The following is a 72089-nucleotide window of genomic DNA, read 5'->3' on the forward strand; positions in this document are numbered from 1 at the left end:
TTCAAAATTCTAATTGACTAGGTAATTTTCACAAACAGTTATAGGCTACTCTAAAAAATCAATTAGAACTTGCTAGGTAATCAATTCAAGGCTTGATTTATGATGGTAATTATAACTTATTTGGCTGCCTAGATTTACAAATCTTCATGAAATCATTTATCACATTAAAATATATACACATCTTGATATTAAGAGTTAAACACAAAGAGATTAGACAATTTCAAGCTAAATATGTCGGTGTGCAAAATCATCATAGCAGGAAAAGAGGTTCACGGACAAAGTTAAGTTGTTAAATTCTCGGTTGATAAACATACACATAACTAAACTAAATTGAGCCTAAACACATAAACATTCAAGAATCCTTTGAATCTACTGATTAAACTCTTCATTACTGAGTTCTAACATAGTAACATCATACCAATTCATTCCAAACTGAAATTAAAAAACAACACCCTAAACAGATAAACCCTAAATTGAAAATTACAAGAAATCACATCATCAAAAAATTACAAGTTTACAACGGTTCCTAATCTTACCTTCCGTTATTGGTTTGCTTCTGGTGATGCCGATGATCCACAAAGCGAATCTGAGACTGAGCGAAGAAAAAAGAATGGAGTTGGAGCCTGTCTGAGAAGGAGAGAAGAGGCCGCGGAAGAGAAGAGAAGGAAAATGCGATTAGGTTAGGTCTTTTACTTTTATACATCAATTCAACGGTTCTGATAATTCATCCTAGGTTAGATCTAAGGGTCATGAATCCTATGTTAATTTTGGGCGGGTGGGTGGGTCGGTTCGGGTGACGGAAGTTTCTACCCGCAACCGACCCAAGATAGGTGGGTTCTGGCGTGCCTCACCCATAGTCGACCCATGCCTCGGCGGGTTGGGTCGGGTGCGGGTATTTTTGGTCGGGTACGGGTAGGGTCGGCGGGTTGGGTCGGGTATGTGCAGCCCTACTCATAAGTACTTCTGAAAAGTCCATAAGCAGAAGCAATTCATCTTCGGGTATCCAAACAGGCTATAAGAGGATCAAACAAATAACAATCACAAATAGAACACGTAACATAATAGATGCAGACCTTGATTTGATTAAGATATCTAACCATGCCTTGATGATTCCAGAATTTTAATGGCAGTAACAAGATAAGTTTAAATGATTTAGTTTGGGTTAAAAGTAGCACATTCAAATCACATAATAACTCTACTATGAGCAGAGATGTTAGGATCCATAGATCTAACCATTTCTCAAGTATTTTTCAGAAGAAGCAAAGGTTGCACAGATAATTAGAATCAATTATCTTAGGTCAGAAATGTTGAAAGGTAATTTTGGTTTTGGTTCTACCCGTCCTAGTCACACATGATGACCATACTTACTAGGGATGGTAAGAGAGAGAGTTGTCTTCCCATTGTACCTTGTCCTTCCTTACATAGACTTTCCAAAAGCCCCTCCTTTTATGACATCATGCCACATGTCCTAAACTTAGTTAATTACTTTTAATGTTATTCCTTCCTTAATATAACCTCTTTCTTCTTCATTAATCCCTTCCTTATCCCTCTTGTCTCATGGGTATTTTCTCGTTGGACTTGGGCTTAGTCCTCATGTCTTATATTAGACCTGCCTCCCCTTGGGGGGCACCCCAGACCCGTTAAGGAGAATTATTTTTCATGTATCAACATTAGTCCCCTGACTATTGGGTCAATTGCTAAATGATCTAGTAGTCATCCGATCTTTTTTAGGTACGCCCCCTTCTCGAAATCAAGGATGGAAATTCTCCCCTTTCTGCCGATTCCACGATTCCGGGTGGTGCTCTTTCTCCTGCATCGTGCAACGACTTTTCAGTTTCTTTCAGTTTTTTTGTAACCTCCACATTCAAATCCTAGAATCCTCTATATATACAGATCCGCTGATCTACGCCTTCTATCTATTCCATCCTTGTGTTTTCTTTCTTATTTACTTCGAACATCCATACACGTGCCATGACTAGCAGTTCCACCAGTAGTAGTTCATCCGAGGAAGAATCCGAAGAATCTGAAGAAGTGATGAGCACTGGTTCCAACGAAACTTAATACGCGGAGACAAAGGAGATCCATTTACCTCATTCGGGGGATGGTAAGTCATATACGATTGCAGAGTTCACCAGCAGCCCTGATATGAAATGCGCGCTAAAGCCGAGGGGGATTCGTGGCGGTAAGCGCGTCGTTCCTCTGGACGATATTCTTGTTCAATGCCTCTTAAACCCCTATGTTTTACCTTATCCGTCTGCCCCTGGATTGCTCATGCACCCTGAGGCAGATACTTTGGTCGTTTTCTCATTTAAAGGTGTACTGCGCATGACTATTCATCGTGGGGACTATGGTCTCCATGCTATTGATATCTGTTCCTCGTCTGCTACACCTAGCATATGGCCGCATTGGACATCCTACATCCGTTCTAATCCTGCTCACATAGCGATCCTTCGTGAGGCTGGTATTGACGAAGCTATTAACTCGTCCGTCAAACGAGCGGTGGTAAGGTGTAAGCGTGAATGACTCGGCTCTTCTGTCGTTGGGCGTCTCCATCCACACTCTTTTCATCGCATGGGGGGAGACAACTATAGTGTTGGAGGATGTAACCGCTCTTACAGGTCTACCCATTCACGACAGCCACTCGTATGATGAAGCATCCGTCTTTCGTGCTCTGACTGATGAAGACAGGAAACTATGAGCTTATCTTTTAGATTACAAAGATGATTCTCGAAACGATCTAGTGAGGAAGGATCAGCTACCGGCAAAACGCGAGAAAGGAAAGGGGGATACCGGCGCTGGCGATAAAGGGAAGCCATCGCCCGCTACCAACGGGAAAACCAAAGTGGCTGAGGAGAAGAAGAAGAAACCCTCTTCAGCACGCCAAACAGGAGAGTGCTTACCTGAGAGTTCTTTTCGTGCTCATGAGGCGATTCATGGTTCATCATCTCCCGCTGCTCAGACGGGTCCTGAATGGGTCACCAAGGTCAACCGCCGTGCTTATTTTCCCCTTTGGATCAAGTATTGGGCTCCGTGGTTGGTGAATGAAAAGGTTTTTCCCCCTCGACGGAAGGAAAAGAACCCTCGTGCGGAGCTGGCTGCCTATATCTTGTTTTGGCTTTTCCACGATGTGTTTGAGTATAGTTTGCAGGATACGATCAAGAGCGATTTGGTGCCTATGGCAGTGTTGTTATCCCGCGTCGATCCTTTTCCTCTTGCGCCCATGTTCTTGGGCATATTATATCGTCACCTCGATCTATTTTGCCATGATGTCCGTTCGGTTAAAGGCGCTTATAAGGTTGAGAATTACATTCCGGCCTCTTTCATGCAGGCGTTCTCTTAGGAGAACCTTATTGAATATGCGCAAGATCCTCATGTTTTAGCAGTTAATCGTGAAGAAGATGTTGAGCAAGACGATGACACTGTTAAGAAAGTCCCCATTTTTATGGCTATTCGCGGATGGCTTATTGGAATGGAAAGGGGAAGGTTCCAAAGGGATACATAGCTTAGTATTTATGTGTATTCAAGATCTTTGAGCCCTTTCCTTATCACGAAGATCGATAAGGTCCAGCGTGTTATTATTTCACTTAGTCCTTTGTCACGAAGCTGAACTCGATGCAGGTCTTAAATGACTCGGACTTTGATTCGGCGATGGTGGCGTTACCTGGTTATCTTCCTGGTTTTCATGCAGGAAAGTTTGTTGCCATGTCTTACAATCCTGACTGTGTGGCTAGGCAAGTTGGGTTTGATCAGGGGGCGCCTCCCAGGTTTCCACCTTCGAGCTGTTCTGAAATCGAGGATATTATTGCCAGTTTTGATCACTTTGTTTTTCAAGGGGCTGATGCGTTTGAGTGATCGAGGAATTGACTTTTCTTTCCAACAACCCGTTCTTGAGCGTCCTTTGGCATTTACCGAGGGTACCAACGATTATCTGCTCCTCCTGCGTCGTCGTATCTCTGAATTTCCTTTTGCGTAACTCATCTACTCCCAACGATTTATCTCATGAGGATCTTCGATTTTTGCATGCATCTGGCAGGGTTAAGCTTGATGATGACATAGCCAAGGCAAACCGCTTTAGCTCGGGTACTAAAGGTCGTCTTCTAGAGCCGTTGGTGACTTCTTGGGATCCTCCTGAGAGTTATGATCCCATAAGGCCAAAGAAAGGGTCGAAATTGTTTTCAGATTGCAAGCCTCCTCGGCCTACACGTGCCTAAATCGACTATTGGTTCCCCTGCGGCGCAGGTATTTATCGTCTGTTTTGCTATGCTCTCTTTACCTTTTAAAAAAAAAAACAGATAGTATTGAGCGCTGCATTTTCAGGAAACTCTTCCATCCAATCATGTGGGGTGGAAAGCGCCTTCTTATGTGACGGAAGAGTATCTGAACATACATGAGAGTGATTGGACTGAGAAGAGCCTCGCCAAAAAGGATAAACGAGAGGCAGCTGAATTATCTAGCCCAAGTTATTCTGTTAATGCCTCGCCTTTGCATCCTACGCAGACTCGACAAATAAGCACGTCACAACCTCCACGAAGTGCTGTCGGCAGTCCAACTCCCTCATTTGTGGATTTGGTGCGTGGCCTCGGGGTCTAGTTGTCTCATGGAACGGGCTGGGTATCCCCTCGCCTTTGCATATCGTCGGTCAATCCTCTGCGAGCCGAGACTCTTCATATCAGGGGGAGGCTCTGGTATCTCCAAGTGACGTATTGCGTTCAATGAGTCCATCAGGGTCGAACCGGTCAGTGTTTGGTGGGTCTTCGACCCATGTGGCACAACCAACGGATGACCCTAAAGTTAATTTGCGTATTTTCTTATTTAATACGTGTCTCTGGTTTTCATACTCCCCTCTTCCTCTTCCTCTATCCTTTTTTTTTTTAAAAATCTGAGCGTTCTTTTCCAATGTTACTCATTTTTCATTTTCAGGTCTTGCAAGTGATTCCAAATCGTCTTCTGGTTCTTCTGCACCTCGTTGCAAGCCTTTCGATCCCCCGCTTGATTCAGATTTTCGAGAGGTTAGTATCTTGTTTGCGCATCTTGTTATTAAGTCTTCCAAGTATTTATCAGCACACGTCTTTCCTTGGGTTGTAGGATATGGGTTGCAAGCGTAAAGAGACTCCCAAGACGGAAGCCTCCAGCGCAGAAGGTGTGAGACGTGTAGTCGCCAACGGTGATGGGTCTGTGAAGCGCGCCCGTACAGATAACAATGATTCTGCAATATTTGATCCCTTAGGAAGGTGTCCCAACGTTCCTGACGTGCTGACGATCCCTGAGGATGCTCAGTTCCGTTTTCTCAAAGTGGTGAGTGCTGCTGATGCTGGGGTTGATCCTTCCACCCATACACTAGTTCATGGCTTTTTGGGTGCCGTCTGTTTTTGTTGCCGCTTATAGGGACATTGTGGAGCATGGTGGTGGTCATATGGTGAAGGTAGATCTCCTTGATATGCAGATTTTGTGTTATATGACCAAAAACCTACTTGAGGTCGCTGACCAACTTACGTGGGTGAGGGATGATCTATTGACGTTGCACTGGCGCGTAACTTGGAGACCACCATTCATGCGGCGATTAACCTCAATTTTCCGGTGGGATGTTTAGGCGAACTGCTGGAAAAAGTGAAGGATCGGAATGACCCTCGTGTGCATCTTTCAGGGAAGATTTCTCAGCTGGAGGGGAAACTAGCGGAGCGTTTAAAGACATCTGCTGCAAGGAAGACAACGTTGAATCGTCTTATTGCGGATGTGGGAGTTGATAGAGATGAGGTGATGCGGACCGAGACCTCTGAAGAGAGTTTCGTGCTGAGCTCGAGAAGAAGCGACAAAAGTTATTCGCGTTCCAGTCATCTTCATGCGTTTTCCCTTTTGTCTATGAATATTATGGGCTATTTTCTCTATCTATCGTTCTCGTTCTCCCCCCTTCTCCTTTTTTTTTAGTTTGGGAAAATGTGTTTCTGGTTTTCGAATATTTCTGTGTGGTATGTTGGAAAGATTGTGTTTGTTTAATTATTTTATTTTTTGTAGGTTAACGCTCCTATGTCGTTTGTTATTTATTCGCTATTTTCCTTTCCTTCTTTGTATTTGGGTTAGGTGGGATAGGATAGGGCGTGGGTTAAAGACGCCTATTCCCTTTTTTTTTAGATGAGTATGACAGGATGGGATAAGGCGTGGGTTAAACGCGCCTAGTCCCCTCTTTTTTTTTTCTTTCAGATGATTAGGGTGGGAAGAGATGGGTTAAACGCGCCTATTCCCCCCTTTCTTTTTTCAGATGAGTATGGAAGGATGGGATAGGGCATGGGTTAAACCCGCCTATTCCCGCTTTTCTTTTTTCAGATGAGTGGGGCGGGATGGGATATGGCGTTGGTTGAACCGCCTAGTCCCCTCTTTCCCTTTTCAGATGAGTAGGGAAGGATGGGATAGGGTGTGAGTTAAATGCATCTAGTCCCCATTTTGTTTTTCAGATGAGCAGGGTAAGGGATGGGTTAAACGCGCCTATTCCTCCCTTATTTCTTCTTTCAGAAGTAGGTTGGGATGGGATAGGGCGTTGGTTGAACGCGCCTAGTCCCCTTTCTTTTTTCAGATGAGTGGGGCGGGATGGGATAGGGCGTGGGCTGAACGCGCCTATTCCTTTTATTTATTTATTTTCCAGATGAGTAGGGTGAGATGGGATAGGGCATGGGTTAAGCGCGCCCATTTCCCCCTTTTCTTTTTTCATATGAGTAGGGCGGGATAATCATGTTTGAATATTTCTGGGCAGTCGTATAAGCACCTTTGGTACTCCTAGATGTGTCAGATGACCGGGCGTCTTTGGCACTCCTGTAGATTTTCGTATATTCGTCGGGCGCCTTTGGCATTCCAGTAGACCTTTGTAAATTCGTCAGCCGACCAGGCGCCTTTGGCATTCCTGTAGCCTTTTGTGTATTCGTCAGCCGACCGGGCGCATTTGGCATTTCCATAGCTTTTTGTATATTTATCAGCCGACCAGGCGCCTTTGGCATTCCTGTAGCCTTTTATGTATTCGTCAACCGACGGGGCGCCTTTGGCATTCTCGTAACCTTTTGTATATTTGTCAGCCGACCAGGCGCCTTTGGCAATTCTGTAGCCTTTTATGTATTCGTCGGCCGACCGGGAGCCTTTGGCATTCCCGTAGCCTTTTGTATATTTGTCATCCGACCGGGCGCCTTTGGTGTTCCCGTAGCCTTAGGAGCCTTTGGAATTCCTGTAGCCTTTTGTGTATTCGTCAGCCGACCAGACGCCTTTGGCATTCCCGTAGCCTTTTGTATATTTGTCAGCCGACCAGGCGCCTTTGGAATTCCTGTAGCCTTTTTTGTATTCGTCAACTTACCGGGAGCCTTTGGCATTTTCATAGCCTTTTGTATATTCGTCAGCCGACCGGGAGCCTTTGGCTTTTCTGTAGCCTTTTGTAAGTTTGTTAGCCGACCGAGTGCCTTTGGCATTTTTGTAGCCTTCGCCCATCATACTGCCCATGAGTTCTTTTGCAAAGTTTTTTCTTACCATAAAAAAATGTTTACATGCAAAATGTAGCTTGCACCTTCCCACGTTTCTTCGTTTTCATCTTTTGGCAGCTTAATGGCGGGGGAGAGGATCATATTCAATTGCTTGCTTTTCCACCCCGAGTTCTACAGCTGCGCGCTTTCGTTCGAAGATGCCCCTTATGGCGAAACATTCTACTATTGGATGTCCCAACCTCTGATTGTGTAAATATTTGGTTGCGTTTTTGTCCATCTTGTTGACATCTACCACTGTTGGGGGTAGCTGGATTTCCTTTCTTGCAACCCACTAGTTCAGGAGTTCAATTGCGTGTTCTCTGCTGCATGGTAGAGGGGATGATGGGTTCGAGTCTCGCCTTGCCCATCAGCTTCCCCCTTGGCCCCCGTCGACTATTCGAAATTGGTCTCTTTTTTCTTTATTGGTGTTGGGCCTCAGATTACGTGGTGCTTCAGATACGGTATGAACTGCGTAGCGCCAAGCAGGGTTTGTAGGTGCTTCTTCTACACAGTCAGCGATCCTTTTTTCTTTTAACTCGAAGAGAGTCTGAAACCTGTAGTTGATCAAGCTTCCTTTAAAGGATGGTATCATTCCCCGCACACATATTTCGACGAGCGCTCCTTCGTTGATGTCTTCGTGACAATCTAGTGCCAGACATCGGAACCCCAAGATGTACTTCCCTATTTCCTCTCCTATCCGCTGGCCACTCCTGCTCAAGTCTATCGACGTGATTTTCCTCTTGGCCGAGTAAAACTTCCCAAGGAAAAGTGCGGACACGGTCGGCCAAGAATCCACACTTTCTGCCTTCAAGTTGTCATACCAGGTGAATGCCGTGCATGTTAGTGACTTGGGAAATTACGTTATACACAGCTTTCCATCGGAGACCTTATCATTCATTGCTGATAGGAGTCAGCTAAGGTATTCTCACGCATTCCCTTGTTTATCATACATATTAAACTTCGGGGATGCGTAGTCTTCAGGGTATTGATGTTCTTGGATATTTGCTGAGCATGGGATGCTTACGAGATAATGATTGTCTTGTTTTATCACGTGGTAATTTTGTTCTAGGTACTTTGCCATCTCTTCATGTGATATTGCTGTTGACCTGCCCTTTTTGTGTCATCGCCCCTTGTTACTTCTTTGGGAGCACTTTGGCCCGCTATCACTGCTTGTGTTATCCAACCCTCTAGTTCTTGCTTTCTTCGCAAACACTCTTCCAACTATTTTCGTATATCTTGTAGGGCTAGATATGAGGGGTTTTGGTGCCTGGGTCACCTGTGTGTTTTTCTCCTTTGTTGCGCCTATCTCTCTGTTCTAGGGTTCGTGCACCGCTGGTTGCTTGACGGTGTCCTAAACTAGTATTTCCTCTTCTTTATCCTCATTCTCATCTATTGTTACTTCATCCATGTTGATGGGTCGATTGGTTGATTGATTTTCTACCGCGCCTGAGCTAGCGCTTACCAGGTGTGTCATGATGAGCTAGGCACGAGCCTTCGGGTGTGGTCGTCAAATGTTGAAAGGTGATTTTGGTTTTGGTTCTACCCATCCTAGTCACACCTGATGACCACACTTACTAGGAATGGTAAGAGAGAGAGTTTCATTTCCATTGTACCTTGTCCTTCCTTATATAAACTTTCCAAAAGCCTCCCCTTTTATGACATCATGCATCATGCCCTAAACTTCGTTTATTACTTTTAATGTTATTCCTTCCTTAATATAACCTCTTTATTCTTCATTAATCCCTTCATTATCCCTCTTGTCTCATGGGTATTTTCTCATTGGACTTGGGCTTAGTCCCCATGTCTTACATTAGACCTGCCTCCCCTTTGGGGGAACCCCAGACCCGTTAAGGAGTATTATTTTTCATGTATCAACATGAGTCGATCAGGTTCAGTCTGAATCTTCATCGAAATCGGTGTTTTTTCACTGTAGGTTGCAGGTGTATTTTGGGGTAGTGTTCCTAATGTCTTTGGAGAAATTCTTATTGCTAGTATCTTTGGTGAATCCCTTGTTCCTAATGTTGCATATCTGTTTAATTTTGTTCCTGTTATCATATTACCTTCATCGATTGTGATTACAACGCCGGAAAACGAGAAGCCTATGAGTAAAGCTAAGATCGAAACCTTAAAAAGAAAAATAAGTTAATAACTATAAAAGCTTGAACAGGGAAGAACAGTCAGCTAAGATTTGAAGCAAATCCAAACCGAAAAATAAAAGGTGAAAAAATAAGGAATAAAAAGAGAAAGATGGGATTGAGAAAGTGATGGAGATGATCTGCTCAGACCAGCTCCAAAGGAGCCGATATGAGCAGAGAAAGTCCAGGCGGCTGGTTCTTTCGTCAAGAGGTTTTTAGGTTTTTAGGAGAGGAAAGTACCACACTATCTACTAAACCACTATGTTAAACTTTTTAAAAATGTACTTAAACAACTAATATATGCAACTCTACATTATGGAAGAAGACAAACCTTGACCACACATAAATTCTCAGTACTTGAAAGAGACGAAAAAACTCATTTCTCCCCCAAATTCCTGAGACGAAAAACCTAAAAGAGTGAGCGTCGTTCTACTCAGATCGATTCCTTTGGAGCTGATCTGAGCAGATATATCAATCATCACTCAAAGCTTGTTTCTCATTTTAGCTCTCATATCTGTAGTTTTTAGTTGGTTTGAATACTCTTTTTGGTTTTTTCCGGCGAGTTTTCCTTTGCTGTTTCAAGCTTCTTTGATAGATCTATGACTATTTTGGTCTTGGTATGTTTTTCTTCTGATGAGAGAAGAGTATTAGACATACAGACTATTTGAGATCTGATTTCAAACCTTTTCGAAGCATCAGTTTCTTATTCTCAAGGAAGATCGGATTTAGGTTTCGTTCATGTTTTATATTTTCTTTTTTTAGCCTTAAAGTTGTTCCTTTGGATTATGTATGTAAGTTTTATAGTATGCCTTACGTTATTGTTAGTTACTACTATTAGCAGGGATGTAAAACTTGTGATTTGCTGACACCGGCTTCACGACAAGCTTCTCCAGTGTGTACATGATTTGGAAATCATCTTAGATCTTGTTTTATCAACTAGGGAAGTAGGCTATTTTTCTGGTATGAGGGTTTTGGTTGTTTTATTCACTCAGTTGAAGATGTTGCTATTATGTAAGATCAAGCTTTCTTACATAGAAGTTTCAACAACAACAACAAGAACAACAACATCTCTAGCTATGAAATTTAAGAAAGCATCAACAAGATCAAGACCATCAACATCTTCATCAACTCACACTGTTACTGAGACTCAAATGCCGATTCAGGCTGATACATCCGTACCCATACCACTAAAGACCGATTCAGAATTCCGTAGTTACTCAAGACACTGTTACTTCAAGCTCTATTACCGTAGTTACTCAAGACAATGTTACTCTAGGCTCTGTTTGTTTGATTTTATAAGATACTGTTATTTTGAATACTTTAGTTCATGTAATCTAGGTTTACATGTTTTTTAAAATACCGGGTTGGATCTGATCCAATCACTGCCCTCGGAACTAACTAGGCCATTTGATAGGGATTGTTTTTTTAAAATTCTGAGATGGAATCTATATCTGTAAGTTTAGGATGGTTGGTGAAGAACCGGTGGATTTACCATGGATTTGATGTTTGTGTTATGATTTTGAAAATTCTAGTAACGGTTTCCGATCTCAACAATCGGCTGTATATTAACTCCTGTATTAATGTACTGTATTGGAGGTTTTCCTCCTTTATGAAAAAAAAGTATCCGTAACAGTGAGGACCGATACGATACGAGGAGGTTTTCCTCTTTTACGAAAAAAAAAATGTATTTGTAACAGTCAGGACCGGTACGATACGATATGGATACCGATACGGCCAGCCAAATTTCTAATGGGTCAAACTATTTATATTGAGCTTTCTTCCATTCTTTCTCCCTCACTTCAAACTCAAAAGAAGATCGAACCAGAAAGAAAATAATGGTCTGAAGTTTGTTATTTTTTTTTTCTTTCTTTCTAGAGTAGTGGTGGTAATGGTTACTTATCAAGCTTCCAAATTGAATCTGTCATCTTCTCATTCTTCAAAGGAGGTATTTGTTGCCTCCCTTTTATATGAGCCTTTTTCTCAGTCTTTAGCTTTAATGCATTCCGATTCTTCTATACTTCTTTTCCCTGCTTTCTCTCCATTTTCACCTTCTTCTTATGATTCTCCTAATACCAAACAAACCCTAATTCCCCCGTCTTGTTCTTCTTCATGTTTTCTTCGTCTTCAATCGAACCCAAATTCAACTGAAGGTCGTACTGTTTTTATTGTTGCTAGTCCGCATAATGGTGGTTCTAGGGTTCTTCTTCGATTATGGGTACTACAGAAGAACCAGGTATTTGCTAAAGCCCAAGTTAATTGCAGTCAAAGTGACCTTAAGCTTGACAATAGTAAATTAGGGTTAGTCGTTGATCTGACTCATGGATTTTCTGTCAAGCTTGTTGGGTCAGTTAATTTTTTCGCTTTGCATTCTGTATCTGCTAAAAAAATTTGGGTATTTGGTGCAAAAGTTGTGGATGATGAAAGTGTGAAATTAATGAAATGTGCTGTTATCGATTGCTGTCTTCCAATTTCTTCGATTACTATTTCGTTGGGGTTTTTGATTTTGGGTGAGGATAATGGGGTTAGGGTTTTCCCATTGAGGACACTTGTGAAGGCTAGAGTGAAGAAGCCTAGAGATTCTGGAAGGAGGAGAGAGGAAAATTGTGAGAATGGCCTGGACAGCGATGCATTTTCAAAGGTTCAGGGAATGAATATACCTAACGGACCAATTCGATATGCTAATGGAAGCAATGAATCGTGTAGTTCTATTGTGGCTAGTTCGAAATCTGTGGTTGGCTGTCATGGTGTGAAAAGTACTGCTTTGAAAGGGACAATTGAGATTGCTTCTAATGGCTACACTGGGAAAATTGCCGAGAATTCTTTTTCTGGTACGTTGGGTTACTTATTCTTCTGTTTATCTTCCATAAGACATCTGCGCTCGATTTTCTATTTATCTCCCATAACACAACTGCGCTTCTATAACCTTTGCTAATCTTCATGTATTATACAATCTAGTATAAAGGAGAAATTCAGTGCTTTGTATTATTTATTCTAGAGACCTTACGGAGTTCTATCTATCTGCCTTCAGACGTGGTTTATGAAAAGGTTTTGTATTATACGATAAGGACTTGAGTGTCACAAAGATAATGTAGCCTTCACATCACTAGTGAATATGGTCCACACTAATTAATCACTTTAATTTGCATGTCACATACCAGATTGCATGAAGTGTTTATTACATAACCTGTATAATGGCATCATGGAACATCTCTTCTTCTGCTACGTGATGTCCCTTTTGTTAACTAATCAAGGCTAGGGTCATACAAAACTACTTTCCAAAGTTGAGTTGTTAGGTGTTTCATTATCATTTTTTTATAAACACTAATGCCGCAGGCACTCTTTTCTCATAAGAAGAAATGCATAATTGAAGAAAAATCGATATTGTGCATCTCATACAGCTGCTTAGTTCTCAAAACTTTATCTTAGACTACATCTAAGCTGGAATAGATTAAATAGTAAACAATGGCAACACTGTTTGTACAACAAAAATAATTTACGGATCCTAATCTTGGTTCTCTGAGTAATGTGCGGTACACTTGTACCTACTACGTCAGAAAACAATCTGAGTTTAAGTGTTGAACCTGAATGAAGTTATGGTTTTCTAATATATTTTATATGCTTTGAAAGTTAGGGAATAATGGAAATAGTCTATGCCAAAATTGATTAAGCGACCAGAAATGAAATCTTAAATCTGATAAGGATCAAAAGTATTGAAGTGGTAAACTTAAAAGTTAGTATCTGCATGTGATCCTTCATTTGTTGAGTTTAGTTAAGTTGCTGCTGCTTATATACTCCTGTTTAGTTGATTGTGCCCTATACAATACTTGCAGTGAAGCATAGGATTTTAAAGCTAAAACAGGACTCAGGTTTAGGTGGCTCGTTTTTTGTGAATTTTAAGGGTGTGGAGATGCAAAATCAGATATTGGTCACAGTATCAAAAGCTGTTTCAGTCCAAGCTCTTTCGCATGAAAGGTTGCTAATTTTGGACTCAGTAGGAGATTTACACCTTTTGAGTATGTATGGTACATCTCCTGGGTCAGAAACCACTGGTCAGATGAGGCGTCTGGGTCATGCTATGAAAACTCAAATGCTGTTTGTTCTTCCTGATTTTTCTACAAGTAAGGTATCCCCTGATTACATTCTACATGAATCTGTAAGTGCTTTGGCATTATAATCTTTTATGTCCATTTTGCAGGAATGCATAACTTTTGGATATCCGATGGGCTCCACACCATTCACATGATGTCCATATCTGAAATGGCAATTCATGTGAACGACACTGATAAACATGAAATTGGGGAAAAGCTGATGCAGATCTCAGGTCTTACCATGTTATTTTATCTTTCCTTAGAATTATAATACTACAGATGCTTGATATTTAAGCATGGCATCGATGTTTCATTGGCTGTGGATGAAACCTACATTTTGCTTATTTATTTCAGTCTCTGTGTTTGCTTTTTTATGGAGCTTTTGCATATCTGCTTTGCACTTCTCCCAGTTTCTTTGAAGTCAAAGAACATGTTTCATCTCCAATTTTTCTTTGAATGACATGGTTCATATGTTCAAATAATATTTGACTGTTGACCAATCATTGCTTTCCATTTTCCTTGTTAGCTGTTGAAGCAATATTTTCAAGCGAAAGGATCCAGAATGTAATTCCTCTTTCAGGAAAGGCAATATTGGTTCTTGGACAAGGTGAGAAGATTTTATTCTTTTTAAGAGAAATTTGTTTTTAGTTAGAATCTCTTCTTGATTGAATCTTTTCTTGTAGTAGTGCAAAAGAATTGTTTCGCCACAGAACCTTGAGTATTTATTTCACCTCTATAAATCCATAAAAATCATCACATGTTATCAAGAGTTCTGTAAAAGGAATAAGTAAGCACTTTTTTTCTTCCAGGAATAAACATTTTCCTTCTTCTAGATAACGTGACGCGGTGTTGGTGTGGCAGTATTTTGTTTGCATTTTGACTTAGGCATTCTTTTTTCTTATATGCCACTACTATATCTTTTCAGAATTTTGACAATCATTGTTCTCTCTGCAGGCAATATATTTGCTTACGCAATCTCCTGAAGTTGATAAGTGATTTATTTGATTGCAGTGGTAAAACCAACTGCTCTTTTTTATTCTTTTCTTTTATAATTGTGACTCAGCTATTACAATTCTCAATTCTGTAATATTGATGCACATTTTGGTTATGGAGTTCTTGTATCTGTTACATTTTTCTTAATATCTGTTTGGCTCTCTTACTTTGGTAGGTAATTCTGTTCTATGTCTGTCAAATTGGTTCATGCTGATGGAGTTGGCTTTATGGTTCAGTGTCCTTTTGCAGTGAGTGGTATTGCTTGTGATTTGACATGCTACTGCTATTACTGTTCTATATACCTCACACCTTTGTTGGCTCTTGAAGGTTTGTGTCTTATTTAATTAAGGGACTAAGGAAGCTGACTATGTGGGTTTGCATTTTCAGATGGCCATTGCTGGTTGCTTCTCTTTGATTACTTTGGTGCTGTTTATCTGAAGTACTGGGCTCAGGTTGTGTTGGTTTCGAGTTGCAGATATGGCCTAATGAATACTGAGCTCGAAAGGTATGATCTGGTCCTTTCTCGTGATCTATTCAATACGTGTTTAAAAACTTTTCTGTTTGACATGCCTGTACAAATTGTGTAACCATGCAATTTAAGTTGAAAAGAAGAAAATAAATATAAAAACTAAAAGTAAATTGAAATTGAAATGAAAAGGCAAATAAAAGAAGCAAAAATTTGATTAATAGTTCAAGTGAAGACGAAAAAGAAATAATTTTGGGAGGGTTGAAACTTTCCAGGCTAACCCTTACACAAGTGATGCCTTAAATGATCTGTACAGATGGTGCACGTCCTTGATCGTCGAGTACATGGTCAGCAGTTAGTAAAACAAACTAATTTAGCTCGACGTAAAATTTATTACATAGTTAAGATAATAGTAAACTTAATACTTCATCATAGACCTGTAGTCTCCTTTCTGTAAGAGCTTTAGAAATCCTTTTTTTGCTCTCTTCTTAAGTCGTTTTCATAAACCATAAGAAGCGTCCTTTGTAATTTTCTGGTTAATAATGATATCTTTTGATCGATTATCTTTAAATAAGCAATAAATATAGTAAGCCTCTATTTACATCTTTCACTTTCTATTTTAGACTCCTCAAGGACTCATTAACTTTCCCTCTTTTTGTTAGTATCCCTCTTCTTCGGCTCCATACTTTTAGGACAGCATACTTGTATTTGCGATACTATAATTACTATTCCATCATTCTGGTTTTATCTTTTGCTGCAACTTAAATTAGGTTCTATATCATCCAGTTTCCAGTTATATCCTGCAAACCACGTATTAAAAGCGTAATTTCTGACGTAAGTTAAACCAGTTTATGGTATGATGCAAAGCTGTACAGGCTTTTTGGAAGTAAGGTTGAAAGGAAAAATAAGGTAGGTCAAAATAATGATCAATAGATGATATAACTAAAGGAGAGAAAGATTCATGTGTGTCTTGTCTGTTCCTTAAGGTTTAAATCCCATGTACATGGTATAGGATTTCCTACAGAGTGACCGTCTACTTGCAGTAGGCATTCTGGTTAGTCGCTCTAATTGTTTGGTGGTCGGCTATCTAGGCGTTGATGGCTTTTTCATTTTTGGAAATCCTATAATTCTGGCAAAGGTTTTGTTTTAGTTCTTGTAGTGTTGCCATAAGGACCCTATTCACACACGCAGAATTATGAAAATTTTGGCATATCTTCATAAACGACGTAGGCTAGAAGTTGCTTATATTTTGACTTAAAAGTTCTAAAACCACTTGCCGGTGCGTTTATTTTGGGTTATTAATTTGATAATTGATACTGATATTGCGTACTTAGCTTTAGTTTTTCTATTCTGGCTAGGGCATTTCATTGATCATATGTGAGCAAGACCTACTGCTTGCTTTTGCTTTTTTTTTTTTTCATGAGATTTTGAAATATGTGGATTGATTGGTATTACAGAAGGTGCAATCACCTGGTCTTGCTACAGCCTTCAGTTTATAATATCACCGGTGAATGCGACCAATGAGCTCTAATGATTTGTCTAAGCCGCGTTTGTCAGCTTGCATCTTACTTCACCTAGCAGAGTGTTGTTCAAGTGGAAGGTGCAAATGAAATCCAAGATGCAATAAGGTAATGATGATGCGACTTCTGTTTATTAAAGCGTGCTAGTAAAGAGAAAACTTGTTTATCTATTGCCTAGGATGCTTCTTCATGAACTGCAAGATGCAATAAGGTAATGATGATCCGACTTTTATTTTATTAAGGCGTCCTAGTAGGACTGTTACTTCTTTATCGGTTGCAAAGTTTCTTTATGCCTATATATTACAATTTTATAACTGTTTAGTCTTTTCTATTAGTAGTGAGCATTTATATTTTTCAATTAATACACATAATTTAAGCTGTTGATGCTGAGGATATTGAGTTAGAATGATGAATCATGACGTATCTCATTCTGCTTTGACGAATTTCATCATGTTTTACCTTTTATAATTTATGGTCTCTGTTAAGTATCTCATGAGATACTGCTACTAGTGTCATCTAGTTTTTTAGCAATCTTACCACTAGTGTAACTGTACTCCATCTAATTTTAATGCACAAGAATTGGGTTATCATCTGCCCTGCAATTAAATTCTGCATTTGCATGTGTTCCTTGGAGGATTACCTCAAAGACGAAGAAGTGTGAGGTCCTCTGGATGGTTTGGCTTAAGTTGATGACGTACAAAGGTTCGATAACCAAGAGGAAAATTTTCTGGAAAGTTTCTGGAAAATGAGCAGGAAAATGAGCATTTATTAACTAAGAGGAAATCATCTGGAACCATTTATACATTACTTGGAGTCTTGGACTATATGTGATTTTTTCTGAAGTCAGTGGTAACTTTGTTCTTCCTGATAGATCCCTTGGTATAGGAAGCAGCAGATCGGGGGAGGGGGACTTGGGGGAATTCTATACATGGATTTTCATTTACTTTCACTTCGAACTTATAAATGAAGCTTTCTTGTGGGGACCGGCTATGTTGTATTCCTTATACAGTGGAAGTTCACATCTTCACTAATCTATTTTTGAACTAAAGTGGAGTCCGTCCGAAACAGTTCAGTACTTTCTTGACCTTGAGCATCATATAATTATATTGAAATTGTAGAGAGATTTTAGCTTAACACACTACCAGAAAGGAACCGGAACCTGGTTTGGGTTTCTCAGAGTTTTCGAATATGCAAGGGCTACCTATTAACATAGACAGCAATTTAAATAAGAGCTGAACCATTTAAATAATTCTAGTACTGGGCGGAAGTTCCATAAGTATAGGATTCTCATTAAAGGTCTGCTTTTCTGCAGACAATGTACAAGGAAGCTGAAAACTTAAAGTAACTCTTCACTGAAGTATAAGATCGTACCTGTAAGCACCAACAAGTTTTATGCATGTTTTTTCTCCTTTCTCAAATTATTCCGATACTGAGTGTATGCATAGTCACTAGTCATAATTCTTGTGAATTCTCGGGAATTATATGGTTAATTATATGCACACATTTCGTGTGCATTATATTTGTGAATCTTACAAGTGGGATATTTGTTAAACAAATACATTAGTTCACCCTTTCCGGTTCCTCACCATTTTGTGATGCGGTGGTTCTCTGTGAACCGAGAAAAAAAACAAGGGCAAAATCGGTTTTCAGTCTTTTTTTTTTTCTTGTGGGTCCCTGTGGCCCAGCCTTTCGGGAAACGTGCAGGAGCCTTGCACGTGTGTGACAGTTTTTTCTCGGTTCATATAGATCCAGACGCCCAGGACACTGTTCACGACCCTCAGAGAAGATTTAAAGCTTTCAATTTTGTTTTCACAAAAAAAAAAAAAAAAAAAAAAGAGCAATTTTTTAAGAAAAGGTTCTACGCCATAAAAATGACAAGATTTCTAAACTCTGGTACCAGCATTAGTTGGGTTGGTAACTTGGTATCATTTCACACAAGACAACAAAAACTATAAGTGATCCTGGTCACTGGATCATTCAAACGGTACCAACCCTGTTAATAATGGTACCCACCTTTAGTAATTATGGACATCATGCAAAAACAGTGAAACGAAGAAAGAGTTTGACGGATGTGTTTACAATAACATTCCAATTACATATTAAGGTTCACAAATTGAAACTGATGGCACTATAAGTATATGAAAGCAACGATAGTTTGCTTGAAACTCCACCAACTAATCACACTGTTATATAATATGTCAATTCTTTCCCTCCACCAACTTCATCAAACGGCAAATGGCAATAAAATGCGGATCTTCGTGATTGTATATACTCCAATATCTTCACAGTAAATACTCTTGGGATAAAATTGAAAATGATACCTGCACATAACAATTAGTAAAAAGAACCTACACATAAAATGGCTTAAAATTAACATATTATATAATCCTAACCAATGTAGTTAATATCGGATATCGGTTCATCTCGGCCGGGACCGATACACTGGTACGATTTTATATCGGGGATATTATTGTTGAAATATCGGTATAATATCGGTTCTAGATTTAGAGACTATAATTTTATATTAAACATTTTCTCCACACATTTTCGGATAAGATATAATAGATAACATCAATTTTATCAAAAATACAAAAGAGTAACTTTAGTAACTTGCTTCGAGAGCTACATGCACCTCTACTACCACCTGGAAGACTTTCTTCGCGAAAATTATCCTTAAACTTTATAGAAAACGACCAATACCGTCTCATATCGGGAAATGTAGGAAAATTTCGTATCGACCGAAACGGCCGATATTCGACCGATACGGCCGATATTATCGGGCGAATATCGTATCCCCGATATCCTTCTTATCGTATCGTTCTGGGCCGATATCCGAAATATCCCCGATATATCGGCCGATACGGCCGATATTGACTACATTGATCCTAACTATTTAGGATAAACAGTCATTCAATCACGAAATGAAAGTAAAAAAAATTGAAATTTAAGAGTAAAATCAAAACAACTGACACATAAAAAGGTACCTTTATATTCCATCTAAGTTTTTTGATTTATAATTGGGGTGGGATCCATTGACATGGTTATATTGACATAATCTTCATATTTTAACGCCATTTTTTTGCTGAGCCCAACCGGCAATGAATTTGAAGCTAATTTTTTGGTGACATGTTCCTCATGTAAAACTCTACATTCCTCATGGAATGCTCTCATTTATTGTTGGAATGTAGAGACTTATAAGAAGAACATGTCACCAAAATATTAGCTTCAAATTCATTGTCGGTTGGGTTCAGCAAAAAAAATGACGCTAAAATGTGAAGATTATGTCAATATAACCATGTCAACAGATCCTACCCCTTTATAATTCATTTTTCTTGATTTAATGGTGCAAACATATTTATGAAACTGATCCAACATATTTATAGTTTTTTATTTTATTAGTTACAGAGAAGAAACCAGACAAATATTTACAATTTGTGAATAATACCTACACAGAAAAAATTGGAGGAGTATACTGAGTTTGTGTATAATACCATCACAGAAAATACTCGTGGATAAAATAATGTTTTTTTTGTGTGAATAATTACTGCATCAAAAATGCTTTTTCTGTGAATATTTTAATTAGTTAGTCATTATTCTTATTCTTTTTTGTGATTATTTTAAAGATAATTTATTTTCTCCGTCTCCATTATCCATTATCCTTAAGGAATTATCGTGTATTAGTTATAATCTATTTTCTCCGTCCCCATTGGGCTCTCTTGATATTTTCTCCGTCTCCATTAACTATTCACGATCAATTTCTGCTCGATCAATAATAAGAATTGAAGCTTAAAATCAAAACAAATGACAGATAAAAGGTATTGTAATTGAAATGTCTGTTTAATTTCATTTAAGGATACGTTTTCAATTTTTGTTTGTATTTCTTTTTCTTACAGATCCATTTGAGTTCAATTTTTTGTTTAAACTTATCAATTGTTTGATTTAACGATACCTTTTCGATTTTGTTTGTATTTCTTTATTTTATTGATCTGTTGAGATGTACTTTATGTTTTAATTCAGACTTTATTTGTGTCTTCAATGTAATGTTGATTCATTATGATTTGTTTAAAATTATGATTTGTTTTAATTTTTGTTGATTCGTTAAGATTTGTTTTTAATTCATACTTTTTTTTTAATTGATCAATTCCAGTAGATGTTGAGTTGAAAAATTAAAGATAATTCCTCAGTAAAGCTCAAAAAATACATGGATGATTCACCGAATTCGGTAAGATGAATTTTTCAATATATTTAAGTTGTTATGTATTAATGTGTCAGCTTACATATCATGTGAATAGTTCCAACACATAGTATATGTGGATAATATCTACACAAAATAAATTTATAATCTAGCTAGAGTTCAAATATATTTAAGCTCTTATGTATTGATATATTTTCTTTTCTTTTTGTTAACAACATTCTCCTTCTGTACTAGATATAATCGCTGACATTGAGAATGACTTTTTATTCAAATACTGCAGTTGAAAATGAAACACTTAGGCAACAAGACAAAGAATATCAAAATAAAGGAAATGAGCAAAGAACTACAAGAGTGTCCGTTGAAGAAAGTACAAATTGGAAGTATTAGAAATTAAGATAAGCTATCAAGACAAAATGGGAAATGATGCAACAAATGAAGTCTAACAATGACAGCATTAACGTGAAAATGGAGGAAAAAATGAATGAAATTTACTTTGAAGCTTTCCAACAAATTTCTATAGTAGCGAGTACTCTAGAAGAAAAAGTGTATCTGAATATACAAGAACAAGAAATTTTGGATCCAGATTTTGATAATTATGGAATAAAATTTGTTAAAGAAAAGAAATACACAACAAAGGATCTGGAAACAGAGGTTCGGATGATTCAAAAAAAAAAAGGAATAAGAAATCCAACACCAGTAAGATTTAAAATTACAATACTTTATATCTAACATGTTATATTTATGTTGTGGATATTTAATGCACACACTCTTTTAGTTATTAAAAAGTCTCTAATTTGTCAATTGATTACAACCACAGTCTTCTGAACTAAATAAAGAAGCAGCAAGAGCAATCATGGGTTTCCTGAATGACACTATGGGTTATTAACAAAAAAAAAAAGGTTTGTAAAAAATGGATTCCTTATTTACAAATTTTTAAAAGAAATTTTTTAAAGTCATTTAAAAGAAAAATCTTAACATTTTTATAATTTTTATTATCTAGGGTATACCTATCAAAAGAGTTCGTGAAAGAGCTGAAGTTTATTCCTTTCTTGGTTAATAAATTGCTGGAGCTGAATGAAATTGAAACAAGCACAAATCAAAAGTTGTTAGAAGAATTCTTTCAAGGGGCCCATATTTATGCTTCTCTATATGAACCATCTCTGAGTGATGACAGTACTGAAGAAGTAAGTTTCTTTTCCATTAGTACTTATTGCATATGTTGGGTTTGTTTTTGCTTACAAACTCTATTTTGTATATTTATAGTTTTCAGAGATATAAAAATCCGCTGAAAGAGCTATCATGACTCTCCTAGATAACACTCTTTGTTCTTGCGAAGTAACAAAACTTGACGATAGTGAAGTTCCAAATTTGTGTCGTGACAATGATGTACAAGGCATACAAAAGGTTGAGGTTGAGGAAGATTCTGTCAAGATTCAAACGGTTGGGAAAGAGGAGGAAAACATTGAAATCGTAACAAATATGAAAGTGAAAATTGAACGAGAGCTTACCTTGAGCCAAATACACGAAGACTGTTTTCTTCCTGAAACTTTTGTACCAGAAAACTTATGTGGAAGAGTTCTACAAAGTCCACAAACAAGTAGCCCAACCTTTTCATTAGGATTTGGTTTTTCCACAAAAGATTTTGAACAGGTATTTTTTTCTTCATCTTTAACTATATACTGTACACACATTTTGTCTGTGAACTACAACCAAAGAAATATCTAAAGAAGACTTTGAACAAGTATATAGTTTGTGGATAATATCATCACAGTAAATATGTGTAAATACGTTCTACACATAATGATTCCTTCTTCAAATATTTCTTTTTTATTCTCATTACTGAAACCTGAAGGATTATTTCTTTTAGATAAAATTTTGTTTTTGTATACAAATTCAGGGTTTCGAAATAGAGGAGGGACCAAGTGAAATTTCAACACGAGAAATATCAACGAACGAACAAACAGAAATACTTGCAGGAAGTCAAACATCAATGGATGATGAACCACTCATTAAACGACTTGATAGAATTTCAAATAAAAGGAAGCTGATGATAGTACCAGAAATAGAACCAAAGGTTGCCACTCCAACAAAGGATGTAATTGCTCGGATACAAAAGGTACAAAAAGATATAAATCTATTGTCATTTATATATTAAAAAAAATAAAATCATCATTTTAACAAGTTTCATCTGTTTTCTCTTCAAGATGCTGAAGAAGCCAATTGCTGTTGAAAGTCTAGAAAATTCTATTGATAATTTAGTGGACCATATGCCACTGAGGAATCTAGAAAAATCTATTGATATTTTAGTGGACCATATTTCTGCTTCGGTTGTTCAAAGCACAAAACCAGAAGGATCCATTTTTACAAAGGTTTGAAATCATACTTTAAAAAATAAAAAAAGTATTTGAATTTCTTCTATCTGTAATGAAATGTAAAATATGCAGGAAAGCAAATTGAGTTTGAAAAGAAAAAATGAAGACCAGGAGAGCAAATATAAAGGCAAAAAGGAGCGAGTACACCTAGTTTCTCCCCTGTTTCAATTCAGATTTCTGATAAGGACAAAAGCAAGATGAAGTCAAAAATTTCCTCCACATCCAAAACACAGTTAGCACCTGAAGTTTGCAAAATTAAGTTGAGATCAACTGGCATGCAACTGAAGAAGAATGTCAATAAGATCAAACTATTTTTGCAAATGGAGCAACACCAGCAAGATGTTGTACCGAAGTTCTTCAAAAAAGAAACAACAACGACATAAGATATTGTTTATTAAATTTCGTTAAGTTTTCAATAACGAAATTAAGTTTTCAATATTATAAAAATTGCAGGTCAATTGCTTTTAAGGTAACTTCAAAGTTTGACGATAAGGATGAGCACAGAGTTTGCATATCAGGGAAATGTATCGAGGACCTCATGTTTAATGCATTTTTGGACACCAGTATCCTTATATACAAAGTTTATAATCTCAAGAAAGCATTTTAGGACGATACAATCAATAAGTACATCAAAGTACTATACCTGGATGCAAAGTCTTTGGTGAGTCATTACTGAATTTAATATTTTCACATATTTGTGGGGAAAAACCATCATAAAGATACAAAAAAAAAATCTTCTAGTAGCATTAGTTTTGAAAATGAGTGAATAATGAATTCATATCGTACTTGCTACTAAGTCATTTTGTGAAATTGATTTCAGTTTTTTGTCCAACACAACGATACCATGCAAACATCATTGAAACACACAGTTACATTACCAATATCAAATATATGACTTCTAGTGTGAAGAAGATCATGATACCATTGTACCATGAAGAGTTAGATTCTACACAACATTGGACTTTGCTGGAGTACTTTGTCCAGAAGAAATATTTTTTGCACTACAATTCGTTGTCTGACCAATCAAGAGACCACTACTATACAAATGCCAAAAAAGTGGCAGATGAAAGCTTGGGAGCAATCAACAAGTTCATGGAGAAGGAAGGCCTAAAGAAAGTTTCTAAAGCTATGGTCTATGATGCTCCAACACCACAACAAGGGCAGTCTAATGTCTGCTTATTGTATGCTTGTCATTTTATGAAAAGACAATTACTAAATGAAAACCATGATGGATTTCAAAGTAGCATGGAAGATTCAGCGCTGCTGAAAGAGAAGATTCATAGGAAGAGGGCGACAATAACTTTCAAGTTACTCACTGCAACCACACCTGCAGTAAGTTGGAAAGAAGACAATTGCATGGAATAAATGCAACAAAAAACAGCTTTCAGGTTACTCAGTTATGTTTAGATTATTTATATATATACATTAATAAGACATCTTATGTTCAGATTATCACTATATCTTGAAACTTAATCTTAAAATAAGTTCAGATTATTACTATATATCTTCAAAGTTAATCTTAAAAACATGTTCATATGTATGACGGTTCTATTTTAATCTCTGGGCTAAATAAAACATGTGGATAGTTTCTGCATAGAATATATTTCTATATATACCTTAATAAGACTTCTTAGGTTCAGATTATCACTATATATCTTGAAACTTAATTTTAAAATATGTTCAGAATATCACTATATATCTTCAAAGTTAATCTTAAAATCTTGTTCATATGTATGACTGTTCTATTTTAATGTTTGGGCTAAATAAAACATGTGGATAATTTCTTCACAGGGTATATTTCTGCAAAGTTAAAAAGATTTGATTTTAAAAAGAGTTGTAGATACTTTTCAAGTTTGGTTTAAGCTGTTAGGTTCACATAATAGTTTAATTGATGACAAAATAGTTTGTTCGATAACAATTCAAAAGTAACTGAGAATAAAAAATACTGTGCATGAACCCTGCACATAAAAATAAAATCCGAGAAAAATATCTTCACATAATACATTGACAGAAAAACAAATGCAGTCTAGGATAAATTTATTCCTTTTAAAGTTAACAAAAACTTAGGTTAAAAAAATAACATAATAATTTGTTCAAAAAAGATAAATGTAGCATTTCAGAAGATTATTTGATTTTTGTTATAGGGAAAGCTAGAACGGATGCGGGAAGGCTGACTTTTGGTCAAAGGAAGTTGACCAAAGATCAAAATGGGCGGAAATAAAGACTTCTCTCGGCTCCATAAACTCTCGATCACAGTTTAGTTTTTTAGCCCGAGTATTTTTGGTTTTTCATTTTTGAATGTAACATAATCTTTAAACTAACCTACGTCCTACTCTTCATCAGCAAAAAAAAAAAAAAAAGAAAGAAAAAAAGAAAAACCAATGTCATAATCTTTCTTTTTCGTATGCATATTGGTACTCTATTATCTAATTTCACGATTGTGAATCATAAACTAAGTCTTCTTCTAATTTTCATTATAGTTTCAAGAATGGTAATTAATGATCAACTAATAATGGAGAGAAAATTGATGCGATGACAGTGTATTGATTGTAATATTGTTGATAATTAAAACTTGATGTAAAACTATATTTGCATCCTAGATTAATCCTCTGCCAAGTAAAACTTGATGTAATTGTGGGCACCCAAATCAGTGATTATTTAGGATATATAAGAAATTTATTTTCATGATCAAAAAGTATAAAATCCCTAATTATCAATAAAATAATTTACATTTACACCATGAATCTTAATGTTTTGGAATACAACTTTATGTGGTACAAGAACGTAGCATGAACATCAGATCAGTGGCGATGATAAGCTAATCAAAAAACTGTATTGAAATGTGCCTACGTGATGGTATTGTTAATGGTGAATGTGGTAAGAATCGAGAGAAGATAACTAAAAGTTAGGGATTGTTTTTCTATTTCCACCTTCGTTGACTCTAAGTCAATCTAATATGACTGAAAGTCAGCTTTCCCTATAACAAAAATCTTATTTCCAGAACCAATATAAACTGAGAATAACAACAAATGTATCCTATTCAGGTACCAGAAACATTGGCAGTAACCCAAAATAACTAAAATTGCTTCTGATCCACAGTATACATCTAACACACTCATCAGCCAAGTGAGCATCTATTGTTGGTTTTCTCTGCGCCTAACATATCGGGTTCTGTCATTGTATCTGGGTCTACTCTGATCAGCTCTCTGGGGCACTGGCTCCACCCTCCTTTGTCTCTCAGGAGATCTTTGAACTATCTCTCCATTTACAAACAGTTCAGCTTCAAAATATAAAACCATAGAGCAACCCACAGTGTTAAATACTTCATCTTGATTCAATCGACGAATAAAAGAAAAAAGAGCTAATAAGTAAACACAGTCCGGACTCTCATTTTCATCCTCTTTACTGGTGTACAACTATACTCAGGGTGTCAAAAAATCAGTTAAAACATCTTTATTAAAATCCTGGACTGCCAATAGGCATCAGAAACCTATATATTTTGAAATTCTGGACTGCCAATAGGCATCAGAAACCTATACATTTTAAAAAAAGTTTGCATGTTATTTTAAAATGCTTAGCCACAGGTTTTCCTGGACCCTAAACTGAAGAAGTATAACATCATCAACATATAAGACATAAATTATCTCTAGTCATATGTGGATTTGTTTTAACGAGAAGTAGCGAGCTTCAAATTGCATGTCAGATTTGCACGTGGTCAACAGTTCCAAACACAGATAAAAGATGCATAAGGCAGCCCTAAAAGTATATACATGGCAAAAAGCGAGACAAATGAAAAAACAAGATTTTCTTTCGGGTGTAAATCAAAGCTTACCTCCATAATCCTTATTCTCGGCGTCCACATAAGAATCTGGAAGCATAAATAGAACACCTGGCAAACCTGTAGATAATAAAAGCAAGCAAGCACAATTAAAGAGAACTCCGTAGCACATCATAATTGCAAACACCAAATACTTGACCAACAAAAATAAAATGCTAAATAGACCAACATTCAAGCTTATTTGAGGTCTCTTCGTCAATCTCACATCCGAAACCAAAAATACCTTTCACATGAAACATCGTATATCTTTCTCTTTGCTTCTTCCTCACTGTATTCATAATTCCAAAGATTGAATAAGTATGCAAAAAAAAAAAAAAAACTGTAAAAGCTACTATGTTAGTGATGAATAGTACAGGGTAGACATATAATATAAAGAGATAAATCTCAAGAAAATTAGAGAAGCTCAAGAAACCAAATTGTTGTAATCACATAGATTTCTCAGAATACTGGCTTCAGTAAATAATTAAGACAACATTAGTAGATAGCCTAAGACAAATCATATTCAAATCAGACATGCCCCTCAAGCAGCACTTAGCCTAAATATTCAAAAAGGAACAACTGTAACACTCCACACTTTTAATGCTTTGGGTAATTCACCATAAAATACAACAAAGAGATAATACACAACCGCAAAACCATGTTTAGACACTGTACGCAACCGCAAAAGAAACCAGCACATATCCCAAAACATCATAAGTCTTCATCTACCCAAACAACCAAAAGCTGATCAACTGGTATGGCCATACTCAAAAACAGGCAGTTACACATCCAAAACTAGTTACAGCAAGCTCATCTCCCAAACAACCAACTCCCCAATAAACCAAACACCAACTCAACAACCTGTGGACTACAAATCAATTTGGAAACTAAGATGTCCACCAAAAATAAGACTTTTCTTGTGGAAGGTCAGTCATCATGGATTACCAACATTCCAGCGACTTCATCGGCTACACATAACAGCAACAAACATATGCCCAACTTGCAACAACCAAGAAGAATTGGTATAACACCTACTTTTTGAATGTAACAACTCAAAAGAAATATGGCAACACATAATCAACCATCTAGCAAGAATTCGGATCCAAACAACACTCATCAACAACAACACCAACAAGCAGCAGGAAATCAGGCTCCGCACCAGCAGCAGCAACAACAACCGCAGCCAGCACACACCAACAACCACACATGCCCAACAAACATACACGACATACTCAACAAAACACACTCAGAACCAACAAGAGTGTTACTAGGGTTCACGACATGGCACATGTGGCTAGCCAGGAATGCGATAGTGCACAAACAACAACGGCAAGCCCAACGCAAACATTTCAACTCATTATGGTGATGTATGACGAGTATCAACGAGCACATGAATACATGGGTCTGATCATGGCGGATGGACCAATAATCACTAGAGTACATTGGAGAAAAACTACTACTTCAACAATCTACATGACTACATAGGATGGACTCTACCGGAACCAAACTTGATCAAAATAAATACAGACGACGCATCCAAAGGAAATCCGGGACCGGCATGGGCGGGAATCATATGTAGAGACAGTGAAGGAAATATACTGAAGGCAGTGGCGGCACCTCTTGGGATAACCACATCAATTCAAGCAGAAACATGGGTTTACTACTAGCAGCAAGGATCGCTACTCAACAACAGTGGCAAAGGATCTGGTTCGAAATTGATTCACAAGCACTACTCAGTCTAATACAGAAACGGGACTCGATACCGTGGTACATAAAAAATATGCTAGAAGAAATCAATTCACTCCTAAGTGAAATTCCAACCTATAAAATCACGCACACTTGGAGAGAAGCGAACCAGGCAGCTGATGGACTGGCAAATAAGGCAGTCACAAACCAAACTCAGAGCACAGCGGCTAGAACAACAAACAACTGGGAGTTCACATGCCCATCCTTCATCCAAGACATTGTCTTTAATGACAGGATTGGAACAACCTATCCTAGATCTGTAACCTCAAGTTTCTCCTTTTAATAATGGTTAACCTTTCTAAAAAAAAAAACTAGTCCACAAAATCTTAAAACAATATCTACTAACTAGAGGAACAAAAAAAAAGTTAAACTAAGACACAAAGCCAAAAGTTGTGTTTTTTACATGTATACCTTTGAAGCAATGAAATATGGTAAACACAAACATGAGAAAACCAACGGGTATAAACATGAGAAAACCAACAGGTATAAACAAAATAAACACAAACCTAACCCTAAATACTCATCATCCCAAATTACAAAATGGTTTATTCTTTAGATAATACCTTTCAAGAGGCCTTAAACCCTAGTCAAAATGCAGGCAGGCACAGATAAAAGTGACAAAAACATATCCACTACAGAAAACCCAAAATTAAACATCATGGTCAGAACTGCAAAAATCCTAATTGGAAACACACATACATAAACTCCAACTTAGAAAAAAAAAATGAACAATTCAATTTACAGGTTTATTTAAACTTTTACCTTCCAAGAACCTTAACTAGGGTTTGAACATCACAATCAATCATATTGTGTTTATCAGCACCTTCACCACCAGGATTATCCATAACAATAAGCCAATGTTCATAATCACAACCAGGAAACAATAGTGTCATTTCAGTAGGAGGACGATCACTATAATTGGACCCAGAATTCATAGGCGAATATGAGTCAGAACCAGACCGATTAACTTTACATCGTATAGTATTCAAACGAGATGCACAAGGTGTAAGTACTTGAACAGCATGAGATAAAAAAAAACAAATGTTGTCTTTTAGGTCTAATGAAACTAGGAAGTTGGGGGGATTTAGCCATCGATGAGAAATATGATGATGAAAAAAGACGACTTGGGAGAGTTGTGGAAGTGAGTTTTGTAATTATAGCTCTTGCTAATGCTGCAGCCATCGTTGGGCGAGGGTTAGAGAATTTCTACAGAAAAGACCGAAAGAGGATGGATACAGTAGTAAGGGTTTTGGGTAGAAATGATGATATTTATCTTCTTTTTATTCTTGTTCTATTTTCATTTTATTCATTCACTAGGGCTTCACCCGTGCCGTAACAACACGGGTATGTATTACTTCCGATAATAGATCGGTTGATTACCGTGTTCAATTCGTTTTTTTGTGTGAAAACCTTCTTTGTTCCACAGTATCATATCGATTGATAGTATTAAATGTTATCTTGATACGGTATAAACAAATACTACGGCTAACCATACACGGAGTTTAGATGATGTTGGAGCAAGGACACAAAATCAATTTTGTGAGTTTAACAGAGAATTCTACTACTAATTTACCCTATTGTAATCTGCCCATGACAGTGGTACATTTAGTTGACATATATAGGTCCTCATTTTTGGTACAATTCCAAAAACAAACTTGAAAGAACACAAAATATCATTCCCAAACGATAAGCAGATTAAACATAATTAAGCGCATTCTGCCAACATATTATTGTGACAATCAGAAAAAAAAAAAAGCATATGGTGTCATGATTCTAGACCACCGAAAAGAAACTGCACATTTTTGCAAGTATATGTACAGTAGAACGTTGAAGGGTAAATAACTTGAATTTACCCCACTGTTGCTGCAGACACTACTATTGCCTTTATCAGCCAAGTACCCATCTCGATCACCATAAGCATTGTGCAAAAAAGCGATACACTAAGTGCACATAAGAACTATGGTTTTTCTTGGAGTTTCCTCCCCAACGGAACTCAGACATTTTCTAGTTGATACTTGATATAGGCGTCTCATATTGTATCGATATTCCTCAGCTGCATCGATAAGGGCGGTCAGTTTACCTAACTTGTTCAAAAAGGAACCTGTGTCGAACATAAAAAAAATACCCACCAAAAATAGGTTAGCTGTGCTCTTAGAGATTACTTTCATTAGTATACATAAAATCTTAATAATCAGGGTAATGAAACTAAATAACAACATATTGTGTTGTGCCAGTAACAAACGCGCTGGTTGAATAAAGAGTTGAACCAAATCGAAGGAAATATAATGATAACTGGTACCAGACCTCATAAGGTTTTTACTAACAACTATCACTGTGTAATTATTCATTGCCTGCAAAATGTTGAAATAAACTCGTTAGGTCCTGTGTCCAAATTTGAACTACATATAACTAATTTTTCTATGGGAATATACAGTCGAGTTTAAATAAAAAAAACTATTGATCTCTTCGCACCCTACAGGTGCATTGATCTCTTCAAGTGTTCTGACGTCCCAAGCCATGCCACTGGGATATGGAAGCAGAATGTAAAAATTTAACCGCATGATTACCAAAAGAGTCATGAAAACTCAACATCCAAATTAATGATACGTGGGCATTCATAGCTAATTATTACTATTTATGGTGCTACATTTAGATTCGAAATTTGGATAATTTGGGATTTATATGTAAGCATAAGTCATTAAAGCACGACAACTGTTTTTTGAAAAGAAACTAACAACGACAAAGTAAAGCTTGTGATTTGAGTGGTTGATTTACCTAGCTGATGGAAACAAAATCGACACACAAACATTAGGAGGCATGGATTATATACGCAAGGTTGGATTTTTACCAAGTATCATATGTTATAGGGTGAATTCAGAAATGTTTTTTTTTTATTGCATCTACAATGTCAAAAGTTGAATGTAAAAGGGTCGCCTAAGTCCGCATATGTATTTGAATCCAACAAATAATTCGATTGAATGATTTGGATGCAGTAAATAGATTTGGGATTTTATGATTCACACTGAGAAGGAAATGAGCAATGGTACTTACTGATTAGTATCAAGAGGATGACCAGACACCAATTGGAAGAACATGAAAACATACATTCTGGAGTGCAAATTTGGTCTCCACTGCTTACCTGCGAACCGCGAAGTATGCAAAAGACAACAACTAAGGAAGGAGGAACAATAGAAGAGCATGATAATGTAATCCATAATTGCTTGACAATACATACTTTGGAAGTCGTTTATATGTAAAACGAAGTATTTTCAGCGTTGTTTGTCCGGGGAATTAGCACCGTTACATGTTTTTATGTCCGTTCTTTCAGCTGCCTGAACTGCATTGTGTCCTGCTAATAATATGAAAACACACAAACTGCTAAGAAGGCCACTTAGAACCTGGGTACGAAGTAAAGGCGCAAGTCGAAATAATTTTTTAGCACCTTTGGTAATAGAATAATGATATGTGGTGTCAATTATACTGTTTTTGGGTGCGACAGTAGGTGACCAACTGATAAGAAATTTATTGTGGACTGTAACATGCTGCATGACTTTCTGATAATGAACAGTAAAGATTCCTATCGATAACAAAAAAATCGCTAAAATGAATCAACCGGTAAATCTAAAACCCTGTAACATTAGCCTAACATCTTGTTATCCAAGTAAAAATTCCTTATGTTACCATGGTTACATAATACTTTAAAGGCTACTTTTTACAACATGATTTCGATACTTTAAAGGCATCAGGATTTATGGCATTCTCCAACTGAGTCCACATAACATGCATGGTAGTGTGGCAATATTTTGAGGAAATTGAAATTGTCATAACACTCCAAATAAAAAATATCCAGTGACAGTTTGCTACTAAGCATTCCGAAATGGTTTATTTGTTATCAAATCATTAACAACTCAGAAGCAGGAGCAGTATATGAATAATTCAATTTTCCTAATTTGGAATTTGGGCCGAACCTATAACAAAGAAAAACAATACTTTACTATATGAAATTTTTAAACACAGAATATTTGTTCCGAAGTTTTCCATATATGAATAATGTTGTGCACAGTGGGAATTTCAGCATAATAACACCTAGCCCAACAATTAAAATATTAAACCGTGAAGGTAAACTGTTATCATGGAAGTAGGGCGGAACCAATAGATTTTCCAATAAAACTGGTTAACATTAAATTCTGATAGGATGTAGAAGAGATAAAGAACGATTTACTGTATATTTTTCTTTCCCTTCTTTCCACTGAATCAACTGCATCAGGTTCAGCTGCTTACATAAAAACACCCATACTACTTAGAACTCCACTAACAACCTTATAACACCAACCGAGAAATAAGAGAGCACACCAGAAAAATAAAAAAAAGAAACAACTAAAAACCATGTCATAAGAACATGTAAATTGCGCGATCAAAATTAACAAAAGGGACATGGTAATACTCATCAGTGCGATGTGATCTCCAATGGAGCTAAGAAACCCTGTCACTGCTTCAAACATTCTAAATCATTTGAATTGTAACCAAATCATTAAGAACTCAGAAACATGAGCAGCATGTTAAAAGACATGAGTTCGAAGAACAACCAACTGAAACTTGTTTAAAGAACAAACAATTGAAACCTGACATGAAAAGACATGCATGATTGAATTCAAACTATTATTATAAACAAACCTAAAATGATGCTGCTTCGATTTGCGAAATGAAAAATTCCAAATTAAACCCTAGATAGTTCTTTGTGCATCTCTAAAAATCACATCGGTTCTGCTGTTTTGTAAATCTGCAACCGAAGACAACCCCATCGACACCAAAGTAGTTCTAATTTTATAATGAAACCCTCAAATTCTCTTAATAACAAAAAAATAAACAAAAATCCAACAAATCCAAACAAATTTGGGGATTCAAACCTGTTTCCCATATATGATTTCATCCAGTGAATTTTAAGGGCTCGATGAAATTCCTTGACCAAACAACGATTTGCTGTTAAAGATATGACAAAAGTCGATAAGAATGGGATTTGAGTAAAAGCAGAAAACAATTTTGATGAATCACTAAAAGGATTGAAAATAGTTTCTTTCTATTGGGAAGAAAATGAAGAAAATTTCTAAACGAATTTATATTCTTTGACAAAATCCACAATCATATGATTTTAAGGAAACCCAATAGTATAGATAAAATGATATTACCTTCGACAACATTAGAAGAAGTTTTGATTAGTGTATAACCCACTTCTCCACGACTGCTTCACTGTAAGAGAGGGAGGAAGAGGAAAAATAAGAAAAAAAGGTGTTGAAGAAATGAATCGTTTCTCTCTGAGAGAGGGATTACAAAACATCTCGGGCCTGACTTTTGATGGCCCTAATAAAAATTAATTAAGTGGGTATTAAATTACATGGGATCAATTACAGCCATTGATTTATCTTTTCAAGAACAAATCTGAACCGCCACTTACACGGACAAACTTAACCAAACTGTGTTTTGTGCTCTTGACTAGTTCTCAATCCGTGTCGTAACGGCACGGGCAAGGATATGAGTTTCAAATGTATCCATCGATTCATACATGTCGTAATTGTCTGAGAAGAATCAAACCGATCGATCCAGGTCTAAATGTTTTGAGGAGTTGGTTAATAAAATGTTCCTTATCCTCGAATCTTTTAATATTGTGTATGCAAGCCATACAACCCTTTGTGACAAACATAGTTAATCGTTAGAGCAAATCATTTGGGCAGTAAAACATTACTTTGTTCACTACTTCAAAAAAATATCATGAAAGGTCATTCACCAAACTTGTAACAAAACGATTACAATTAGTTCGCGTGTAGCCTTGTGTTTGGTCAATTTTTTTATAGGTTTCATTTTTCTTCCTGCCTTCTACCCGAAAAATCTTAAAATCACAACATCTTCTTTTTTGGAAAAATTTGGCCTTTAAAAATTGTTTTAATTTTAAAAAATAATAAAAATAATTTGGAAACTAAAATCAAACTAAAACAAAACAAAGAAAAAATAACCAAGGGTGACTAAATAATTTATCTATCTTCGGACACCTTTTCTCACCCTACTACCACTACTTCTTCCACTACCACATTATCGTCACCACTCCACCAGTCCCACCACCATTATCCCCACCGCCGATCCACCACCCACCATCAAAACCACCATTACTGCTTAATTTACCTATCTTAGGACCTCTTTTCTCACCCTACTACCACCACATTATCGTCACCACTCCACCAGTCTCACCAATATCCACCACCATTATCCACACCACTGCCCACTATCATAACCACTATTAATGCTCACTGATATGGTTAATATCAAATAAATTTAATATGTATCAACAAAAATATATTCATTTGATTAATTATGAAAACATTTATTATGAAATATTAGTTGAATATTTATTATTAAATTTTAATTGAACGTGATCATTTATAGCGGTAGATTTATGTTGTGCAAGTATAAATTTGATCGTTCTTTATCTAGCCTAACTTGTCCAAACTTTGTTTTGTATTTTGGAAATGCAATCAATCTTATTTTAATACTAAAAACCGTGATTTATTCGATCGGGTACTATAATAGCTGGGATCCCATTTGGGTGATCCGGCGGTCATGATCATATTGTCTTATATGATTTAGTATCCTCCTCAAAATATTTGTGTTTTTTTCTTACCAGTTGTGCTAAAAACAGCCAACTACATCTATCACAATAAAATGTTGCCCATTTTATAAAGACACAAAACTATTATTGTCCACTACAATTCACTAACACCCACCACCTTACGTAAAAACTAGCCTTGCCCACTATTTTTTCCACCACCAATAATGTTACCACCTCCACCACTCACAAATACCCACCACTGTTTTCACCACCTACTGCTCCTTTCACTACTACCATTAAAAATTATTAATATAATGTTTAACCGGGGTCACTGTAGTACAGTAGCAAAATCATTGGGTGATGATACCAGTTACCTAAGTTCGAAACTCGCCAGCACCAAATTCTTTACCGATCAATATATATATAGTTTTTAATAAACTTATTTATTAATAAAAATATGTATTTATTAGATTCATTAAATGAACATTTATCGTGAAAAATTAATTAATCATCCATCATGAGCAATTAATAGGATACTAATTAATAAAGTATTTGTAATGGCTAGTTGAGAAAACCACGGCCGTAGATTTATCCCTTTTAGACAAATCTCGGCCGCTCTTTATCTAGCCTAAGTTAGCCAAGTTTTGTTTTGTATTCTAGATGTTTTGAAATTCCTGGAACACTTTGGGCCCAAGTAATTAGCGCCCACCACTTTAAATGATTGTGAGCCCATCAAGCGATACATTTTTAGGGTTGAGCAATTGAGAATTTATTTCGAATCCTGTTGAGGCATACTCGAAAAAAGAAAAAAAAATCAAATGTTCTAAGACATACCTAATGGTGTTAAAATAGGGTCACTAGGTAAAAAAAAATTCATTACCCCTTATCCATCATTTTTGATAATAGCATAGCTATCCTTACATATTTAATATTAATGACTAGGGAATCACCCGTGCCGTAACGGCACAGACTATTTCACAATGTTTTAAGATGGGGTGTTAGACATTCTTCAAAAGTTTGACTTGTTATTTTATCTTTGGTTTATTCGTATAAACAGGTTGTAAAATTTAGCATTTTTCCGAATGTTATTTGGAATGTTAAAATCTGATCAATAGCAAAGATTGATTTAAACCGGTGACATTGTTATTCTGAATGTTAATCAACAAACAACTAAATGCATTTTTCAAATCTTCCAGCAGCGCACCCATTTTAGAAACTAATGCAAAACTCTGTCCACTTTACATTTTTGTTTCTCTGGTTATTATCACCTAATCTCATGTTCTTCTTATCACAAATTCGCCTCTTTTTTGTTTTTCTGTACATTTTCTTTCATTACAAAACAAATTTATTTTTTTTTTTGCTTTCATGGCTTTCATATATTTTACTTATTTTCCCTTTTTTCCCCAATTTTTTTTTCCGGTTCCCAATTTTTTCCGGTTACAATAATTAGATCAGACTCAAATGGATTGTTGCGCAACATCAAAAAAGCTAACCATGGTAAACTTAATATTCAAAATATTATGATTGCTATTAAAAAAGCAAAGGTGATTAACCTTCTAATTTAGCTCAAATATTGACAAAATATTTTTGAACTTAAATATAATTATCAGCATTTTGTAGCAAGCAATAGGACAACAGAAACGTGGAAATTCGACCACGAAACAAAGTATACAGGTGAACAATCTGAAGACTTCGAACACATACAATTTTATGAAAGAAACCCTTTTAGAACAGCGGAAATTTTGACAAAAAAACCCTTTGAAGTTCCTACATCTGGTTACTCATCTTCTGATTCCCAGGTAATTAAGCTGTAATTCAATATTTACTGAGTAGTCAATCCTCATCTTTACATAATAAACTATAGGAATAATAATGAACCTTTGAAACAATCACATACAATTTTCCACCTAACCTGAAAACTTGGACACTTCACCAAGCACTGCATCAGGTTCTCAAGCATTACCCGAATAAGTCAAAACTGCATTTATTTATTGTATTTCGCATTGTAAATACTACTGGCTAGCTTCCATTTTCCTTCTTACTGGGCAGGTACATCATACTGACACCACAACCATGGAATGGATATTTTTGGGAATTTTAACAAAATGCCACACTTCGATTTTACGGTTTAACAAAGTACCACCGTTTTTTTCAAAATATATAAAATGCCACAACTGTTATAAATTCTGTCAAGACTCACCTTTATTAGTCAATCTTATTAGAACCGGTCTATATTTCATTTTATAAGATGAAAAATTGATGAAATTTACTTGGTTACCCTCACCGACATATAAACCTAAAACCTAAAGCTAGGTTGTTACTGTGACCTTCCCTTCTTCTTCTCCGAGCTTTTTCAATGAAAGGTAGGGTTATGGTGATTCTGGTGTAGATTGGGTGGTGGACTGTGAAGAGGATGTAGATGGAGATTCAATCACATATTTTACTGTTGAGGAAGCAAAAGAAGATTTTTAAATCGGTAATGAAATTGGGATCTCATCAATGGATTTCAAAGAAGATTCAGATATGATTGAGTTTAAATGAAAAGATGATTAAATGGGGTTTGTCTTGATCCATGGCTGCATACTGAGAAGATGGGTTAAGGTTGATTGAATTCGAGTATTGCAGAAGGCTAAATGAAAAAGAAAAATGGAAGATACGATGATGTTTCCATTATAAAATTGGAGATTAATGGCCGAGATATTGGTGCAATTCAATTATGCAAAGGTCCTGTAAGAATGGGTTGAGTTAATTTTGAGGTTTGGCATAGGCATGAATTTTGTCCGAGAAGTTGAACATGGAAATTAGGGTTACAGTTAGAATTCGAGAAGATGTTGTATATGTTGAAGATTTGGGTTTCTCTCGAAATTCAGAGACAATGAAGCAGGGTTTGTGGTGCTGCTGTCGAAAATGACCTGTGGTAGTGGTCGATGGCAGATAAACGATTATTTGAATGGCTTGTTGCATTTTTTTTTTTTGATCGACAATGGCTGGATGTTGCAAATTTGTACGATGATGGAGTACCAATAGTTTGTTGTTCTTGATTTAGCTAACTCGGTATTAACTCACTAAGGCGACTCGATTCAACTCGGCTATAGTAAGGTAATTTGAGGGTGTAAATGTCTTTTACCAGGTTGAATAATTGCCACATATACACTAACGGATACGGGACGGAAAAGGTCAAACTAGTGGCATTAAATTAATTTTAAAAAAAACTGTGGCACTTTCTTAAACATGTTGGAAAGGTTAGTTACCAAGCAACACCAAGAAGAAGCCACCGATAGACAAAGAGGTTTATCAGTCATCAAATCTGAAGAGCACATTTTTTTCCTTCGACGGAATCCTGCAGTAAGCAAATTTAGTAATTTAATCTATACAACCTTTTGCTAGCTACAAAAATTAACCGACTGACTAAAAAATGAGAATGTCTTAGTGGACCCCTAGCCATGATTAATGTCAAGTATATGAAGCCAGAGCAGGTTGTTGTAAAATCTGTATTTCCCAGAACTCGTTTAGCTCCTCCATAGTTTGCAAACTAAGGCTGGCGCTTGAACGCCCCTCTGTCTTCTTTCCTAATCTCACTACATTTAAACAAACTGTACATTAACGATGAGAATGCAAAAATAGGACCTTTCCTATAGAATGCAACAGTAGTAACGCATATGATATGTTGCCTAACCTCTAAGTAACATACCTCGCTAGGTACAACTTATAATTAACACCATATCCATGGGTGTGATCAAACTATACACTTGCCTTGTCATCTTGCTTAAGAGCATAATTACCACATCATTGGATTTGTAAAGCACCTCTTTTCTACATAAGTGTACAGTAAGCAATCTACTCTGCAGCTTGCTTTTGCATTTTAGGAGACTAAATATTTCAAACTATGTATTGTTCATATCTTTCAATCCCTTCTCACTTCCTTGCTATAGAAAAAAGAATGCAAATTAAAAGGGTAAGTAAATAACTTAAGCCAATGTCACACCATCGTGTATTTTATGGAAATCATACACCAACACCATAATGGATATTTATAAGACACCTTGATGGCAGCAAAATTATTTTTAAAACAATTTACCTGCTAAAAGGTGCTAATAAAGGAGTGATGAAAGCCTAAATTTTAGTTATACATTTAAAAATATAAAAACAACTACTCAGACGACAGATTAACCAAAATAATTCTTGCATGAACTTGAATAACACCAATAGTATTCCTAGATAAAAAATAAATAAATAAAATAATAATAATTACAAACACAAAGTTTTAGTTGATAACTTACATATGCAAATTTTGATGACTTAAAATTGTCATGTATAAACAAAGAAGACTGTAGTTCAGCTAAATCCCCTGTTTTTGTCTTCTTTGTGCTAGATTTTGTTGATTCTTGACTATTCTTTGTGCGAATTTATTCTATGGTAGTAAATTGTACGCCTAATGTTTTAGGGAGAGTGAATATGCTTGATCAACCTAATTTACCTATAAAACGCTTAAGATTTTGAATGCAGTTGGTTGAACTATCTTCTGGACCTTTGCTATCTAAAGCTACAAAAGCAACAGAACTGGTAGTATCTTCTGCTAGACTTTATGTTGGTTTAACAACAAATTAGACTTAGGTTAAGCTAATCTATGTTTAGTTCTAATCTAAGCTGGATTAAGTATATGTCAGATTAAGGAAAGATTAGAGTTAAATCAAGGAATTAAGATTAGCTTAAAGACATCTTAGGTGTCATGTTGACTAAGCATGATTCACCTGGTGAGCTGTCATCCAACTAATGATGGACAGGTTGGATGACACATAGCTACTTAAGTGATGACTAAGCCCTCTTCCAACCTCTTGTATATATCCAGAATTTTGTGATTTTCCTTTGACCAAGCAAGAGAAAATAGAAGTGGAAGCTAAGTCATTGAACCCTTAATTACTTGATGATTTATGTTTTCTTCTTCTTGTACTTATAGAATTATGTGTCATGCTTCTATTCTGATCTTACCGATGTTAATCAATTCAGATTACTATGTGTTGGTTGTGCAACTATTAGAGATTATGTGCAGCTATTAACCGGAAGTAATGATTGTTTTCATACCTATTTCAGATTTTTCTAAAGCATGTAAATACTAGGGTGTATCATGATTTCAGCCTATGAGTTCTATATAATCATGTTTACGGATTAAGTACATTGATTATGAAGCTGAAATGCCAACATTATACTTCTATTTCCCCTAATTACTTCATGTTCTTCAACTAGGGTGTATACAGAATACAATTTTGGTTTAGTTACCTATTGGAAGTGTTCTTGTGTGTGTTCCCCATTGACCTCTGTCACTGTGCTTGAATCAAGCTCCAAACTTCAAAATGGGGCATAATGGATCCAGAAATACACAGATTGTGCAGCAGTCGTTTAGGAATATAAAGGTTGCACATCAGTGACAACGAGTTGTTTAAAGTATTGCTTGCTGCTGGAAATGAATGTAACTGCTCTGCATATGGCAGCTGTAGTTAATGATATGGAATGCGTGTATCTTTCGGTTGTGCATGCTTTAGAAAACTGCAAGGACAACTCTAAATACTACACACAACCTGGTGAAGTTTATCTTGTAGGAATGGGACATATCGTGATGGTTGTTTCGCCTACTCCAACTGTTTCAAGACCATCAATTACAGGGCCTCATATGGACAAGTAATGGTTGTAGGTGGGCAAAGTTTTCCGTTGGTTATTGGGGATATGCTGGAAGAAGCCACCAGCTGATGTTTAGGCTCTAAAAGTAGCACTCAAAGATACAGTTCCATTGCTCATGAAGATATTGTATGAGCATATAACACTGATTCATCAGATTCAGTTATAGACTTACAAAGAAGAATCGCAATACAAAACCTTTAATACAGATCAAAGATAGCAATTAAGTTTTTGGACTTGTTCTGTTTTTGGATGTTAGTCTTGCAGGTGGTGCACTCTACTAAAGAGCAAGTACCTTGGGTTGGCATTGGAAGAGTTGGTCTGAGTTCACCAATTTCCATTCTTGTATAGGTTCTCTGTGATACCTCTGTGGGTAATATTTCTCAGATCATCGGAGCAGAATAGCCTCACAATGTTCCTAACTTAAGGGTCTGCTAAATATTAGTCATACCGGTGGCTGATTTCTGAATGTTTTTGACGTGAGCACTGCCCTGGTTCAGTGGGAGCAAAAGTTTTTCCTCTTCTCAGGATTTCCATGGGTTTATGACAATCATCAGAATCTGGATTATTATGAAGGTATGTTCAGCATCAAGCTTCAGGTATGTTCTCCTTTATAGTGCATATTTATTTGAACTTCATAGTATATTAGTTTATTGTATCTATGTCGTTCGATTTTCAGTTTTCTGAAAATTGTAATTATATGTAATCTGTACCTTTTCATTACTCGACTAAGCGTTACAAAATGATGCTTTGAGAGTGATGGAAGAAATTTAATGAGAACAAGTGATGATTATAGTAGTCTTGATGTAACTTTTATCGTTTCCATGTGTCGCCAAAGTGATACTTAGGAAGTTGATAAAAGCTACATATTTCGTTACTAAAGGACTATGTAAAATTGCGTTTCAGATGTTTTTCGTATGACGATACCCAAAGGTTAATCATGCTTGAACGTCTGTAACGGAGCAAGATAATCTATTTATACATAGTACATGATAGGTCTTTTCGACCCAAAGGTTTAAAAGGTCCGTTAAGTACTGTGTATAGGATGATTAGTCTTGTTTTTTGTTAGGACTTTAGTATATCACAAGTTTACCCAAAGGTGAAGTCGTGGTGTATTGAGTCTGAATTCATAATTTTATTATCATAAAGTTTCAATGACAATCGGTAGTTCTGATTTATAATTATATGAAGTTTCATATGCTAGTGTTGTTAATATCATCTAAACAGAGATAGTTGTTGTTGTTGTAACAAATTCATACTATCTGAACATAGAATGATTAAGTATAGATAGCTGCATAATTCCACAAAACAGTGGGAGTATGATTTTTTTGTTTCATTATCACTTACATGTGTTCTTGCTATTTATATTATTGAGAAAAATACAGAAAATTCTCTTCGGAGAAATCTCATAAGGAATTTGAGCTTTGTTGTAGTCTCTTAAATGAGGTATTAGCACATCTCAGTTGAGATCATAAAGAATCTTGATGTAGTCTCTTAAGTGAGATATTAAAGTGAAATCATAAAGAGTTCATTGTAGTTTCTTAATTGAGACATTAACAGATCTCTTTTGAGATCATTTATAGTAGTCTCTTAGCCGAGATTTTGGTGTAGATCATTTGTTGTAATCTCTCAACGGAGACATTGGCAGATCTCAGTTGAGGTCGTAAAGAACTTGCGGTAGTCTTTTGACGGAGACATTGGCATATCTCAGTTAAGATTGAGACATTTACTGTAATCTCTTATTTGAGATATTGGTGTAGATTTCTTCGGAGATCATTTAGAATTTATTTTTACTGTAGTCTCTTAATTGAGACATTGGTGTAAATGTTAAGTTAAGATTATAAAGAAATCTCATGGCAGAGATATACAACTATTTCGAGACTAAAGAGTCCTTCGAATAAGACCTAAAGAAGTCTCTCGAATGAGGTACAATCTCAGTTGTAATAATAAAGATAAAGAAGTCTCTTAAATGAGACATTGGAAAATCTTTTGAGATCATGGGATAATCTCTAGCATCAGAAATAATGATCTCAATTATGATTATATAGAAGTCCATTAATTGAGACGAACGATCTTTTAAGTGATCATCTAGAATACTCAATTTTGAAGTATACAAATCATTGTTGTAAAGATCAGTTGAATGCATAAAGTTTAGCTTAGAATTGTTGTACGTCTTAGTTTTCTGATTATGGAAATGGCGTATGCATCTTTTAAATGGTGTGCAGGTCTTCAAAGTCGAATGCTAACATGCTTTTATCTTGAGCTTGTAGTTTTCAATAAAGAATTTGTTGCTAACCAAAGTGGGAGATGTTAGACTTTATGTTGGTTTAGCAACAAATTAGGCTTAGGTTAAGCTAATCTATGTTTAGTTCTAATCTAAGCTGGATTAAGTATATGCCAGATTAAGGAAAGATTAGAGTTAAATCAAGGAATTAAGATTAGATTAAGGATATCTTAGGTGTCATGTTGACTAAGCATGATTCACCTAGTGATCTGTCATCCAACTAATGATGGACAGGTTGGATGACACATACATACTTAAGTGATGACTAAGCATTCTTCTAACCTCTTGTATATATCCAGAATTTTGTGATTTTCCTTTGATCAAGCAAGAGGAAATAGAAGTAGAAGCTAAGTCATTGAACCCTTAATTACTTGATGATTTATGTTTTCTTCTTCTTATACATATAGAATTATGTGTCATGCTTCTATTCTGCTCTTACTGATGTTAATCAATTTAGAAATTACTATGTGTTGGTTGTGCAACTATTAGAGATTATGTGCAGCTATTGACAGGAAGTAATGATTGTTTTCATACCTATTTCAGATGTTGTAGAGCATGTAAATACTAGGGTGTATCATGATTTCAGCCTATGAGTTCTATATAATCATGTTTACGGATTAAGTACATTGATTATGAAGCTGAAATGCCAACATCTTCCACTTCAACAAAGTATGATAATTGAGAATTTAGTGTAGTTCAATAACCTACCTATAGGAATGTCCACTTTACCCTCACATTGGTGAGTACTTTCGTGATACACCAATGACAAGCAAGAGGGTGGTTTAACTATAATGAAATGGGTACACCTACATGAACTGGACTGGTAAACCCACTGCAGTGAATTTTCTATCATCAATATCCAAAAATTCAATAGGTGTTTTTCCTTTAGGCACTATGATATGGCAAGATGGTCTTGCATCCAAACCCCTGTAGAAAACACAGCCATCACAAACTGGAACCAACTAAAAGAGATATCATCACTATTGTTATTCTTAAAAACATACTTTAACACCATTTGGACACTATCAGAATAAGACCAAATAAATTGGGTGAAACAAAATAATTCTACGTAGCTTGTTTATTACATAGAAATTTATGTGGGAAAATTGTTGGATAGTAATACCGATATATCATAAAAATGCAGTGCCAAATAACCATGAACACGAAACAAAATTTTTTTGATAGCTTTCATGATTACACCATTAGAATCTGCCGTAGACACTTACCATCCATAATTTACAGTGTGGTATCACTTTTTCTGACATATAAGTGGACTTAGTTCAATATGTCAACATTTTGAATCATGACGTTTCCTTGTTAAGCTAAATAGTTTAGTGGAATAATAAAAGTAGAGTAAAACTGATTATTTCCCTCACAAAAATGGCTGCAACATTGGAAATATTATTACAGAATATCAAACCCAAAATCCCCAAACTAATGAGAAAACACTTACTTTAAAGCTCACACCACCAAAAGTATGTTCTATGCATTCAATAAGGACATAAAACTCATCCTCCAGCAGCTCTCTACCTATGTTCGAATCCTCCTGGTTGGCAGTAACTAAATTAAAAAACAAAAAACATCAACAATTAAAATTCTTCATTTCAAAACATGTGCTGCTACATTATAAAATTTGCAGAATTACAACATATCCATTTGAACATTTAAATGCCATCTTTCCAGACATTCAAATCTTTGGTCTCAGAAAAAGAAAAAGGAAGACAAAGAAAGCAATACCAAAATCCACCAAAAACCTCTACAAAAAAGTATGATGTCAAAGATTACTTAAATAGGAAATTATTCAAAGACGACTGCAACACGTTTATGAAAACCATTAGTGTATTATTTATAATGATCCACGCACCGTTTTTTGTACATGCATTTTGGTATAGCAAGATGATTGATCCACAATATCGTTAAATTTATAGACGGTAAACAAACTTGACTATCATGCTTTGAATTATGTGGTTCAAACATGAACTGATGAGTCTAACCGATCTTACACATAACACAGACTATCTTATAAATTACCTTTAGTTGGAGATCAAATAGTCTAATGATAACCACCATCTCATCAAAAAGAAACTAAAAAAAGAGTTTAGATTTGTTACTTGGATTTAAGGGAGCAAAGCTCGACTTGAGTAAATTGGCGGTGAAGCCATGGATCCAAGACTACAACACCAATGAAGCTGAAGATCTTGCCGCTGTTAACATAAGCTAACAGGCGTTGTAAATCAAAATAGAAAAAATATTAGTTATTTATTCTTAGTGGATTCACACTAAACCAAAATCACAAGTCAAGGTATGTGAATAAAGATTATAACCCAATAAATAAAACCTCCAAAATTAAGTTAATAAGCACAAAATCAAAACAAAAAAACTGTGCATACCTTTGAAGAAATCAAAGATTAGTCATGTGGATATGTCGCTTGGCTAATCTATTTATCGAGTAAGATTAGATTTCTTCGTTCGTAATATTTTCTGTCGTTGTTGTTTTTGGGAGGTGTATACACATAAGTTATCGTCCGCCACGTGTCGAAAGAGTTACACGTGGAAGGCAGACGTCGATTGAACATCATGATAGGATGCCACGTCTTAACATCCAAGGGGCATCTGTCATCTACATCTATTCATCATCAGACCCATCCAACGACAGAGGATCAAGGGGCACCAGAAGAATGAGCTACCGCGAAGTACCGTAGAAGGCTGAGGGATTTACTTTACTCCATCCTGAGGAAGATCCAAGATCAAGGGTAGGGATGAGTTTTGCAGACAAAGATGTGACAGGGGCACCAAACAGCCGCCTGACGCGTGCAGGCTACCCCAACCACCCGCATTAAATGACACAAGCATAGGATGCGTGTCAAACATCCTATGGAGAAGAAGGAGGCTCGCCTTCGTTTCTGCATAATGCCGTTGGGGGACGATGGGTCATAACGAAGGTAGCGTCGGGATGACACAGTAACCTAGACGATAAGGATTGTTGTGTTCTAAGAACGAGACCCACAAAACAAGCCTATATATACCCCTCTCCACTAAGAGAGAGGGGGCCAACCATTTTTTAGTTAGAGTAACATAGAGATAGAAGAGAGAAATTGTAAGAGTAAGTATGAGTTTTATTTCCTCCATAGCTTCATCCCCCACTCAAATTCATTGGACTATCTTTGTAAACTTTGAAACATAATAAAACACCAACTCCCGTGGACGTAGACCTTAGTGCTAAACTACGTAAATCTGCGTCTCGTTTACATTATGCACTTATAGTCTTCGTACTCTTTACATCATGCATCTTTTAAATCATCGTAGGAATCCCTATGATAAGAAGCAAGGACGAGCCCTAAGTCTCAGAGCTCCCTTTTTTACTTTTTTATGCAACTTCGATTATGTTACTATCATTTCGTCTGTTATATCATGATTGCGAACTTTGTTTGTGGATACGATGATACCGTCATTATTTTTGTTTTCACAATCTGGCGCTAGAAATAGGGACTCTTGTCCCGGTAAAAGATTTATCTTCCCCTGTGATTTTACTTTTTTGGTTCCCAGCGTTATTCCCCAAATAATAGTGCTTTGAGAAACTATCATTATTTCCCCTCCGATCTGCGTTTGCTTTAACAAAAACCTTCTAGATCTATATTTCCCCTTAGATCTGCGTTTACTGTAACAAAAATATTCTAGATCTATATTTACCCTTAGATCTGTGTTTACTTTAACAAAAACCTTCTAGATCTATATTTACCCTCAGACCTGCGTTTGCTTTAGCCAAAGCCTTTTGGATCTAAGTTTTTTCCTCACAGGAAATATCTTCCGGACTCAAGCCTTTTAGGTCTTCAAAACCATTTCGTTCAAGTTTTTATCATCCTTGGAGAATATTCTTGTCGTGTTGTTTTTAACAAGCATATATCGAACCTATGTTCTCAGGCATAAAACCTTTGGACCTGCCTGTTTTCGCAAAAGTATTTTCAGACTTATGAATAGATCTATGTTTACGATTGTTGGATCTACGTTATCACTCGTCGTGTTTCCCGAGATGTTTTTCTTGAAAATCTTTAGTTATACGCGGTGGTATTTGCCCCTTTCTTTGGATTAACTTTGCTAACAAAGCCACTGTGGATCTTGTTCTTCGAAAACATTTCGTTTTTGATGAAAATCGAAGATGGAGAAAACGAAAGACATGGGAAAAACCAAGGCGTCGTCAAAAGAAACACCGAGGGCAACTCCAGTTGTAACACGCAGCAAGCAGAAGGGTGATAAGTCGAAGGCAGCAAATCAGAAGCAAGATGCCGCAGAGATCACCTCACCGTTAGATGCCAATACCGTAGCGGCAGCGGCCCTCAAAGTTGTAGCATCCAAAGCCGACGCAGCAAAGACGATAGCAGCTACCCAAGCCCATGAACAAAAGGAAGGATTTGATGAATCGGTGATGCAACAACCGGTCTTCGGAATGCCACCAACGATTGACCAGAACCAAGCTCTGCCAACTACTCAACCCTTGTTAACAGTGAAACAACCAGCGCCCCCACACGCGGAACTGCCAGTAGTTTCTACCGATCCTCCCCCCCTTTAATCCATACAATAGACGAAGGTCATACTGTGGCCATTGGAGGGAAGGTGCGAACCGGGACCCCAAACCAAGGATCGAGCCATTCCCCTCAACTGATGGTAGAGCTCGAGGAATTAAAGAAGAACCAGCGGGTATACCCAGATGCAGTAGCATTGATGGCTCGAGAAAATCAGAATCTCAAGGATAGGATCACCCAAAGCATAGGAGCGGCACGCCAACATGACGAAGCAAATTCAAAAGTACCGGAGCCCAATCGTGACCGAAGAATCATCGTAACAAACGCCAACATTCCAGATCCATTAAACCGAAGTCCTGCCAATAGATTATCGGATCCAGACTATGTCCCCGGGGATTCAGATTATTTCGATAGCGAGAACCGAAGAGATGGACGATCCACAGGCAGAGAGGATCACCAGCGGGAAATGGAGGACCTTCGTGCTGATATGATGGCTGAAATCAAGTAATTGAAAGCAAGATAAGGAGGAGGAAGACTAGAAGAAGTGATGAGGTAAGTCAGCACCACACTGTTGACTCCACACCTAGCTAAGGCTCTCATTCCCCAGAAGTGTCCCATACCAGCGTTTGAATGCTACGATGGATCCAGCGACCCCGCGGCCCACCTTCGATATGATAATCGTATTTTGGCTCGATGGGACCAGGACGATGCGGTCCTCTGCAGATATTTTCCTTTAAGCTTGAAAGGATCAGCCTTATCTTGGTTTGATAACTTACCACCCAACTCTATCGACTCCTACAGACTCCTACAGCCATCTCACGGAGAAATTCTTGACAACCTACATGTACAACAAGGCTGTCAACACCGGGATGGACAAGCTTTCTCGCTAGCAGTCGCATACAAAGAAACCATCAGAGAATATATTGATAGGTGGCATAGAATCTTTCAAGCAATAGGGAACGTAGCTACGGTGGTCACCATCAATTGCTACAAATAGGGATTGGATAGGATGAGCCTGTTATTCGTCGAAATTCATAGAAGTGTACCCGCGACCGAAGGAGATCTTCGGGTTATCATTGAAAAGCACGCTAGATTGGAAGAAATCCAGCGGGAGAATCCTAGATCCCAAACGCAAAGATCACATCAGACTAATTCCGTGGAACAAGCCAGCGGATCCAAGAGAGGCGCCTAGGCCGAACGTACAAACGAAGATAGAAGAGGACGAAGGGATGATCGTCAACGTGATGATCGGAAATTCGAAGATCAAGTGTATACGAAGCTCAACACCAACTACACTCGCATCCTAAGGGAGATTAAGGATCGAGAGAACTTAAAGTGGCCTTGGTCCAAAGGAAAGCAGCACCTCGGTCCGAGAAATCTAGGGACTACTGTGAGTACCACTGCTTCAACGGGCATCAGACCGAAAAGTGCAAGAACCTCAAAATAATGATCCAAAAGCTGATTGACGCTGGTGACCTCAAGAAGTATGTTCATAAGGCAGAAATCGATGACAATGCAAAACGAAGCAAGCAAGTCCAACTACCTGAGGGTAACCGAACACTCAATACCATTTCATGCTCCGAATCCAACGGACCCTCTATGACTGCCCAGGCAGGAAAAAGATTCAGAAAACAATGCGAGGACTACTGCGAGCTGTACAAGATCGACGAGGTCGGAGTTGATGAGCACGAAAAATGGATGAACGCACCAATGACATTCGACGCTGAAGATATCGAAGAAGACATGGAGGACCACAATGATCCTCTAGTTCTCACTTTACCAGTAGCAGGATGTAACGTCAAAAAGATCCTGATTGACGGTGGGAGTTCAGTCAACGTTCTGTTTTATGACATGTTCAAACGAATGGAACTGAATGATGGGCAACTGATGTCTTCTTATTATACCATTTATGGATTCAACGGCCCCCTAACGAAGCCCCTGGGAGACATCGTGTTAGAAGTAAAGGCAGGACAAATGAAGATCGAAACCCGGTTCAGTGTGGTCGATGCTCCTTCTCCCTACAATGCCATCATCGGTCGAAGATGGGTACACAAACTCAAAGGAGTAGCAACAACGTATCACCAATACCTTAGATTCCCAACGCCCGAAGGGGTAATGGAAATTAAAGGAGATCAGGTTACAGCCCGAGAATGTCAAGCTCTGCAAAACCAACTCAATAATGAACAAGATGAGCAACGGAAGTCCCGGAGAAACAAAACAAAGCGGCCGCCAAGGACAAGGCAATTGACCTTTATCTCGAATAAATCTCAGGAAAAAACTTGACGAATGAAAGCACCGTTCTAAACACTGAGGCAGGTACCTCAACAGCTAAGGGGGCTGAAGAGCCTACCAAATAGCAATCAAAGAATGTCCCTCTCCTAGGGGAACCAAAACCTACATTCACATCTGTAGAACCAAGAAGGAGATCAATATAGGGACCTAAGAGAATCCGAAGATAATAAAGATAGGAACCTTAATGGATAAAAAACGGGAAATAGCGCTGATCAATTTACTCAAGGAATATGCGGACATATTTGCGTGGAAGTTAGGAGACATGACAGGAATTGATCCGAAGATAATCCAGCACGAGCTTCGTATAAAGCCGGTAACGAACCCCTTTAGACAAAAAGTACGAAAGGTTGCACCAGAATACCACCAGGCGATTGAGAAATAACTCCGCAAGCTATTACAAGCTAGATTCATCAAGGAAGTAAAGTACCCAACGTGGATTTCGAACATGGTCATCGTTCCAAAGAAGAACGGAGGAGTAAGAATATGCATCGACTTCACCAACCTCAATAAGGCATGTCCGAAGGATAGTTATCTACTCCCAAGCATCGATCAACTGGTAGAATCCGTCGAAGGGTACGAAGAATTATCATTCATGGATGGATATTCTGGGTACAACCAAGTAGTACTGGCAGAAGAGAAAGATAAAGATAAGGTTGATGTACTCGAGCCCTTAAGTTTAAGACGATGGGAGGTCTTCGTTGATGGATCGAGGAATAAAAAAGGAGCGGGCATAGGCATCTTTATCACCACCCCCGACCGGAGATAGGATCGTGCACGCATTAAGACTAGAGTTCAAGGGGCATACCAACAACATCGTGGAGTACGAAGCGTAGTACATGCTCTTCGGTTCATAATATAAATGGGAATAACGGACGTACGCCTAACAAGTGATTCACAACTAGTCATTCTACAAGTGGAGCTGGAATACAATGTTTATGATGAGACCCTCTCAACATATATGGCTCTAGTCCAGACCCTAGCATCACAAATATCCAACATCAAGTTCCGACATCTATGTAGAAGAGACCTCAGGCATGCTGATGCCTTAACATACATATCATCTATGCTAAGGGATAAAAGCGTCAAGTCCATCAAGATAACAAGAGTATATGAACCTTCGATCAACCCGCAACAATCCTTCGCTACAAATTTTGAAGACGATGTGTGGGAGGACATCGCTGACGATGATGCTGGAGAAGATATCGAAGAGGTCTTTGTCGAAGATGATATCCTGTCACGAGCCAATGAGGATGAGGATTTCAGCGACGAAGAGGACTGGAGAACCGGAGTTCATCGATTTCTTGAATAAGAAACTCTTCCCGCAGACCTGAAGCAGGCCCGAATAATACAATCAAAAGCAGGGAGATATGACCTTCTTTACGGAGTTCTCTATAAGAAGTCCTTTCTCGGTCCCTTATTACGCTGTTTATCCAGAGAAGGACATTGTATCCTTAAGGACATCCACTATGAAGACTCGGGCAACTACAACGGAATGAGATCGTTAGCCGACAAGGCCAAGATGCAAGGATATTACTGGCCGCAAATGATACAGGATGCAGCCAGGATGTCTATAAGATGTGAAGAATGTCAGCCTTTTGCTAAGAGAATCCACGCCCCAGCAACGAAGCTAAACTTGGTAGATAGCCCATGGCCATTTTCAAAATGGGGCGTAGATATCGTCAGGCCCCTGATCGAAAGGTCATGGAAAAGACGAATCTTGATCGCAGCTGTAGATTACTTTAGCAAGTGGGTGGAGGCCAAAGCTCTAGCCAGAATCAGAGACGTGGACATATTCACATTCATTTTTCAGAACATTATTTGCAAATTTGGCATTCCTGCAGAAATCGTCTCCGACAATGGTAAGCATCTACAAGTAAAGAATATAGACATGCTTTTTGATACCTTTAAGATCAGGAAGAACAAATCGACTCCCATCTACCCCCAAAGTAACGGCCAGGCCGAAGCCACAAACAAGACTCTGGATCTTATCCTCAAGAAATCGTTATATGAACACAAGGGTCGGTGGTATGAACAGCTGCATAATGTGCTATGGGCTTACAGAATCACACGCAGGTCCGCCACCGGTGAATCCCTGTTCTTTCTCACTTATGGTGTAGAAGCAGTCATTCCGACAGAAATTATCATGCCAACCACGAAGACTGGAGCATGGGAGAAGAACCTAACATCAGATATGATGTTGGAAAGTCTCGATGACCTAGAAGAACGAAGGGAGACAGTGCTACAAAGAATGGAGAACTATCAACGAAGATTGGCAAGAGAGTACAACAAGAAAGTTAGACTTAGAAATTTTGTAGAAGGACAGTATGTGCTAAGGACTATACCGCAATATCAACGAGAGAAAAAGTGGGGCAAATTAACACCAACATGGGGAGGGCCATTTATAATACACGATATTGCAGGGAACAGATCTTACTATCTGCGTAACCTGAAAGGTGAAATCCTCAGGCACCCCTGGAATGCAAAATACCTCAAGCCTACATGAAGAAATGCAGTTCTGCACCTGCATGAAGAATACCAGAAGAAGAAGATGGCGCATCCGCTTGACATGTTTCTATCTCTGGTCGAGGAGTAGCAGACATCGCCACGTCAATCAAACAAATCTTTTGCAAAAACTCTATTGGGGAAAGTAATTATATCTGATCTCTAAGGACTCCCCTATCAACGTCTATAAGTGTAGGACCATGAGGAAGGATTCCAGTAGAAAGAGATACCCAACCAATTGATAAAGCAGTGGCTCAGCAGAATGGGTGCATGTAAATAATTGAATAACGCATCACATGTATGGGAACGCTGCATTAACCCCCATCGTTCGGTAATCCTCTGGCCCAGGGTTAGCCGACGGGGTGAAAGGTCCGAAGTCATTGACGAAGGTACCTCCCTTAGTTATTGCTTTCAAACACTTTTAATTACTTAATCATTTCTCAACATTTATATAGGCTCACTATCTAAAAGGTTATATGAACTAACAATGCAGATAATCATGGTTGTACATATCCCAACAAACGCTGATCCATTCCATAAAAGTTGATTACAAGTTTGGGGAATTAAACAAGAAATATAAAAGATACACAAAAAATGGCCTGAAGCCAAGTAATCAAAAAAGATCAACTTTCTATAATGAACATAGAAACCTACTTCCCCTTGGACGACTCGACGTGATCAGCTGGATTCTTCTTCTGAGACGAAGGGACACTTCCTCCCGAAGAACGATCGGAGGTGTAGGTTACGGGCTCAGGCATAGGACGACGAGGGTACTTCTTAACAATGCCATGATCCTTCAGAAGGCTCTGCTCGATCTTGGTCAAGGTATTGTTAACCTCTTCGGAAAGCTGGCAATGAGCCTTATATGCGATAACGCCGGCCTTGAGTTCATACTGCGAAAATGAAGACTTCAATCGGGATACTTCCTTGGCTGCCTCCTTCGCTGCGTCGTCTCGAGATCTAGCCAACCCTTCGTAGTACTTAGTCTGATCCTGCTGGTGCACTAAGGAAGATTGAGCCTCTTTAAGCTTTTCATTTGCAAGGCTAAGATGTCCCCCGAGCTCTGAAAAAGAAGGCACACATGGGTTAGAAAATTAAAATTATGAAACCGCCCACGTCCAAACAAAGGTATACCTTCGACACTGGACGAATCTATCTCATATTCATTAACTACAGCGTCCCGGGCTTCATCGAGAAAATAATACTCGTCCTAAATTTTCTTATAATCCAATCAAAGATTTGTGAGAGCAAACTGACACTCATCCAACTCTACATGTTTCATGGAGTCCAAACGACGAAGGCGATTGACTTCATCACTCATTTATTCTATCCCTTTAGTAAGCCTATACATATTAACTTCAAGATCTTTCTCAGATTTGATTAAACGAACAACATCGGCCCGAGAAGTACTTAAAGCGTTACTAAAGGCACAAGCCTCTTCCCTAGCATCGTCCCTTTCCCGAACAAGCCGTTGGATGTAACCCCTAATATCAGGATAGAGGGATGAACGATCCTGGCGAAGCTCTTCTTCCAAGTTTGCTACTTTGGTTTCTAGACGAGAAATATCCTCACGCTCCTCCCGTAGGTTCTCACGAGTCCACAATAAAGCACCATTGAACTGACGACGATTGGCATTCCAACTGTTCTGCATATCAACCATTTGCTCCCGTCTTTCTCGATACTGTGCCGCCAGTTCATTATGTTCATCGGCCCGGCCGTTCCATTTATCAGCCTCATCCTTAATTTTCTCCACCAACTCTCTGATCCGAGAAGCTTGGCGAGTCCTCTCACTTCGAAGCCATGATAATTCTTTGACATCACCCGCTGAAGATAGGTCCGGGAGACTCAGACATCACACTAAGAAGACGAAAGAGAGATACGAAGAGGAGTGTAAGGAAAAATGACGAAAGAGGAGTGTAAGGAAAAAAGACGAACCTTTAGAAGACGAAGATTCGCTATGAGCCTTCTCCAACTTACTGCGAACAAGAGCGAGTTCAAGACGAAGTTTCTCTTCGGAAGCACCAAGCTGCTCTTTCCCCTTCAGTCGATTCTTCAACTCCAACATCTCCTTATCCTTAGCAGCAACGACCGCCTCAGCAGAATTCAGTTCCTCCTCCCTGTGGCGCAATTTTCCCTACATCTTGAGAGCCTTCGGCTTGAAGAACTGGTACAAGGTATGATTGCAGTGCTCTCTCCTCACCAGCTGCATAAGGAACAACCACATGAAAATCATTAAGAAAAGGACATCGGATCCCTCGACTTAATAACTGCGATCGCCTACCTCGAGAACACGCTGTTAGGGATAACCATACTGGTACCCATCAGCTATGTCCATCATATGAGCAATGGAATAAGGAGGATCAACCAGAAGACTAGACGATGTAGCTACCAAATCTTTTTCCTAGACTTCAGCAACCTCATCAGGGGATGCCAGCTGCATTCTCTGACGGGTGAAGGCGTCGGAATTTTTATCACCAGGCACTACGGGGGAAAGATTGGGCACGCACATCAAGCCTTTCTTCATCAACCAATCAAAGGTCGCATCATCTCCATCGTGCATCATAACTTTCTCAAAACTATCAAAAGATGCACCAGCGGGGAACCCATCACCAGCAGCGATTCCTTGGCCAACAAAGTTCTTCTTGGCCTCAGCTTCCTTAGTAACACGAACTTCGGCGTCCTCACCATCATAGCTATCATCTTCCTCATCTACCTTTTCTCCTTCCCCCCTCCACCCCCCCTCCGCGCAAGAACATCACATTCATCGTTTGGTGAAAGCAGAGAAAAATCTGAAGGTATCCCTGTAGTAGCAGTAATATCGACCGGATCCCCAGCGGAATAAATTTTACCAAAAGAAAATTCTTGGTTACGATTTTCTGACAGATGATCAGCGTCCTCGTTCCCCTGAACTTGCATAGACTCAATGGGAGGATCGTTCACCCGAGCATCAGACATAATCTTCTCTCCACCAGTTCCACCACCAACATTTGCAGCACTTCCGTGACCAGGAGGAGAAGTACATGTGCGCTCCTCATCATCGGTATTATCTTCATCAGAGTTCTCTTCTTCATTCACCTGGTTGTTCACCTCGGGGATCTCTTTCTCTTCTTCACCGGCAGGGGAAGACTGAACGGGTCCGATCTTCTTCTTCTTCGAAGACTGCGACAAAGCACCTGATCAACTCCTGATTCCAGGGGAAAACATACATAAAAAAACATACTTTTATAAGTAATAAAATCATACCTTGACAGTGGTAGTACTCTTCTAAGGAAGAACCGCATAGGAACTCTCCTCTTCATCAACAACATCAACATCATACTCAAAGTTCATGCCAGCGAAATTTAGTTTCCAAGGGCAGAACTCACCATAGCGGGATGGAGCACTATCACGAGGCTGACTACCAGCAACAGGACGCCACCCATGTTGACCAGGTACCCAACCATAGGCCCAAGGACCAAAAAATTCAATACCGGTGGCATGCCACTCATAATCATGATCACGCTTGAGTCTTTCATTCTTGGGGAACAACCTTTGATAAGGAGTCCCTCCAGTACCAGGGATGTAACGAAGCTTTGAGTCACTCACTTCGCTAAGAAGACGAACCTCACCTTGAGAAGACGCAATCGTACGAAGACCTACACTCCATGGATTACGATTTCTACCATTAACGTATTCCCCGAAAGAAGTATTGAAATTCTCAGGAGTATACCAATCTTTCTCAGCAGGGTTGGGAACGTATCACGTCATCGTCGTCTCGCCTTTACTCCGAAGATAACACTCTTTCAACGTATATAGATAATTTACACTTAGCTGTACCACTGAACGACAGTGAGTATGAGGAGTGGAACCCTCACGATGGACCAGAATGTCATAATAAAAAGAATCCCCCGACTTATACAGAGGCAACATCAATCCAGCTTCGAAGGCCCCCACGATTGTCATCAAATGGAAGTCATCATACTTATAGTTCACAATTATATCATAAATAAGATAATCATCCGGTGCATAAAACTTAACTTCAAAAGTCTCGAGGCCATGCTTTATCTTGAACGCTTCAAGATCAACATGCTTAAAAGTAACCTTCTTATTGGAAACCGAGACGTTTCGTATAACCGGGGCAACGTCAGAACTAGCAGCTTTGACCGACGACGGTTTCTTCGGAGGAATCATATCCGAAGCTTTTCTCTTGGTTGGCGGATTCCTCGACAGGTCCGCCTTTGGTGTAGCACCTTTAGCAGAAGATTCTTTCATGGGAACGGTAGATTGTGGAACCTTAGGCTTCTGAGAAGGCATCGTAACTGGGCAACAGAACGAAGAGACTGCACATTCAGTGGTTCAACACGCTGAGAAGAAGGACACTGCACATTTGTCGGTTCAGCGCGTTGGGAAGAAGGATGAACGTAAGGACGGTTAACTGCGTATCGAGAACCCTTCGGTGGATCCCCCCTTTTCGTAGATGTAACCCTGGGACCTGACAAAGACGAAGTCTTATTAGTACGAAGATCCGGTTGAGAAGACCTAGATGGACCACCCTTCGGAGGAGATATATCAGGACTTATAGATGGAGGAGATCTGTAAAGGCTTGACGGGGGAGTACAATAAGGAACACGAGGAAGATCATCCATGTCTGCAAGGGGCAGAGAGAAAAACGAAGATCGGAAAATAGAATCTACAATTATCACAGTTCATTAGGAACATCATCAAAGCATGAGAAAAAAACTGCATAAACAATCATCTTGATTAACTCCATGAAGTCCGAAAACCCTAATCCAATCATAGCCATAAGAATTCGAAAAAGCCTTGACCCGGCGATCAGCAAAAAAGCTCTAGGTTTTGTGATAAAGAACAGGGGAAAGTATATATACTTTTGTATATTATGTTCTTCATCACAAAACCCAGACACAACATCAGCAGAAAAGGGAAAATCAATCAAAACCAGAAGCAGGAAGAACACCATACCTGAATTGAAAGCGCTACGGATGAACGGAGATGATTGACAAGCACCTGATGAACGAAGACAGCGATGTAACTCCAAAGATCTTGTCAGAACTAATTAAAAGCAGTAACTGAAGTGATCAGTAGCTGCAAAAGTTAAGAAGACAAAAAAGAAGAATGAAGAGGTTCAGAGAAGAGAATGAAGAGTTTTGGCCTGACAAGAATGAAGAAGAGAATAAAACTTATTTCACTTGCAACTTCTCTCATATTTATAACAAAAACATAAAACCGTCACATAGTTCAAGGAGAAGTTATTTCTAGTAGTGGAAAACGTGCCTTAAGAATAAGGAGGAGTTAATGAGAGGAGTGGGGGTTGTGAAGACAGTTTTCTCCCAACTTTGACCAACTTCAAACTTGGAGAAAAGGGGAAAATTGTATACACATAAGTTATCGTCCTCCACGTGTCGATAGAGTTACACGTGGAAGGAAGACGGCTCTTGAACATCGAGATAGGATGCCACGTCTTAACACCCAAGGGGAATCTGTCATCTACATCTATTCATCATCAGACCCATCCAACGACAGAGGATCAAGGGGCACCAGAATAATGAGCTACCGCGAAGTACTGTAGAAGGCTAGGGGATTTACTTTACTCCATCCCTAGGAAGATACAAGATCAAGGGTAGGGATGAGTTTTGCAGACAAATATGTGACAGGGGCACCAAACAGCCGCCTGACGCGTGCAGGCTACCCCAACCACCCGCATTAAATGACACAAGCATATGATACATTTCAAACATCCTATGGAGAAGAAGGAGGCTTGCCTTCGTTTCGCATAATGTCGTTGGGGGACGATGGGTCATAACGAAGGTAGCGTCAGGATGAAACAGTAACCTAGACAATAAGGACTGTTGTGTTCTAAGAACGGGACCCACAAAAGAAGCCTATAGATACCCCTCTCCACTAAGACAGAGGGGGCCGACCATTTTTTAGTTAGAGTAACAGAGAGCTAGGAGAGAGAAATTGTAAGAGTAAGTATGAGTTTTGTTTCCTTCATAGCTTCGTCCCCACTCAAAGTCATTGTACTATCTTTGTAATCTTTGAATACATAGTGAAACACCAACCCCCGCAGACATAGGCCTTAGTGCTGAACAACGTAAATCTGCGTCTCGTTTACATTCTGCACTTATAGTCTTCGTACTCTTTACATTATGCATCTTTTAAATCATCATATGAATCCCTATGATAAGAAGCAAGGAAGAGCCCTAAGTCTCAGATCTCCCTTTTTTACTTTTTTATGCAACTTCGATTATGTTACTATCATTTCGTCTATTATATCATGATTGAGGATTTTGTTTGTGAACAGGATGATACCATCGTTATTTTTGTGTTCACAGGAGGAAAGAGGTAAAAGTTAGGAGAGAAGAAGAGAGAATCCCTAAGGTCGTGAGAAGCCGCAGTGTATATCTTTCTAAAACAAACGCACATTACCTTGAGTATTCTGCCATCAAGATAAATTATGCTTTTATTCGGGAGTTTCACATTTTCGAGGGTTTAATGGAAACCTGGGATACCATAAGATTGCTTAATATTTGTTCGGTCATGGGTGGAAGAGGGACTACCATCGAATGGATTTAAAACCCATTCTGATCTTAGATTCTTCACGGGAGATCAAGAGTTTTTCGTTTAACATTTAATGGGAGAGTATTTGTCATTTCATCTCTTTCTTTTTTTCTTAAGGTTTTTAGGTTTCTTTTTTATTCTAACACGATGTTTGATCTTAGAAGTACTAGAGGTTTCGTCGTAACTGTGATCTTTTATGCCTTCTGTTAACAACTACTATGTGAAACTTCGACTTTGTTAGGGAAAAACTTTACATTTTCAAATTTCAACCATTTGAAGTTGACTGCTGCCGTTAACAAAGAAACTGTTAAACGTGTAACCTTCGTGCTTCATAGTTCTCCGAAAATGGAATTCCTTTCTATAGACTTCTTTCTACGTCGAGTAAGTTAACATTCCTAGATATCAAATTGAGCTATTATTTATTTATAAGCATTGATTTTATGTACAAATACTGATATTTACCGCAGGGGGTTAATGAGGAAGAAAGTTTTGAACCACAAACTACAGCTTTTGAATACTGTGTTGATAACCTTAAGGTCATCAATATCAAGGGTTTCAGAGGAAATCAAAACGAAATTATATTGGTGAAAAGTTTGCTGGAGAATGCAAATATCCTACAGAAGATGATTATCGTTTTCTTGAAACAGATTTCAGCAAACTTAAAACTGCAAAATCAGATTTACCTCGATATTTTACTGCATCCAAGAGGCTCACCGAGCAGCGAAGTTGTTTGTGAATTATGAATCTCTCTTTTATCCGAAATTTTAATTGCTTAGTCTACAGAACATGTATTTGTGATTTGTGAATCTCTCATGTCCTGTGTAGTAAGAGCATTATTTTTGGTACATACTTGTTGATATCAATTTTTTGGTACATGCTAATTTGCAAATAGACGCATTCAGAAGAATTCTATATTTTTCCATCTTTAGCTTGTTGAAGTACTCCCTCCTTCCCTAATTAGTTGAGCCATTTGTAGTTTGCACAATTATTAAGGCAAGGAAAGAAGGGAAGTATGTTTAAGTATTTTTTACAAGTATGTCCTTATGGATAATAACTTGTAAAACTTCGAAATGATTTATCTCTTAAACTATACTATGGTTTTTCGTAAACTTTATACCGTTGAAAAGCATTTTAAAACACCTACGTAACGATTATAAACATGACTATCAAATTATACATATTTCTTGTAGTAACAATATTCAATTAAAAGGGTAGTTTTAGAAATCTCCTTGATTAGTGAAATGGCTCATCTATTTGTGGGACAAAATTTAAAACCAAATAGCTCAACTAATTAGGGACGGATGGAGTATTTAGCCTCCAGCTTATGTACATCTCATCCATCATTCCAAGAGTAAATAATTTCAATTGAAGATATGAATGTTCTCATTGCAATATCTTGTTTGTTGTTGGATTTCCAGCGCCACTGCTTCATCTGGAAGAAGTGGCGGCATGCATTTTGCATCAAAAAGAAAAAGAGTGGAGGCATGCATGTATATTAGCCCTTGCTCTTACAGCGGTCCCCTTAGAATTCAAGATTGATCAGTGGGATGATTAAAGGTTAACCCCAGCTACCTTGTATTCGAAAAGAAAACCCTTACAACCTACCATGTTTTCCAAAATGGGTTGGTGTTATATGGTTTTTCGTTTTTATAAACAAGTGTAATAGAGAAATCAGTACAAATCTTTAAGACATGGGGCCGTTCAAAGATTATATTTCTACGCTCTCCTTACACCCATGTGCACGGTCAGAATTTTATTTTGACCTATACTTCGAAATATCGAAACCGTACTTCTAACAACTCTGACTTATATTATGTTGGATAAAAATGAGTTTTCACTTAAAAAATTTTGGTCTTGGTGTGGTTTGATCTTAGTACCTAAGGGTTATATGGATGCTTACTCATTTCTTTGAGTGAATGAATCTCTCTTTAGTCCCACATTGGGTATAATAGAGAAGGAGCTCCACTATATAACCATATTCATATGGATGTATTGACAAACGTGGGTGAAGCAGGTGGGGCGAAATATACATTTTTTCGACCCATATATGTGCGGGTAAACCATGCACCAAGTCAGGTATTTAATAGAATTTATTTTTGAAGTTTTTTCTTAAAAGAATTAATTCTAAAAATATTTTCTTAAGAGATTTATTTATGGAAAAATTATTTTTGTATGTTTAACTTGTTTTTGAAGAAAACAAATACCTAACTTGATTTGCAAGTATCTTCTCCTTTAAATACAACTCGAAAATCTGTTTTTGTATATACCAAAAATTCTTCTTTCACTCTAGGGTTTCTCCATACGTTTTACTTCCATCCCTGTTGCCAAGTTCAAGTTTGGGTAGCTTGCGTTGTACTAACACGAGCTATATTGGGCAGTATTATCCTGGACACATCTTCGTTATGAGGGGTTTAGCATTACTCATCTCGAGTATACCCGCGAACTAATGTGTTAAGGACAACTTGTTGAACTGGTGATTCAGCCTTCATCAAGTCATTTCAGCAGAGTTGTTTTGATTCATTTTTTTTTGCATATTATTTTGATACATCTAACGTGATGTTAATTGTTGCAAGACTCCAACAGTGATAAATGACCATATGCTTCAGAATTTATTCAGTCGATGCGTGAAGCACTGAAAGTAATTGTTGTATGTTTTGATAAATATGATAAGTATGATTCTGAAATAAATGGTCGGTTGTCAGCGACAATAGCAGCTGTAGAAACTTTTTTCTCATTTTGTTCCCTACTTGAAGCTCAAAGCATAACGTTGTAACCGTGCTTGGTGAAGCTAATGAGACCTTGTATGAACGAAGTTCTAGAGATGCATATTGACCATTTTAAGAAAGTTGTTGGTATTTTCACAGAAACTGATGGTTGGGTACTCGGTAAATACCTTATTTCAGGAATTCTGAATGAGAGAGCCTTTCCCATGATAACTGGTTGTGAACTGGAATATTGCATGCTCACTAACAGCGGAATGAAATTAACATCATTGCTGCAGGTGTGTTTGAATTATTTCTGCAAGTAATACTACAATTTCCCTTGGTTTGACTGCCTTAGTTTTCTTGGTATAATCAAACATAAAAAAAAAAAACGTTATCGCATATGTTCTAAAAAGTTCTTTAATTATGTTCAGGGTATCATTAGTGGAGTTTTGCCACTAATCGACCTTCAAATGGAGATCTCGGTTCTCAATGGACTAATGGAAATCTTCAGAGAATATATCCTTGTCAATATATTCTCTGAAGAGTTCCATTAGTCCATTGAGAACCGAGATCTCCATTTGAAGGTCGATTAGTGGCAAAAATCCACTAATGATACCCTGAACATAATTAGAGAATTTTTTAGAACATACGCGATAACATTTTTTTTTTGTGTTTGATTATACCAAGAAATCTAAGGCAGTCAAACCAAGGGAAATTGTAGTATTACTTGAAGAAATAATTCAAACACACTTGCAACATTGATGTTAATTTTATTCCGCTGTTAGTGAGCATGCAATATTCCAGTTCACAACCAGTTATCACGGGAAAGGCTCTCTCATTCAGAATTCCTGAAATAAGTTATTTACCGAGTACCCAACCATCAGTTGTTGTGAAAATACCAACAACTTTCTTAAAATGGTCAATATGCATCTCTAGAACTTCGTTCATACAAGGTCTCATTAGCTTCACCAAGCACGGTTGCAACGTTATGCTTTGAGCTTCAAGTAGGGAACAAAGAGAAAGAAATTTCTACAGCTGCTACTGCCGCTGACAACCGACCATTTATTTCAGAATCAGACTTAACATACTTATCAAAACATACAACAAAGAATTTCAGTGCTTCACGCGTCGACTGAATAAATTCTGAAGCACATGGTTATTTATCACTGTTGGAGTCTTGCAACAATTAACAGCACGTTAGATTGTCAAAATAATATGCAAAAAACTGAATCAAAACAACTCTACCGAAACGACTTGACGAAAGCAGAATCACAGGTCCAACAAGTTGTCCTTAACACATTAGTTCGCGGGTATACTCGAGATGAGTAATGATAAACCCCTCACAGCGAAGATGTTTTCAGGATAAGACTGCCCGATATAGCTCGTGTTAGCATAACGTAATCTACCCAAACTTGAACTTAGCAACAAGGATGAAAGTAAAACGTATGGAGAAACCCTAGAGTGAAAGAATAATTTTCGGTATATATGAAAACAGATTTTCAAGTTGTATTTAAAGGAGAAGATACTTGCACATCAAGTTAGGTATTTGTTTTCTTCAAAAACAAGTTAAACACGTAAAAATAATTTTTCCATAAATAATACTCTTAAGAAAATACTTTTAGAATTAATTCCTTTAAGAAAAAACTTGCAAAAATAAATTCTATTAAATACGTGACTTGGTGCATGGTTTACGCGCACATGTATGGGTCAAAAAATGTATATTTCACCCCACCCGCTTCACCCACTTTTGTCAATACATCCATATGAATATGGTTATATGGTGGAGCTCCTTCTCTATTATACCCAATGTGGGACTAAAGAGAGATTCATTCACTCAAAGAAATGAGTGAGCATCCGTAGAACCCTTAGGTCCTAAGATCAAACCACACCAAGACCAAAACATTTTAAGTGAAAACTCATTTTTCTCCAACACAATATTAGTCAGAGTTGTTAGAAGTACGGTTTCGATATTTCGAAGTATAGGTCAAAATAAAATTCTGACTGTGCACATGGGTGTAAAGAGAGCGTAGAAATATAATTGTTGAATGACCCCATGTCTCAAAGGTTTGTACTGATTTCTCTATTACACTTGTTTATAAAAATGAAAAACAATATATAACCAACCCATTTTGGAAAACAAGGTATGTTGTAAGGGTTTTCTTTCGAATACAAGGTAGCTGGGGTTAACCTTTAATCATCCCACTGATCAATCTTGAATTCTAAGGGGACCGTTGTAAGAGCAAGGGCTAGAAGATACATGCATGCCTCTACTCTTTTTATTTTTGATGCAAAATGCATGCCGCCACTCCTTCCAGATGAAGCAGTGGCGCTGGAAAAATCCAACAACAAACAAGATATTGCAATGAAAATATTCATATCTTCAATTAAAATTATTGGCTCTTGGAATGTTGGATGAGATGTACATAAGCTGGAGGCTAAATACTTCAACAAGCTAAAGATGGAACAATACAGAATTCTTCTGAATGCGTCTATTTGCAAATTAGCATGTACCAAAAAATTGATTTCAACAAGTATGTACCAAAAATGATGCCTTTACTACACAAGACATGAGAGATTCACAAATCACAAATACATGTTTTGTAGACTAAGCAATTAAAAGTTCGGATAAAAGAGAGATTCACAATTCACAAACAACTTCGCTGCTCGGTGAGCCTCTTGGATGCAGTAAAATGTCGAGGTAAATCTGATTTTGTAGTTTTGAGTTTGCTGAAATCTGTTTCAAGAAAACGATAATCATCTTCTATAGGATCTCTGCATTCTCCAGCTAACTTTTCACCCATACAATTTCGTTTTGATTTCCTCTGAAACCCTTGATCTTGACGACCTTAAGGTTATCAACACAGTATTCAAAATTTGTAGTTTGTGGCTCAAAACTTTCTTCCTCATTGATCCCCTGCTTTAAATATCAGTATTTGTACATAAAATTGTTGCGTCTGTAACAATAAAACACTTAAGAAAGATGTTAGAAAGATGTTAGAATAAAAAGATTAATTTCTGGAAGGTAAATAAACACTCAATTGGACTGCAAACAGAGGACAGAGTCACGTGTTCAACACGCTGTCCTTAACACGATATTTTACCTGTACGCCTCAAGAATGAGTGATGCCTATACCCTGTGGTCAAGTTCGTATCCAGGATAAAAACTACCCGTTGCAAGCACTGTTAGCACTACAGTACTTGCCCACTCTTACGACCTCAACAACAATTGCGCACGGAATGAAAAATAAAAGACCACACAGGGGGAGAAGAAGAAAAGAAGAGGATAGTAGCTCTTCTGGAAACAAAACGAAATGAGAGAAAGTGATCGCTTTATATAGGGGAGAATAGAGAGAGGTCTCATAAACGCGCATTAAAACAATTTCAATTAATTCAAATTTTTTCCAACGGTTTTAAACGTTCATGCATCACTTAATATCGATTTGAAACGTTCATGCGTCATTATGTTTGATATAAAACGTTCATGCAAATTTAAGTTTGATATAAAAACATTCATGCAAATTTAAGTTTGATATAAAACGTTCATGCAAATTAATGTTCATGCATAAACATAATGTTGCCCAAAGAATTATTTTGTTTCAAATATTAATTCGATAAATTCAAAAGAAATTTTGCCAAAAAATATAAGTCCACACCCACACCCGAACCCGAGCCGGCCCGGCCCGCACGGACGGACGGCGGCGGCGTGCGTGCTTCGGTGCGAAGCACCGCGCGTGTGTGAAAATGTGCGATTGCACCAACTGGCCCATTGCCTAAGTCCTCTCCCTCGCACAAAAGTGCTAATGACCCAAGGGCCACTCTAATATCAAAAAATTCAATACTTATGGAGAGGTATCATCTTTAGTTTTCCCTATGTGGGACTAAAGGTTCATTCACAAATAGTGAAAATGAGCTAGTGTCCTTAGTGACCAATAGATCCTAAGTTCCAATCCCACCAAGACCAAAAACCAAACTATTTATAAACTCATTTTCTCTAACAATCCCCCACATGAATGAAATACCGATAAAAAATCAGAAAACGGAAAGCGAGAAATACCACTTAGGCAAGAGGTGTCCATGAGGTCTTGAACCTTTGCTTAGTGAGAAATTGCCGGAACTACTTGATGGACAGTGAACGCGATGTCTTGAACTACCATCGTTTGGTGTAATCCGCGATAATAACCACGCGTGATATCTCTCTAGGTGCTGTCGAGTTCGTGCCGTTGTGTCCTTTTTGGCCCTGGACAAATCCCGTTTCTCCGAATGCTCTAGAGAATCAGCTCTTCTCATAGGAAGCGACCCACTTCCACATTCAGATAGGTGAGTTCTATCAAGAGTGTTTACTGCTACACCCCACTTCAATCTAAAATTGAAACTATAGAACTCATTAAGACTTAATAGAAAGTCATCCTCACATGCAGTCACACTATCACGTCTACACCATAGGGAAGGGGCAGAGAATGAATTCTCTGATAGTGTTTACCTTGACCCGCCACAAATTAGTTTCTCATTCGAAACCTTGATCTTGGGATCTCCAGTCAGCAAGGTTGAGTATCCTTCATGGCAAGTTTATTTAATGAGCCTAAGCCCCATCCCCTTAGATGCATTACTAACTATCTCCTTGGACAAACCTTTCGTCAAAGGGTCCGCGATATTCTCCTTGGACTTAACCCAATCAATGGAAATAACGTTTTGAGATTAGTTGTTTTAGGGTATCGTGTCTTCTTTATATGTATAGACTTCCCATTATAGTAGCTGTTTTTAGCTTTAGCTATGGCAGCTTGATTATCACAATGTATAGATATAGCCGGCACAGGCCTATGCCAGAGAGGAATGTCTTCTAAAAAGCATCTTAGCCAAGCGGCTTCCTCTCCTGCTTTATCTAGCGCAATAAACTCAGATTCCATAGTGGATCGAGCTATGCAGGTCTGTTTGGAACTCTTCCAAGAAACACCCCACATGCTAGAGTGAAAACATATCCACTCGTAGACTTAGACTCCTCTGAGTCTGATATCCAGTTTGCATCACAAAATCCCTCAAGGACGGCAGGATACCTTTCATAATTCAAACAAAAGGTCAACGTGTATTTCAAATACCTCAACACTCTAAAAAGTGCATCCCAGTGTTCCTGCCCTGGATTACAAGTATACCTACTTAACCTACTCACATAAGCAATGTCTGGCCTAGTACAGTTCATCAAATACATCAGACTTCCTATAACTCGTGAGTATTCAAGTTGTGATACTCCATTACCTCTGTTCTTTTTGAGTTTACAACAAGGATCATACGGAGTATAAGCAGGTTTACAATCAAAATGATTGAATTTTCTAAGCACAGATTCAACATAATGAGATTGACTAAGACTATAACCGTTAGAATTTCTCCTAATTTTCATCCCTAAGATTACATCTGCAGGGCCTAAGTCTTTCATGTCAAAGTTCTCATTCACATGTTCTTAGTGGAATTAATTACATCCATGTTTGTACCAAGTATAAGCATATCATCAACATACAAGCATACAATCACACATGCATCATTACAAGCTTAGTATATACACACTTGTCAGATTCATTGATTCTAAAACCACTAGAAAACATTACATGATCAAATTTTTCATGCCATTGTTTAGGTGCTTGTTTCAATCCATACAAAGATTTTTTCAGTTTACAAACTTTGTTTTCACAACCTTTCACTACAAAGCCCTCAGGTTGTTCCATGTAAATTTCTTCATCTAATTCACCATGTAGAAAAGCTGTCTTTACATCCATTTGATGTATTTCTAGGTTATGAACCGCGGCTATAGCAATTAACATCCTAATGGAAGTAATTCTCGTAACGGGTGAGTAAGTATCAAAGAAATCTACACCTTCCTTTTGTTTGTAGCCTTTGACTACTAACCTAGCCTTGTATTTTTGAATAGTTCCATCTATGTTACGTTTCCTCCTGAAGATCCATTTACATCCTATGGCCTTACACCCTGGAGGTAAATCTACTATCTCCCATGTATCATTTTCTTTGATGGATTCCATTTCACTAATAGAAGACTCTTTCCACCACGGAGCTTCAGAAGAAGTCATGGCTTCTCTATAAGTCTGAGGATCAGACTCTGCTAGTGTTATGAAGTCAGGTCCAAAAGAGGTTTTGGTTCTAGCCCTTTACTCCTCCTAAGATCAAATTCTACTTCATCTTCCTCTAAAGGTAAAGTCTGACTGGTTGAAGGAACATCTAGGGGATCAACACCTCTCTTACGAGAGTCAGATTTTAAAGGAAAAACATTTTCAAAAAACACAGCATCCCTAGACTCCATAATAGTATTTACACCAATTTCAGAAACATCAGAATTCACAACCATAAATCTATATGCAGGTGTATGCTCAGGATACCCTATGAAGACACAGTCAACAGTTTTGGATCCTATCTTGGTTGCTTTAGGTTTAGGGATCTGAACCTTAGCCAAACACCCCCACACTTTAAAGTATGCTAAAGAAGGTTGTCTACCTTTCCACAATTCGTATGGAGTTTTATCTGATCCTTTAAAAGGTACTCTGTTCAGGATATAGCAGGCTGAGAGGACAGCTTCCCCCCACAAGTTCGAAGGTAATCCTGAACTAATTAACATGGCATTCATCATCTCCTTAAGGGTGCGGTTCTTACGTTCAGCTACTCCATTCGACTGAGGTGAATAAGGAGGGGTAACCTCGTGTATTATGCCATGTTCTACACAGAAATCTCCTATAGGAGTTATGTACTCGCCACCACGGTCAGACCTAATGGTTTTAATGGTAGTATTCAATTGGTTTTCAACTTCTAGTTTATACCTCTTAAATGCTTCTAAGGCATCATCCTTACCTCTAAGCAAATATATATGACAGTACCTAGTACAGTCGTCTATAAAAGTAACAAACCATTTCTTGCCACCTCTAGTTTGAACTGATTTCATGTCAACTAGGTCTGAGTGATTAATTCTAAGGGTTTAGAATTTCTATGAACATTTTTGCTAAAAGGTTTTCTAGCATACTTTGATTCTACGCATATTTCACATTTGTGTTCCTTTTCCAAACTAAATTTGGGTATGCACCCACATTGGCTAGTTTAAGCATTGATTTATAATTTACATGTCCAAGTCTACCATGCCAAACGTTCAAAGACTCACAAACATAAGCAGAAGAATCATTATTATTCATTACAGCAGAGTTTACATTAAGCTTATACAGACCCTCAGTCTTATAACCCTGCCCCACATAATCCTTACCCTTAGTTACAACACATTTCCCAGATTCTATTACAATTTTAAAACCCTTATCATCTAAAACAGCACAAGAAACAAGATTTTTGCAGATGTCCGGAACATGAAGAACTTCATTCAAAGTGAGAGTCTTGCCAGAAGTGAGCTTGAGCCCAACTTTGCCTTTTCCTACAACCGCAGCTGCAGATGAGTTACCCATATAGTTTTCTCCTTCCCCTACCTTATTGTAGGAGGTGAACATTTCTTTGTTCCCACAGACATGTTTGGTAGCCCCAGAGTCTACCCACCAGTCTCTCACATTTGTTACCAAATTTACTTCAGACACCGTGCCAGAAAATTCATCTTTGTTGTTTTCAACCAAATTAGCATTATTTTTCTTTTTAAGGTCCTTACGGTTTCTACAGTGAACCGCCATATGGCCAGGATTTCCGCAAGCATAGCAATCACCCTTAATTTTATTAATGCTAGATTTAGGTTTCTGAAACATACCTTTCTTGCCTGGAGGTTTCTTGGAGTTGTTCGGTTCTTATCAGCATTGGAACCTTTGTGTTCAGTCACATGAGCTTTGTAAGACATGTCCCTTGAAGAAGATACATTTTTGTCCTTGGAGCACAACAATTCTTCAACTTGAATTTTCTTACCCAGTTCAACCATAGTAACTTCAGCAGTTTCATGTCTCAGTTTCTTCTTGTACTCGGACCAGGAAGTAGGCAATTTCTCGATAGCAGTAGACACTTGAAAAGTTTCATCAATCACCATACCTTCCGCAAGAATTTCATTCATAATTTGCTGGAGTTCAAGGAATTGATCAACCACAGATTTGTCATTCACCATTTTATACTCATAAAGCCTAGCTACCAAGAATTTCTTACTTCCGGCAGTTTCAGCTTGGTATTTCGCCTCCAAAGCAGCCCATAAATCAAAAGCAGAAAAGTTTTCTTTAGCATTGTAAAAATCATACAAAGCATCCTCCAAGCAATTCAGAATATGTTTTAGACATGTAATTGTTCCTCTTCCATTCTTCTAAAGAAGACTCACGACCAGCATCATTCAGTGATTCATCAAAAGGTTTCAGAACATAGGAATCCAACTCATGGTAACTTAGAAAGAATAACATTTTTGACTGCCACCTCTTAAAGTTTTCCAGAAAACTTTGCAGGCCTTTCAACATCGTTCTTACCCATTGTTACAGACAGAAAACAAAATATCGTGTTAAGATTGTTGCGTGTAACAATAAAACACTCAAGAAAGATGTTAGAAAGATGTAGAATAAAAGATTAATTTCTGGAAAGTAAATAACACTCAATTGGACTGCAAACAGAGGACAGAGTCACGTGTTCAACACGCTGTCCTTAACACGATATTTGACCGGTACGCCTCAAGAATGAGTGATGCCTATACCCTGTGGTCAAGTTCGTATCCAGGATAAAACTGCCCGTTGCAAGCACTGTTAGCACTACAGTACTTCCCACTCTTACGACCTCAACAGCAATTGCGCACGGAATGAAAAATAAAGGACCACACAGGGGGAGAAACGAAAAGAAGAGGATAGTAGCTCTTCTGGACACAAAACGAAATGAGAGAAAGTGATCGCTTTATATAGGGGAGAATAGAGAGAGGTCTCATAAACGCGCATTAAAACAATTTCAATTAATTCAGATTTTTTCCAACGGTTTTAAACGTTCATGTCCTTAATATCGTTTGAAACGTTCATGCGTCATTATGTTTGATATAAAACGTTCATGCAAATTTAAGTTTGATATAAAAACGTTCATGCAAATTTAAGTTTGATATAAAACGTTCATGCAAATTAATGTTCGCATAAACATAATGTGCCCAAAGAATTATTTTGTTTAATATTAATTCGAAAATTCAAAAGAATTTTGCCAAAAAATATAAGTCCACACCCGAACCCGAGCCCGGCCCGCCCGCCCGCACGACGGACGGCGGCGGCGTGCGTGCTTCGGTGCGAAGCACCGCGCGTGTGTGAAAATGTGCGATTGCACCAACTAGCCCATTGCCTAAGTCCTCTCCCTCGCACAAAAGTGCTAATGACCCAAGGGCCACTCTAATATCAAAATTCAATACTTATGGAGAGGTATCATCTTTAGTTTTCCCTATGTGGGACTAAAGGTTCATTCACAAATAGTGAAAATGAGCTAGTGTCCTTAGTGACCAATAGATCCTAAGTTCCAATCCCACCAAGACCAAAAACCAAACTATTTTATAAATCATTTTCTCTAACAATCCCCCACATGAATGAAATACCGATAAAAAATCAGAAAACGGAAAGCGAGAAATACCACTTAGGCAAGAGGTGTCCATGAGGTCTTGAACCTTTGCTTAGTGAGAAATTGCCGGAACTACTTGATGGACAGTGAACGCGATGTCTTGAACTACCATCGTTTGGTGTAATCCGCGATAATAACCACGCGTGATATCTCTCTAGGTGCTGTCGAGTTCGTCGTTGTGTCCTTTTTGGCCCTGGACAAATCCCGTTTCTCGAATGCTCTAGAGAATCAGCTCTTTTCTCATAGGAAGCGACCCACTTCCACATTCAGATAGGTGAGTTCTATCAAGAGTGTTTACTGCTACACCCCACTTCAATCTAAAATTGAAACTATAGAACTCATTAAGACTTAATAGAAAGTCATCCTCACATGCAGTCACACTATCACGTCTACACCATAGGGAAGGGGCAGAGAATGAATTCTCTGATAGTGTTTACCTTGACCGCCACAAATTAGTTTCTCATTCGAAACCTTGATCTTGGGATCTCCAGTCAGCAAGGTTGAGTATCCTTCATGGCAAGTTTATTTAATGAGCCTAAGCCCCATCCCCTTAGATGCATTACTAACTATCTCCTTGGACAAACCTTTCGTCAAA

General features: G+C 37.8%; 4 protein-coding genes, 1 long non-coding RNA gene and 1 pseudogene across 13 annotated transcripts; 3 read left to right on the forward strand and 3 right to left on the reverse strand.

Annotated features, from left to right (window-relative positions):
- Positions 1-11447: 11447 nt before the first annotated feature.
- On the forward strand, positions 11448-17012 carry LOC113303049. 4 transcript variants are annotated; one of them, XM_026552038.1, is made up of 8 exons: positions 11448-12459; positions 13462-13754; positions 13827-13952; positions 14246-14326; positions 14674-14732; positions 14888-14960; positions 15100-15217; positions 16636-17012. In XM_026552038.1, exons 1-3 carry the CDS (start codon positions 11520-11522, stop codon positions 13872-13874), a joined length of 1281 nt encoding a protein of 426 aa, XP_026407823.1. In that variant the 5' UTR covers positions 11448-11519; the 3' UTR covers positions 13875-13952; positions 14246-14326; positions 14674-14732; positions 14888-14960; positions 15100-15217; positions 16636-17012. The 4 variants fall into 4 exon arrangements, with proteins under 4 accessions (XP_026407823.1, XP_026407821.1, XP_026407820.1 ...); XM_026552036.1 differs by having other exon boundaries at positions 13462-13749; positions 14888-14967; XM_026552035.1 differs by having other exon boundaries at positions 13462-13749.
- Positions 17013-20101: 3089 nt separating this feature from the next.
- Positions 20102-24949, forward strand: LOC113301163. Of its 5 annotated transcripts, XR_003336054.1 has the most exons (10): positions 20102-20513; positions 20846-20920; positions 21174-21589; positions 21711-21792; positions 21894-22077; positions 22157-22543; positions 22791-23009; positions 23098-23262; positions 23338-23926; positions 24086-24949. XR_003336054.1 is itself a non-coding variant. In XM_026549930.1 (8 exons), the coding sequence occupies exons 5-8, from the start codon at positions 22193-22195 to the stop codon at positions 23464-23466; spliced, it is 864 nt and encodes a 287-aa protein (XP_026405715.1). In that variant the 5' UTR covers positions 20102-20513; positions 20846-20920; positions 21174-21792; positions 21894-22077; positions 22157-22192; the 3' UTR covers positions 23467-24949. The 5 variants fall into 5 exon arrangements, 1 of the variants encoding a protein (XP_026405715.1); XR_003336053.1 differs by having other exon boundaries at positions 21174-21792; XR_003336056.1 differs by having other exon boundaries at positions 20849-20920; positions 21174-21792.
- Positions 24950-25975: 1026 nt separating this feature from the next.
- LOC113303052 lies at positions 25976-30058 on the reverse strand (annotated as a pseudogene).
- Positions 30059-30387: 329 nt separating this feature from the next.
- LOC113303053 lies at positions 30388-34155 on the reverse strand. 2 transcript variants are annotated; one of them, XR_003337283.1, is made up of 7 exons: positions 34015-34155; positions 33736-33808; positions 33051-33101; positions 32064-32177; positions 31880-31967; positions 31133-31179; positions 30388-30929 (listed from the first exon to the last, which is right to left on the reverse strand). It is a non-coding gene; the product is annotated as an uncharacterized LOC113303053 (long non-coding RNA). The 2 variants fall into 2 exon arrangements; XR_003337282.1 differs by having other exon boundaries at positions 32064-32180.
- A 15194-nt stretch (positions 34156-49349) lies between these two features.
- Positions 49350-50186, forward strand: LOC113306040. The gene has a single exon (XM_026555026.1). The coding sequence runs from the start codon at positions 49350-49352 to the stop codon at positions 50184-50186; it is 837 nt and encodes a 278-aa protein (XP_026410811.1).
- Positions 50187-53347: 3161 nt separating this feature from the next.
- On the reverse strand, positions 53348-55019 carry LOC113306041 (golgin subfamily A member 6-like protein 22). The gene is made up of 6 exons (XM_026555027.1): positions 54979-55019; positions 54898-54900; positions 54633-54814; positions 54055-54521; positions 53832-53907; positions 53348-53760 (listed from the first exon to the last, which is right to left on the reverse strand). Exons 1-6 carry the CDS (start codon positions 55017-55019, stop codon positions 53348-53350), a joined length of 1182 nt encoding a protein of 393 aa, XP_026410812.1.
- Between the last annotated feature and the right edge of the window lie 17070 nt (positions 55020-72089).

This window comes from Papaver somniferum, chromosome 8 (assembly GCF_003573695.1).
Source record: "Papaver somniferum cultivar HN1 chromosome 8, ASM357369v1, whole genome shotgun sequence".
Classification (NCBI taxonomy): domain Eukaryota; kingdom Viridiplantae; phylum Streptophyta; class Magnoliopsida; order Ranunculales; family Papaveraceae; genus Papaver; species Papaver somniferum.

Excerpts from the sequence above, each read along its gene's own strand:
- LOC113306040 (XM_026555026.1), top strand. The coding sequence starts at position 49,350 with ATGATCCAAAAGCTGATTGACGCTGGTGACCTCAAGAAGTATGTTCAT.
- LOC113303049 (XM_026552036.1), top strand. The coding sequence starts at position 11,520 with ATGGTTACTTATCAAGCTTCCAAATTGAATCTGTCATCTTCTCATTCT. Across the intron at positions 13,953-14,245 it reads AAAGCTGATGCAGATCTCAG|CTGTTGAAGCAATATTTTCA; the intron begins GTCTTACCATGT and ends TTTCCTTGTTAG. Across the intron at positions 14,327-14,673 it reads AATATTGGTTCTTGGACAAG|GCAATATATTTGCTTACGCA; the intron begins GTGAGAAGATTT and ends TTCTCTCTGCAG.
- LOC113306041 (XM_026555027.1), bottom strand. The coding sequence starts at position 55,019 with ATGGGTACCAGTATGGTTATCCCTAACAGCGTGTTCTCGAG. Across the intron at positions 54,522-54,632 it reads CGAATCTTCGTCTTCTAAAG|CGGGTGATGTCAAAGAATTA; the intron begins GTTCGTCTTTTT and ends ACCTATCTTCAG. Across the intron at positions 53,908-54,054 it reads AATCTGAGAAAGATCTTGAA|GACGAGTATTATTTTCTCGA; the intron begins GTTAATATGTAT and ends AAGAAAATTTAG.
- LOC113301163 (XM_026549930.1), top strand. The coding sequence starts at position 22,193 with ATGACTCTCCTAGATAACACTCTTTGTTCTTGCGAAGTAACAAAACTT. Across the intron at positions 22,544-22,790 it reads CCACAAAAGATTTTGAACAG|GGTTTCGAAATAGAGGAGGG; the intron begins GTATTTTTTTCT and ends ATACAAATTCAG. Across the intron at positions 23,010-23,097 it reads TAATTGCTCGGATACAAAAG|ATGCTGAAGAAGCCAATTGC; the intron begins GTACAAAAAGAT and ends TTTCTCTTCAAG.